This window comes from Pteropus medius, unplaced genomic scaffold (genome assembly GCF_902729225.1).
Source record: "Pteropus medius unplaced genomic scaffold, Ma_sr-lr_union100, whole genome shotgun sequence".
Lineage (NCBI taxonomy): Eukaryota > Metazoa > Chordata > Mammalia > Chiroptera > Pteropodidae > Pteropus > Pteropus medius.
Window position 1 is genome coordinate 4,760,593 of NW_024346771.1, and position 72,089 is coordinate 4,832,681.

At 33.0% G+C, this 72,089-nt stretch overlaps 1 pseudogene; it reads right to left on the reverse strand.

The window, feature by feature from the left end:
• Positions 1-17,062: 17,062 nt before the first annotated feature.
• Positions 17,063-17,181, reverse strand: LOC120613866 (uncharacterized; annotated as a pseudogene).
• Positions 17,182-72,089: the final 54,908 nt, after the last annotated feature.

The following is a 72,089-nucleotide window of genomic DNA, read 5'->3' on the forward strand; positions in this document are numbered from 1 at the left end:
TTGATGTATCTTGTTCTATATATCTTTAGTTATAGGACTTCTGTTTGGCTATTGTTCAAGTAGTTTTCAAGAGTGGCTGTTCTGTGGTTAGTTGTAATTTTGATGGGGTCATGGAAGGATGTGAGCAGTGTTTACCTACTCCTTCATCTTGACCAGAAGTTTAGATGCAATTTAAATGTAAAGAAATTCTTAACTAATAACACAAACATAAATGGCTTCAGGTGACAAGCAGATAAAATGAGTGAAGAAAGCATGTCAGGTGGGAATAGTGGTGAATTGAGGAACGCATGCTCCTGTGCTCCTTCCAACAGAAGTTACATGGATTGCACGACCAGTTTGCTAAACTAAATTTTTGTTCGAAGGGAATCAGAAATATAGATTGCATTTGTATGTGCAGCCTGCTAATTTTTAAATGTTGGCAACTAATTCACTTTATAAAAACATGAAATAAGCTTAAGAAAATCTGTCTGTTATCTGAATTCGGTCAAAGAGAATGTGAAATTTTGAGTTTTATCTTAGCTAGGAGTCCTTCCTGTTGGTATCTCACGTCCTTCTGCAGCTATTCAGGGTTCTTTTCTCAGAAGCTTCATTTAGGTTTACTCCAATAGAAATGTGATAGTATTGTTTCCAATCCACTTATATACAATTAAGAAATATTTTCTCAGTATTTTAAATTTTTACACCCAGTGCAAATATAAGGCAGGTATCAGTAGACATTTCACCTTTTATCACCACATTGAAGAATGGGTCTAAGTTCATTAATACCATATACAAAATACCCAAATCAAATTTTATAGTTCTCGTGGAATCACAATAATTAGCAATTTCTGCACTTCCCACTGAGCAAGACAAGTTGAGGATTAGCTTCTCTTAGTGGATTACACATTAGAGAGAAAAATATAAAACAGCAAAGTAAAATGGTTGCTAAGTCTTCCCACACAAATTTCTAAAGAGCTCTAATGAGCTCACTCTCTGCCACATTTACAACTAGTAGGAGATAACCTAAGAATAAATCAGAGAAGTTTTATATTGGAAGAACTTTATATTACCTCTAAATATATAATAAAAAAGTAGGCCAATTGGTGCTTACAGAAGCTATTTTAGTTCAACTGGAGAAAATTAACTGTATTTTAGAAATAACCCTTGAAAAGTTAGTCTTCCTTATTTTGTATTGAAATAAAAAAGACCTTCAATTTGAAATAAACTCATTTTTTTAAATTGCAGAAATCTGTTTTTCTGTCCTCACTCCACACATCATCTCCATGTAATGAGGCCTCTGATCCATTACCCTAACAACTTTTTCATTTTCCATTAACCTCTCACTGACTCTATTCCCTCTTTGTCCCACTTAACATTTACATTGTTGGTTTGTAATCAAATGTCTGTGAGAGCAGGCACATGAGGCAGGAATGTAATGCCAGGGGAATGTCCAGGGCAACTGACTCCTGCTTATAATGAACCACAGAGAAACATTTAAGGGGCCTCTCTGGATGGCTGTGCTGGAGAAGAGAAAGAAGGGTGATGGGATGTATCTGTGCATACTTGACATTTTCTGTTCCTTATTGATCAAAATCTATTCAAGGTGAGTCCCCTCTCACCCTCCTTATAATTCTGGACTGTGTCACCTGGCTACATTGGCAGTTGTCTGGGGAAGCATATACTATACACTATGGTGTGGTTCTTCATTCAAGTCTACAAGTGGTAGGAGGACCCAGAACTTCTGGGTTGCCTTGGCAGGCCTCTGGCAGAAGCACCAGTTTACAGAGAGCAGGTCTCCGTGACTGCGGACAGCTGCTATGGCAAAGCAAGAGGACCAGGCACTGAGAAACAGATGAGTGCAAGAGAATCTGAGGAAGAAATCGAAAAGTTATGTCTTATATATACAGACCAAACAGTCATTTTAATAGAGAGTAAATAGTTTTCTTGACTACAGCAACATATAATGATATTTTTTTCAGCAAATTCTTTTCAATGGTATTCACAATTCATTTTACTTCATTACTAAAATATTTTTCTTAGGAACTCTGACACTATTGCTTTCTCTACCATGCCTCAAAATGAAATGGGAAATCTTTCAAAAGAGAATGCCAGACTTAAGGACAGCTCTGTCTAATATAAATACTATATTACCAAAAATGTAGTAACATATGAACTTTTAAATTTTACAGTAGTCATAGTAAAAATTTAAATATAAAAAATAAAATTAATTTTAGTAATATAATTTATTTAATCTAATATATCAAAAAGACGATTATTTCAATACATAATCTATATGATAAAATGTTATTGATTAAAAGAATGAGATTAGCCATAGGATGGGATGAAATATTTGCAAAAGAAATATTTGGTTAAGAACTATTATTCAACATATAGAAAGAAGTCTTAAAATTCAACAATAAGAAATTGACAATCCAATAAAAAATAGGCCAAAGACTTGAACAGATACCTCAACCAAAGATAGATAGCAAGTAAACACATGAAAAGATGTTTCACATCATAAGCTATTAGGCAATTTCAAATTAAAAGAACAATGATATTTTACTACACCTCTTATAATGGTCAAAATCTAAAACCCCGATAACACCAAATACTGATGAGGATATGAAGCAACAGGAACTGTCATTTAATGCTGTTGGAAATGTAAAATTGTACAGATACTTTGGAATACAGTTTGGCAGTTTCTTACAAAACTGAACATACTCTGATTATATGACCCTACAATCACACTTCTTGGTATTTACCAAAATCAATTAAAAATTTTGTCAGCACCAAAACCTGCGTATGGTTGTTTATAGCACCTTTATCCTTAATTTCCAAAACTTAGAAGCAACCAAGATATCATTCAGTAGGTGAATATATAAATAAAACTGTGGTAATCTAGCTAATGGACTATTTAGCACTAAGAAGAAATGAGCTATCAAGCTACGGAAAGACACAGATAAAATTTAAGTGTATATTACAAGTGAAAGAAGCCAGTCTGTAAGCCAAAAGGTAAAATTATGGCTACAGTAAAAAGATCAGTGGTTGATTATAACATGAGCACAATTCAAGGGTTTAGAGGGGAGGAAAGGATGAAAAGGTGAAACAGAGGGTTTTTAGGTCAGTGAACTATCCTGTATAGTATCTTGTTGGATAAATGTCATTTGACATTTCTTCAAATCCAGAGAATGTGCAATACCAAGGCAATTCTAATGTAAATTGTGGACTTTGGGTGATCATGCATCAATATAGATTCATCAATTGTAACAAATGTACCACTCTGGTGGGAATGTTGATAATTGGGGGGTGGGGAGGTAATCTATACCTGTGTGGAGGCAGGAGTATATAAAAAATCTCTGTACCTTCTTCTTAATTTACTATATACCTAAAACTGCTCTAAAATATCAAGCTTATTAATCAAAATATATTATTAAAATATTTTACATAAGTGAAGATACAAGCATGTGGATCTTATATACACAAATGTTTAATTTAGTATAACTTGTACATCAATGTAAGAATTGAGTGTTGTTTACTTTTCCATTTAGCAAAGAAAACATCTAGGCAGAATTTGAATAAACACTCACTTGGAGACTAAAAAATTATAACATGAGCACAATTTAATTTTAAATTGATTGTAAATTCCCATTACTCCGTCCCTGTTAAAGTAGACTGTTTCGCATATTTACTATTGTATTCACAGTTTTTACCATCTTTGTGTACAGTAGGTACCTGGTAAATAGATGAATGAGTAAATATTTTCACCCACTTCATATATTTGTTGGGAATTTGGTCTTTGGCTATTTTGAATGTTGAATTACAGTGCTGAAATAACATTATAAAAGTCAGGAATGTATGTGTATACGAAAAAATAGACATCTCTCTTAATTCTATGTTTATTTCTGTAAGTATTGGAAATATACGTGGTTTAGAGTAAAATCTCAAATGCCAGCAAGCTGTTTTGTACCATGCAATTCTGGATGGCCTGTTTTTAAGTAGTCCATTTCCAAAGCTCCTCTCACTAAGTAGGAGCATAGAGCTAAACTGCAAAATGTCTGGTGCTTTAGATTCACACTTCACCGTGTGAAAGTATAACGTTTGCAGAGATGAGAAACATGAATTTTCAAATGATTAAAAATATATCTCTAGTGATGCAAAAAAAGAAACTTTATAAATCTAACATTTTTTTTTTCAAAATTGGGCTCACAAGTAGAGATTAAAAACCTTAGTCAAGAAGAATCTAATTTAGAGTTGTTCCTGCTTAGCATCTACATTTTTGTTTTTCAAATAATCTAATGCTAACACTAAACTCTAGGATTCAAATTTTTAAAAGTCAGTTGAGAAGTTTAATTAATAGATCATCATGTTGCAAAATGGTAATACATGTGAGATTGTAGAGAGAGTTCCATAATATTTTTGTTTGGAGGCTAAATTAAGTATGTTCACAATGACTGAAATGTAACTCTGTGCCAAGCACTAATTATTTATTTATTTGTTTGTTTTTGTTTGTTTGTTTATTTATTTATTTTTCTAGCTTTATTGAAATATAATTGACATTTAACATTGGATAAATTTACACAGGTACAATGTGTTAATTTGATGTATTTATATATTATAAAATGATTACCACCACAGCATTAGCCAATTCCTCTCTCCTTTTACATAACTACTATTTTTTTGAAGTAAAAACACTTAAGAGCTACACTCTTAGCAATTTTCAAGTATATAATACAGTATTAAAAGCTAAAATAACCATGCTGTATATTAGATCCCTGGAACTTATTTATTTTAAAGCTGGAAATGTATACCCCTTGACCAATATCTTCCCATTTTCCCCATTCTCAGCCCCTGGTAAACACCACTCTACTCTGTATGATTTGCAAGTATTTTCCCCCATTCTATTGGTTGGCTTTTTATTCTGTTGATTGTTTTTTTTTTATTGTGTAGGAGCTTTTTAGTTTGATGTAGTTTCACTTATTAATTTTTATGATTTCGGCGTCATATTTAAAAAAAAGATATTGCAAGACAAATGTTCCTTAAACTCTTTCCCTAGGTTTTCTTCCATACGTTTTATGGTTTCAGGTCATATATTTAAATCTTTAATCCATTTCAAGGTAATTTATTTAGAATGATGTAAGATAGGGATCCATTTTCATTCTTCTTCATGTGGTTTTCCAGTTTTCCCAACACCATTTGTTAAAAAGACTTTTATTTTCTCATTGGTATTCTTGGCTCTCTTGTTAAATATTAATTGAATCAGGAACTTTTCATCTCAAATACATGCCATAATCACCTTATAAAGTAGAAATTATCGTTTACTCTTATTCTATACGAAGTATGTTGAAGCTTAGTGAGTTCAAGTAATTTGCCCAAAATGACACAAATAGTAATTGGTCAAATCAGTTTTGGGAAGTTCCTCAAATGACATCCTGCATTTCCTACACTGAACTATTCTTGTTAGGCAGGAGACAAAAGGCAGTTGGCAAATATGAAAACATACTTCTTAAAGTCAAACATACCTAAATCATGTCACTACATAACTAAATAGTCCGTAAAGCAAACAAATATTAATGGCAGCGCCATAACACCTCTTTCTCTCTAAAAAATTTCAGTGAAAAGGGCATTTTTAAATAGACTGGTACTTTTAGAAATGGAGCCAGTCTAAAGAAGCTGATATGTCAGAGATTTGTGCTGGCAAAAGTGAATGAAGTGACAGCACCATGGAGATTTTCAAGTTGGTCATATAACTGCTTGCTTTAAAAAAAATCTATAGAAGATCATTTTTATAATGCTCTCTCTGGTATGATAGAAAGTGAGGATTCCCAGTTGCTCTCTTGCAACAATTTTGGGGATCAGAGTACACTTCTTACCTTCTACTTCTTAAGTATCTAGAGAGGTCTTTGTTATGAGTGCTAATGAATTAATAATAAAGAACTTTATCATGAATATTAATGAATTAGAAGATTTAGATAATTATAATTGAGATAAGACAAAACACAAAGAAAAAGAAATATATCCCAGAAAAATTAAAGTACTCTTTTTCTTTCTTTCTTTTGACATGAAACCTAGACTGTGATCTTTCACCATAACAGACAACCTCAATACACATTTTCTATAGTGTTAGGGCCTCAGGGGAGCAGTGGCTACTGTGCTTTATAGCTGTCAGCATCAAATGTTTTTTTATTTTTTTCCTCAAAAGACTCAGTTAGCTGTTCGTAAGATAGTATAACCAGTGAACCATATTTCTTAAAAACATTTACCAAACTCCTCAGAGAAAATGGTTTATTTTGCTTAGAAAGTATGCATCAAAATCTCACTGCTGCTCTAGACAAACTAATTTTTGTAATTATGACAATTTGCACATACTTATATCTGATGTCAGGTCACATATTTATGAAGCCAACTGATTTATTTATGGCTTTAAGATCTGGTCTTTATTTATCTTGAGGAGAAAGATACTGTGAAATTATATTCAACTGAAAATTTTAAAGCAATAAGTGACTCAACTTGAAATAAACATCAGTAGAGGACATAAAAATGTTATAGACATTTTCACCCAATTGTTTAATTTATTCTCTTAGTCAAGTAAAGAGTATGGCAGCATCTTTCCTTTCTATTTAGTTAAGCTGAGCTCATGTTTACAATGAGGTTAAAATTTAAAAGATTTTAGACTTGTATAATCCATGTCTTTTAGTGTTGTTTTCAGAAAATTAATAAAACCATTTTCTTTACTCTGAGATTCCAGGAAAGGCATTAGACTAAAATGAAAATATAATATTTCATCAATCTGATTTTAAGATTCATATGAATGACCAATGAAACCCTACAGTTTCAAATTGCTTCGAAAAATTTCACCATAATGATTATACTGTAATTTTGATGAGTGTAGATACATACTAAAAACTAACAGATTAATATATATATTTAAAAAAAGATCAGTGCATTTTTTAATTCAATACAATCTTAGTAATCAACAATATAATTTTCATGTTACAAAAGTCTAATTATTCATTAATTTACTATCTGTCTATTATGTATGGAACACTGGAATTTTTTGTTTATTCAACAGTTAATTATTTAGTGCTTTTCTGTGCAGGGTATTATTTTGAAGCTGGGGAAACAACAGTGAAACTCACACACAAAATTTACCCCTTCATAGAACTTATAATCTAATGCAGAAGAGGCAAAGATAAATAAATAAATATATAGTATGCTTGAAATGTTAAATAATAAACAGAAAAAAGTAATAAAAAAAGGGAATAGAGATTATTGTAATGGATGGTGGGGGAGTGACATTTACAATAAACTGTCAGGGACTCTCAGAAAATGTGACATTTGATTAATACCAGGAAGAAGGAAAAAAATTCATCTTAAGGATGTCTATGAGATGAGCACACAAGGTTGAAGTGATACAAAGTGAGAAGGAAACATGCTTAGCATTTTTTGTATTTATTTATTTATTTATTTATTTATTTATTTAATTTTTAATTTTTTTTTATTATGGTGACATTGGTTAAGAAAGTCCAGTAAGTTTCAGGTGTACAATTCAACAGTAAAGCAATATATATATTGCATTGTATGTTCACTACACATAGATTTCTTTCTGTGACAACATATTAAACCACTTTTATCCCATCTACTTCCCCTATGACCCTCCCTCCTACCCTCTGGTAACCACGAATCTATTGTCCATGTCCATGAGTCTCTATTTGTTTGTCCTGTTTGTTGCTTTTAGGTTTATATCTCACATATAAGTGATATGTGGTTTTCAACATTTTATCTGGCTTATTTCATGACCATGATTATTTCAAGGCACACCCATGTTGTCACAAATGGCAATATTTCATCTCCTCTTATGACTGAGTAATATTCCAATATATATATATGTACCACAGCTTCTTTATCCAATCATTTATTGTAGGACTCTTTGATTGCTTCCATGTCTTAGCCACCATAAATAATGCCGCTATGATCATCAATATGCAAATATCTTTTCAGATACATGTTTTCAAGTTTTTGGGTAAATACTCAGTAGAGGGATTGTTGGATCATATGGTAGATCAATTCTCAGTTTTTTGAGGAACCTCCATAATGCTTTCCATAGTGGCTGTACCAATTTGCAGTCCCACCAGCATTGTATGAGGAGGGTTCCTTTTTCTTCATATCCTCTCCAACACTAGTTATTACTTCTCCTGTTGATAACAGCTATTCTAACAGGTGTTAGATGGTATCTCATTGTGGTTTTGATTTGCATTTCCTTAATAGCTAGAGATGATGAGCATCCTTTCATAGGTTTGTAGACCGTTTGTATGTCTTTTGGGGAGAAGTGTCTGTTCAGGTCCTCTACACATTTTTTAAGTGGATTTTTTTTTTTTATTGTTAATGAGTTGTATCAGTCCTTTGTATATTTTGGTTATTAGGCCCTTATTGGAGGCATTGCTTGCAAATACATATTCACATTTGGATGGTTGTTTCTTTACCTTTTTGACAGTTTCTTTTGCTATGCAGAAGTTTTTCAGTTTGATGTAGTCTCATTCATTTAATTTAGCTTTTACTTCCCTTGCCTTTGAGGCAAATTCATAAAATCCTGTTTAAGTCCAAAGTCCTCCAGTTTAGTTCCTATGTTTTCTTCTATGAAATTTATTGTTTCAAGTCTTATATTCAGGTCTTTAATCCATTGTGAATTAATATTGGTGTGTGGTGATAAACAGCAGTCTAGTTTCATTCTTTTGTAGATGGCTTTCCAGTTTTTCCAGAATCATTTATTGAAGAGGCTTTCCTTTCTCTACTGTATGTTTTTGGCTCTTTTATTGAAAATTATTTGCCCATATATACATGGCTCTACTTCTGTACTCTCAATTCTGTTCTATCGTTCAGTGTGTCTGTTTTGCTGTTTTGATTATTGTCACTTCATAGTATCATTTGAAGTCAGGCAGAGTGATGCCTGCAGCCTTGTTCTTTTTTTTTCAGGATGGCTTTGGCAATTCGGGACTTTTGTGCTTCTATACAAATCTGATGATTTTTTGTTCTATTTCTTTAAAAAATTCCGATGGGATTTTGATGGGGATTGCATTAAATATGTATAGTACTTTAGGTAATAAGTTTATTTTAATTATGTTGATTCTTCCAATCCAAGAACATGAAATATCTTTCTATTTCTTTATATCCTCTTCAATTTATTTTAATAGGATATTATAGTTTTAATTATATAGGTCCTTAATGTTTCATTAAATTTATTCCTGGTTGTTCTATTCTTTTTGTTTCAATTGCAAAAGGTTTTATTTTCCACTTCTTTTTTTTTTCCTGACATTTCTTTATTAGAGTATAAGAACACTATGGATTTTTGAACATTTTTTTATATCCAGAAACTTTACTGTAATTGCTTATTGTTTCTAGTAGTGTTCTTGTGGAGTCTTTAGGGTTTCCTATAGAGAGAATCATGTCATCTGCAAATAGTGACAGTTTGACTTCTTTTCTTATCTGAATGCCTTTTATATCTTTCTTGTGCCTGATTGAACTCTCTAGGATCTCCAATGTTATGTTAAATAACAGTGATGATAGTGGACAGCCTTGTCTTGTTCCTGATCTTAGAGGAAAGGTTTTTAGTTTTCACCATTATGTATAATGTTGGCTGAGGGTTTGTGCCCCTGGAATGAAGCCCACTTGATAGTGGTGTATGATCTTTTTAATATGTTGCTGTATTCATTTTGCTAGTATCTTATTTAGGACTTTTGCATCTGTGTTCATGAGAGATATTGGTCTGTAGTTTTATTTTTTCATGTTATCTTTCCAGATTTTGATATCAGGGTAATATTGGCCTCATAAAATGAGTTAGGAAGTATTGCCTCCTCTTTGACTTTTTTGGAAGAGTTTGAGAAGAATAAGTATTAAATCTTTGAATGTTTGGTAGAATTGACTGGTGAAGCCATTTGGTCCTGGACTTTGACTTTTTGGTAGGTTTTGGATGATTGTTTCCATTTCCATACTGTTGATAGGTCTATTTAGATTTTCCAGTTCTTCCTGATTCATTATAGGAAGATTGTATCTTTCTAAGTTCTGGTCCATTTCTCCTAATTTGGTATTATATACTTTTTCATAGTATTCTTTTATGATCCATTGTATCTGTCAATTTCATTAACCTTCTCAAAGAACCAGCTCTTCGTTGCATTTATTTTTCTATTGTTTTATTATTTCCAATTTCATTTATTTCTGCTCTAATTTTGATTAGTTCTTTCCTTCTGCTGACTTTAGGCTTCAATTTTTCTTCCTCTTCTAGTTTTTTAAGATGAAGCATTAAGTTGTTTATTTGGGCTCATTCTTGGTTTTGGAGATAGACCTGTAATGATATGAATTTTCCTCTTATGACCACTCTTGCTGTGTTCCAAAAGTTTTGATATGTTGTACTGTCATTATCTTTTATTTCTAGGTATCCTTTGATTTCTCTTTTTATTTCTTCCCATACTCAGTTTTCTTTAGTAGCATGTTGTTTAATTTTTATATATTTGTTCTTCCCTCTTTCTCTTTACAGTTGCTCTCCAGCTTCAAAGAGTTATGATCAGACAATATAGTTGGATATAGGTTTAATGTAGTGAGATAAGTGATATTGAAGAACCCAGAGTGCTGTGAGAGTTGAGAGTAACAAGTAAGACTTCTTTTAACTCTTCAGGTTCCTCCAATCTGAATTCCATTTTTGGAAGTCCACTGAAATAATTTTAGCTAATGATATTGATGACTTTTATGTTGCCAAGCTCCATGTCTTTTATTATTATCATCATCTTACTTGGTGTCCCAGCAGCAGTTATAACTTTTCAAATTGTCCTTCTTCTCAAGATATTTTTTAAAAATTTCTATTGTCATACATTGTCAATAATGTTCTCTTATTTCTTTTTACAGACACTCACATTGCAAGCTTACCTTCCTCTCCCTTGGTCAGTAGGTCCTTAAGTCTCTAACGAGGGATGCCACATTGAACCATTCAAGGAGTTCATTCACAACATAGTCTAAGGGACTGGTACTTTTTAAAGTTCAATAATACTATCTGGTCTGGCACAAAATGAAGTAATTCATCTGTCTCCTAGTCTTTCACATGTTTTGCTTTTCTTTTTAAACAATCTTAATCATGCATGAGACTTTAAATAAAATATATTTACAAGTATATTTCTCTATGCTAGAATGCCTTGCTATATAATACACTCACATTCAGTTGACTGCTTGACATCTCTGGAGCTGAAGAACTCTATAAATAAGATGAAGGATGCATTAGAAAGCACTGGAAACAGAACATCCTAGATGAAAGAGAGAATTAGCAAGCTCAAATATAAAAATATAGAAATGACTCAAGTAGAAGAATAGAGAGATTTGAGAGTTAAAAAAAGGAAGAATTCTACAAGAACTATTTGACTCCATTAGAAAAAGCAAAATAAGAATAATAGATATACCAGAAGGAGAAGAGAAGAAGAAGAGAACAGACTATTAAAACAAATAATCAATGAAAGCTTCTCAAACCTATGGAGAGTTGGACCATTTAATTCAAGAAACTAACAGAACACTTAATTATCTAAATACAAAAAGACTGTCTCCAAGACATACTATGTTAAAACTATCAAAACTTTATGAAAAAAAATTTCAAGACAGCCAGGGAGAAAAATGATTGTAACTTACAAAGGAATCTTCATTAGATAATCAGGTTTTTTTTTTTTTCCAGTAGAAACCATACAAGCCAAGAGAGTGGGATAAAATATTCAAAATATTGAAAAACAGAAACCATCAGTCAAAAATAATAAATGCAGCGAAATTATCCTTCAGATCTGAAAGAGAAGTAAAGGCTTTCTCAGACAAACAAAACCTGAGGGAATTCACTACCATAGGGCATATATTACAATATGTGTTGAAAGGAAATCTTGCACCTGAAATAAAAGACAAAAAGATACAAAACACTGAGTAAGACGACAGACAGACACACAGAAACAGGAAATTGCATCTCTAGTCCAGAATGGGCTATTAAATACTGAAATATAACTTAAAAGTTAAAGGAGAAAAGACATTTTTTTTTTAAAAAAACTATAACTTATGTAATTTGGAAAGGAATGCACAAGATAAAAAATGGAATAATTTGTAGCGACAAAAACAAGAGAAGAGAGAGAAAGATTAAAGTTACATAGTTTAATGGAGATAAGATGCAGCCAAAAGAAAAAGGACTATTGCATGAAACTTTTTTTTTACATAAACCTAATAATAACCACAATACAAAATCTAGAGCTGAGAAGTAAAATTAAAAAAAAGAGGAAATAGATAAAAAAAATGCCACAGAAAAACACTAAACTAAATAGGAGACAGAAACACAAGGGAAAAGAAACAATGCAGATGTGCTAACCAGAAACAAAAGATATAGTAGTTGTAGCGGTACTCGTATCTTAATAAAACCCTAAATTTAAATGGAATAAACTCACCAATCAAAAGGCGCAGAGTAGCAGGATAGATTAAAAAACAAGGTCTGACCATTATGTTGCTTTCAGGAGATCCGCCTCAGCTACAAAGACAAATTATAGGCTCAAATGAAAAAGAATAGAAAACGATACTCTGAGCAAATAGCATCAACAGAAAAGCAGGTATAGGCATACTGATATCAGACAAAATAGATTTTAAGATGAAAAAGGTAATAATAAAGGAGAAAATTCATCAAGAAGACATAACACATCAGTATATATGCACCTATCCTGGGAGCACCAAAACATATAAAACATTTAATAACAGGCCTAAAGGGAGAAACTGACAAAAATGCAACTATTGAAGAGGATCTGAATACCCCACTAATAATAACCACATGAATAGATCATGCAAATACAAAGTCAACAAGGAAATATTAGCCTTAAATAACATATCAGAGCAAAGGAAAAAAAAAACATTTTTATAGAACTTTCCATACCAAAATAACAAAATACACATTCTTCTCAAGTGCACATGAAACCTTCTCAAGGATCAACCATATGTCAGGACACAAAAATAGTCTCAATAAATTTAAGAAGATTGAAATCATTACAAGTATATTTTTCAACCCCTATGTATGAAATTGGAAATTAACTACCAGAGGAAATCTAAGAAAACCCCACAAATATGTGGAAATTAAACAATATGTTACTGAACACCTATTGGGTCAAAGAAGAAATAAAAGAAGAGATAAAAAAAATACATAGAGACAAATTAAAATGAAAATATGACATATCAAAATTTTTGTGATGCAGCAAAAGTGGTACTAAGAGGGAAGTCTAGAGAAATACAGATCCACCTTAAGAAACAAGAAAAATTGCAAATAAGCTATCTAACATTACACCATAAAGAACTAAATAAAGAAGAACAAATGAATCCCAAATTCAGTAAAGGGAAGGAAATAATAAAAATTAGAGTGGGAATAAATGAAATAGAGATCAAAGCAAGAATAGAAATAAATAATGAAACTATGAGCTGGTTGTTTGAAAGCACAAATAAAACTGACAAACCTCTGGCTAAACTTTCTAAGAAGAAAAATACTCAAATGAATAAAATCAGAAATGAAAGAGGACAAGTTACAATAAACACCACAGAAATACAAATGATTATACAAAGATCCCATGAAAGACTATATGCCACTGATGTAAAAGAAGTGTTAAAGTTCTTAGAAATATAAAACCTTCAGAAACTGAACCACAAAGGATGAGAAAACCTAAATATATTGCTCACAAGTGAGAAAAATGAAACCAGTAATCAAAATGTTTCCAAAAAATAAAGTCCAGAACTAGATGGCTTCACTGGTGAATTTTATAAAATATTCAAAGATTTAATAGCTATCATTCTTAACTCTTCCAAAAATTTGGAGAGGAGGAATACTTCTAACTCATTTTATGAGACCAATATTACCCAGATATGAAACTAGAAAAGGACAATGCAAGAAATAAAATTACAGGCCAATATCTATAATGAACATAGATGTAAATATCCTAAATAAAATACTAGAAGATCGAAAAGAACAATACATTTAAGAGATAATATTACATGAGCAAATGGGATTCATTCCAAGGATACAAAGATGGTTCAACATATACAAGTCAAACAATGTGATACACAAAATTAACAAAATAAATGATAAAAATCATATGATTGTATCAATACATGTAGAAAAAGAATTTGACAAGATATAACATTCATTTATGTTTAAAACATTCAATAAAATGGATATAGAAAAAAAGTACCTCAACATAATTAAGGCCATATATGAGAAACCCTCAGCTAATATACTCAATGATGAAAAATTGAAAGCTTTTTCTCTAAGATTAGAAACAAGACAAGATGCCCACTCTACCCACTGTTATTTAGCAAAATACGGAAAGTTCTAGTCAGAGGACTCAGGCAAGAAGAAGAAATAAGAGGCATCTAAATTGGGAATGAAGAAGCAAAAATGCCACTACCTACAGATGATATGATTCTATATATAGAAAACTCTGAGGACCCCACAGAAAGACTGTTAGAAACAGTAAATGAATATAATAAAATTGCATGTTATAAAGTCAATACACAAAAATGCATTGCATTCATTATAACAACAAAATAACAGAAATAATTGAAGAAAATTTCTTTTACAATTGCAACAAAAAATATAATCTACATAGAAATAAATTTAACAAAGTAAGTAAGACAGGTATATTGAAAACTTCAAGTAATTGTTGAAAGAAATTGAAGAAGACACAAGAAGTGGGAAGATGTTTTATGTTCATGGATTGACATAATTAATATTGTTAAAATGTATATTACCTAAAGGAATATATGTATTTAATACAATCACCATTAAAACTCCAATGACATTTTACACAAAAGTAGAACAAAAATTCTTAAATTTGTGTAAAACCACAAAAGACTCCAAATAGCCAAAGCAATCCTGAAGAAAAAAAAAAATCAAAAAAACAAAAACTGAGGTATTAAGTACCTGACTTCAAACTATACTACAAAGCTAGGATAATCAAAACACTATGAATTGATAGGAAAAACAACAACAACAACAACAACAAACAGACACAAAGACCAATGGAATAGAATTGAGAGAATAAACCCACACAAAAATGGACAAGGAGCTAAATTTCATCCAAAGAGCCAAAAAACATACAACAGAGAAAGGAGAGTCTCTTCAATAAATGGTATTGGAAAGACTGGAAAGCCACTACTATCTGACATCATACACAACATATAAACTTAAACTAGATTAAAGACTTAAATGTAAGATACGAAACACTAAAATACATAGAAGAAAAGAGGCACTAAACTTATAGACCTTGGTCTCAGGGTCATTTTTGTGATTTTGACCTGAAAGAGAAGGGAAGGAAAGCAAAATAAATAAATGGGATTACATCAGACTGAAAAGCTTTTGCACAACAACAACAAAAAAATCAAGAAAAAAAAGACAACCAACCAAATGGGAGAAGATATTTGCAACCAATGCTTTGCATAAGGTGCTAATAACCCAAATATATAAAGAACTCATAGAATTCAATGACAACAACAAAAAACAAAAATATAGGCATAGGACATGGATAGATACTTTTCCGAGGAAGACATACAGACAGCCAATTGATAAATGAAAATATGCCTAATATCTTAGCTATAAAGAAAATGCAAGTAAAAACCTCAATGAGATACCACCTCACACATGTTAAAATGGCTATTATCAATAAGACAAGAAATAATAAGTGTTGCAATTCTCATACACTGCTAGTGGGAATGTAAATTGATATAGCCACTATGGTACATATATAGAGTGGAATATTAGTCAGTTATTAAAAACATGAAATACTGCCATTTGCAAAAACATGGATGGATCTTGAGAGTATAATACTAAATGAAATAAGTCAGATGGAAAAAGAGAAGAACCTTATATTTTTACTCATATATGGGACAGAAAATGAAAAGCAACAAGTGACCAAACAAAAAACAAATAAACAAACAAATAAAAAACTCATAGATAATAAGCAACAGAATGGTAGTTACCAGAGGAAAAGTGCAGCAGAGGATGGGGAACAGAGTAAAGAGAGTCAAATACATGGCGATAGAAGGAGACTAGACTTTAAGTGGTGAGAATACAATAGAGTGTACAGATGTCATATTATAAAGTTGTACACATGAAATATATATACCATTAACCAATGTCACTCTAATAAATTTAATAAAAATAAAACAGAAAAGAAAACAAAAATAGTACTTTATAGAATTGATATGAAGCATTTAAAGATTTAATCAGATTTGAAAATATTATGAACAAAATTAGACTTTGATACACTTAGAGAATCGTGTGGAAGGTCTGCTGGGTTTGCTTGGGTTCTAATCTCATATTGCCATGTTCACAGTATCTTATTCTGGACAACTTTCACAAGGTCTTCATGCTTAATTTCTTCTACTATAAACAAAATTTCCATGAAAGTTAAAAAATAACAATAAAAATAAATAGCTAACATATATCTAACTCTCATAAAATATTAGCTCTATGCCATGGCACTTGTTGATATAATTTCCCTTTCATCAAATGCCCTTATGGTTAAGACAGTACTATTTTGTTTTTAGGTACGGTATAATGTTTTTGTCTGTAAGGCCTTTTCTGCTGGAATGTGATGATCTTAAGCTGAACGAGATGTAAAGAAAATGACATAAATCAAATAGGAAAAACTTGACAGAATTATTCTTCCCGATGTGGGGAAATGAAGGATTAACACCATCACCTACAATTAGAAGAGTTGTTGGAGCCATTAGGAGTCATTTCAGTGTGTACCATAATGTTTTAGTGTCTCTTACTGTAAACAAGAGGTTAGTAGCTGTGTTTCTACAGCTGTTTCATTTGTGCCAGATGTCTGAGTAGTCCAAACTACTTAGCTACATATTAGTACCACATAAACTCCTAGCTTCTGCTTATTGAGAGAGCTGTTAATTTCTCTAGAATGTTGCACTGAATGTCTTTAAGGTTTTAATTAAAATAAATTTGCTAAGCGGGTTGTATGAAAGTGATGATATAAGGATTAGTCAAATGGAAGTAAAAATATATGAATACTCTTCTAAATAATTTTTTAAATGCCTACAGCACCTGGTATTCCTAGGTGGTCTCCCATTCAAGTACTAACCAGGCCCGCCCCTGCTTTGCTTCCTAGATCAGACGAGATTAGGTATGTTCAGGATGGAATGGCCATAAACTCTTCTAAATAATTTGAGTGACACTCTCAGGCTTTAGTTATACCACTTCCTCTCCACTATCTGTATTTCCTATCTGATTTTCACAGTTTCTATAAGTTTCGAGTACCGATACATTATACAAATTCTATCAAAATTGAATCTTATAAAATGTAAAATATTCTTGTAAAACGTCAAGTATTTATAATTATTGAAATAGTGTTATAACAGTGAACAATTATATAGTGTTTTACAAATTATAAATAATAGCATTTTGTGCATGTATTGGATTTGAACTGTTTCAGATTTAATGCTCAGTTCTCTATATAATTTATCCTTAATTTAGGATTTGCAAGCTGTATCCTCAGGCCATATCTCACATATGATCCATTTTTACACACTTTAGTTCATTTATCCTTTATAATTATTGCAAAAGGCAGATATGTTTGCTATCTTCATTTTCTTGAAGAAGAAAGTAGGATCTAAATAGATTGCAAATTTACTGGTTTATGGTAACACTAGGATTTCAATTGCAAGGTTATCATTCCACAGGCCATGATTTTTGTAGTGGGCTTTTTTTTTTGAGTACAGATTTTTGTTTTTATTTGTTTCCTCTGTGGTGACTACTAACATCAGGCAACTGTAAGAATAAAGATTTTGGTGATAGGACAGGCGAGGAGAAGGGGAGCATCTCAGAGTTCAGAGACCAGCTGAGTGAGAATATCTCTGTGCCTGAGGAAGTAGCCTACTTTTGAGGAAGTTCTTGTAGTCAATACCTTCTCCATTTCCAAAGTGCTTACATTTCCCATAGCAAGCAGTTCCTGTCATTTTAAGCTAAAATATTTTTGGACTAGACTCATAAGCTACCTATATAAATTGATGATATAGAGTTACTCATTCTGAAATAGAGAAAAAATGCAAAACTCATAATTTTATAACAAAATTATTTTCTTAGTGTGATGGAATATAAGAAACATTTTTTTCTAAAAATTGTATTTTCATAAGAAAGGGAGAGCATAAACTCAAACATGGAAGTTTTGCTAATTGCAGGGAACTATTTTTAGTTAATTATTTTACTTAATTATCAATGATCATATAAAGATAAATATATTATCAACATTTTACAGAAAACTTCAGAATATTTAAATACCATATACAACTAGCATTTTGTTTGCATTCTTCTACTTTCTTCACTTTCGTCCTTAAAAGATAACACGGTAACATCTTCTTCCTTAATAATCAAATGTAGCATAAAGTTAATTAAGAGCACTGTCTTCGTATTTATAATTTAAATAAGTGTATTAGAATTGTTAAACTGAAGCATTAGCATGTATTTCACCTGGATATTAAGGTGTTCACAGACTGCAGAAAAAAGTGATAAAATAAGATCAGGACAGAAAAGGACATACTTAGACATTTTGAAACAACACAAAATGAGATAACTACCAGTTACCTATGAAAGCATAAATGGGTTAAAATTAATAAGAGAAATGTTTTAATTAGAAGTGTCATATTTTAAGAAGTCTTAATACAACTATTCAATTTCTCATTAAACACCTCTGAAGTACTTCTAGCTCCATATAATAGAGAGAATTAAAAAAATAAAAAGCCTTCTTTATCTCTTTCTAAGAAAAGGCAAGTAAAAATGTATTTTTATGTTAAATGAAATACATACACTTGCCATCAAAAAGGGGAGGGGAAATCTCTGCTGATATCAAAGATAAATAAAAATAACTTTAAATACCTACCAGAGAAGGAATAAGGCAGATTTTCTGTAAATTAAAAGCAATTAGATTGACAACAGAATTTTGATCATTAAAATAAACAGGGCAATAATTTTAAAGTATCTAACTTAGAATACTTATACTAGTTTTACTATTTAACTACATGGTAAATGTCAGAGTAAAGGCATTTTAGAAATATAAAGACCATCCCCCCAATCCAGTAACCATCACAATACTCTCTGTATCTATGAGCTTGTTTTTATTTTGCTTTTTCATTTATCTTGTTCTCTAGATTTCACATATAAGTGAAATCATATGATGTTTGTCTTTCTCTGACAAACTCTACTCAGCATGATATACTGTAAGTCCATCCATGTTGTTGCAGGCTGCAAGATTTAATTCTTTTTTTATGGCTGAGTAATATTTCATTGTCTATGTGGACCACCTCTTCTTTATCCATTCATTCATTGATGGACACTCAAATTGTCTCAATATCTTGGCTATTGTAAATAATGCTGCAGTGAACATATGGATTAACATGTCCCTTCAAAGCAGTGTTTTGGGTTTCTTTAAATAGTACTCAGAAGTGAGATTACAGGGTCCTTCCTCGTCTCTTGTTATAGCTTTGTTTTAAAGTCTATTTTATCTGGTATAAGTATTGCTACCTCAGATTTTTTGTTTGTTTCCATTTTCCCGAAATATCTCTTTCCATTCTTTTATTTTCGGTCTTTTTTTTTTTTTTTTTGATCTGAAGTGTCTCTTGTAGTCAACATACATAAAGGTTTCTTTTTTTATCCATTCAAACACTCGGTGTCTTTGGATTGGAGGATTTAATCCATTTACATTTAAAGTAATTGTTGCTAGATATGTACTTATCGCCATCTTATTATTCATATTTTTATTTTATTTCTTCTTAAAGAAGTTCTTTTAATACTTGTAATACTTGTTTGGTGGTGATGAAATTCTTTAGCTTTTCCTTTGTCTGGGAAGCTCTTTATCTGTCCTTCGATTCTAAATGATAGCTATGCTGGGTAGGGTAATCTTGGTTGTAGGTTCTTGCTTTTCATCACTTTGAATACTTCCTGCCAATCCCTTCTGGCCTGCAAAGTTTTTGTTGAGAAATCAGCTGACAATCTTATGGGAGCTCCCTTGTAGGTAACTAACAGCTTTTCTCTTGCTGCTTTTAAGAATCTCTCTTTACCTTAACTCTTGGCATTTTAATTACAATACGTCTATGTGTGGGTCTCTTTGGATTCATCTTGTTTGGGCCTCTCTGTAATTCCTGAGCTTGTATGTTTATTTTCTTCATCAGGTTAAGGAAGTTTTCTAACATTATTTCTTCAAATAGATTTTCAATTCCTTGCTCTTTTTCTTCTCCTTCTGATATACCTATGATACAAATGAATATAGTTAAGGTCATTAAACTATCTTCATTTTTTTGGATTTTTTTTTCTTTTTGCTATTCTGATTGGGTGTTTTCTGGTACCTTATCTTCTAAATCACTGATTCAATTCTCTGCTTCATTTAAGTTATTGTTGATTTCCTCTAATATATTCCTTTTTTTTTTTTTTCAGTTAGTGCTTCATTTATGACTGGTTCTTTTTTATGTTTTTTTTTAATCTCTATTTTTTCATTTTCTTTCTCTTTATTGAACTTCTACAGAGCTCATTGAGAATACTTATAACCAGTGTTTTATACTTTGCATCTGGTAGATTGCTTGTCTTCATTTTGTTTAGTTCTCTTTTTAGGGCTTTGTTCTTTTCACATGAGATGTGTTTCTTTGTGTCTCTACTTTGACTGTCTGTCTGTGCTTATTTTTATGTATTAGGTGGAGTTTCTACATCTCCTGGTCTTAGTAAAGTGGCCTTATGTAGTAGGCATTCTATGTGGCCCAGTGGTACAGTCTCCTTGGTCACCTGAGGTGGGTGCTCCTGGTCTGTGTCCCTTGCATGTGTCCTCTTATTGTAGTTGAATCTTGGTTGCTATTTGCACATCAGTGGGAGGGATCGACCCTCAGTTTGATTGATTGTGAGAATTGGCTGTTATTACAGTGGAGGAGCTGTTGTGCAGAGGCTGATCTTATTGAGTAGAATTTACTTTAGCAGGACTCTGGTGCCTGCTCCATCTGCCCTTTGCGGGTGTCCTTTGTGGAAGCACCAGGTAGTACACTAGTTCAGTCTGAAGGTCCAAACCAGCCACTGGGTATGTAGGCCTGGCATCTCCTGGCAGAAGTCTTACCACAGGCCAAGCTCAACTTTGGTCTGTGCCTTGCGCAGGGCTACTTGGCATGAGCCACAAAGTGATCTTCAAATGTCTATCCGCCCATTCTGGGCTTGGAGGGTACCTGAGAGAGGCCAAGCCACTAGTGCTTGATTGGTACTGCTCAGCAAGAAATACAGAATACACAAGGTCAGATGTTACTTGTTTGGGGTTTGTGAACCTTTGAGAGATTCGAGAAGGTCTGAAGCATGAACCAAGACAGGCTGTTTGTACGGAAAAGCCACAGGAGCAGCTTGTTTGCCCCACAAGTTGGGTGGGGCAGTGTCTCACAGTAGGGTGATGGGTGTTAGCCCAGTTGATGAAGACTCAGATATGATGCAAGCCAGAAAGGGAAAGGGCTTAACAAAGGAACAATGCCTTTTGCCAGTATTTCTGTCTGGGAGAAAGCTGCCCCTCCAGCCCTCACTCTGAAGCCAGACAATTCAGTTTCTCCCTGTATGTTCCTGGTGCCTTTTGAGCTGCTGCCCCAGTGTTGGAGTTCAGGGTGAGTCCATCAGCAAGTAAGTCTGTGTGTGGGCCCTTCAAAGGAGCATCTGGGACTCCTGCCTCCCTCTGTCTCAGTCAGCCACAAACTCTGCTGGTTTTCACAGCCAGAAGTTATAGGGATTTCTCTTCATGACACTGGTGCTCCAGGCTGGGAAGGCCAGTGTAGAGCTGGAAATCTCACTCCTCTGAGGGGACCTCTGCTGCCAAGATATTTCTTCTGATTCTCAACTGTCACTCATGGGTGTGGGGCTAGTTTTTTTATGTCTTCACCTCTCTACCAATTTCAAGGTAGTTTTTTTCTGTATAGCCTTAGTTATAGGACTTCTGTTCAACTAGACGTTAGGTGATTCTCATTGGTAATTGTTCTGTAGGTTAGTTTTACTTTTAGTGTGGTCATGAGAGGACACCAACACAGCATTTACCTACTCTGTCATCTTAACCAGAACTCCCTCAAAACATTTTGAATTCAGCATGACATTAAATTAAAAAAAAACAAAAACAAAAACAAAAACAAAAAAACACACACTGAAAATGCTAGTCTTTTAAACTTATGTATCATTCTTGGAAATAATTGTGTATATGGGTTTGTGTGTGCATATGTGAGTATAAAACTATAAAAACGGGTTGAATTCCAGATAGAAGTTGCTTCTGACCAGGGCTGAGATATGAGCTATGGAAAAAGAGTAGGGGAGAAGATCAACATAGGGTATGGCACTAAATTGGAATTTATTTTATCTGTAAAAAATATTTTTATTTTAAAATTATGAAGCAAATATTAAATTTGGTGGCATGATTTTATATTTGATAATTTAATTATTTAATATTCAACAAATTAAAAATCTTATGGAAGAATTTTTTTTTTTATCGTGAGATAAATAGGGAGACTTATGAAGTTGTGAGTGTTGAGAAAACAATTTGGAAAGATCATATGAAAGATTAACTTCAGACCTTGTATAAGGCAAGTTCACATGTCATTCTGGAACCAAAGTATAATGCCCATGGATAAATACCACCGAAGAATTCTGTTTATTGTTCATCTATTTTGTGTCAGTATTTGAGTTGGAGAATGGGGGAGGAAAAAAAGGGGAGATCTGTAATAATTATTATTTTATTTATTTATTATTTCAAAAAGTATTTATTAGGGATGTGCTTAGCTTCTACATGTTCACATAAGAAAGTTTCATTTTGTCTCAATGAAATGTGATGAGTCTTCCAATAATAAGTGTGAATTTCTATGCAGCACAGAGGAAAGCATCTATTTGTGGGTATTGGTGAAGATCTTATTCTAGAGGGCTCTCGGAAGATGAGGTGCATAGGAAGAGTTGAAGTTAAACTGCAGACCACTAAATGTAAAGAAACAGAGGCATGAAAATCCAAGAACATTTAGGTCATTAAAATCATCTTGTTCTGCGGAGCAGAGACTGTTTTGTGAGAACCAGCAGAACTGAGGCTGGAAATCAGCATGAGGCCTTGTGGTCATGTTCCTATCACTCATGTTTATGAGTGATAGGGAGCCATCTAACCTTTTCTAAATAGGGAATAATGAAACAAATTACTGTTTTGGAAACAGAATCCAGTCAGCTGGATGGAGGAAGTTCTCAAAGGAACAGAGACCAGAGACAGAGAGACCAATTAAGCTGCTAAACAAAAACAGAGACTAATGAGTTAGAGGCAGCGTGGATGAAATGGAGGGGAGAAATTAAGAATGAAAATGGTATAATATGGTGAGATTTGGTTATGAGGAGGTGGGAAGAGGAGAGAAGTGATAGTAACTTTGAAGTTTCATAGCTTTGTATAAGCACTTGTAAATCATCCAATGATGTCCTTTTGGCAGACAGGAATAGCCAAACCAATTATGGGTTTTCTTCTTCCCATGGATTTCAGGAATCCTATACTGAAGCCAGTTTTCCTTTCACTTGGTAATCCCATTTGGGCTAATAAGCTTCAAAGCTACTATTTACTTTATGGTATGTCTTTGGCTATGAAGGGAAATTTTATTTATTGAACAGAAAGTTATTCTCTTAAAGTACAGTCATTATTGATGTACATATGAGGAAGGACCTTTTTCCTTTTGACAGCATACCCTGAAATAAAAAGTTTCATGCAGAACTAGAAAAATATTCACATGTGAAGACATTGAGAAAGGATATTGATTGTTTTACTGAATATTCTGGTTCAAATAAACTAATACATGCAGATAGTCTCAAATATAATCACCTTCTCTATCTTTAGAGTGTCGTGACAGTAAAAGATTCATGACCATTCAGATAGCAATTATTTGAATAATCAAGATATTAAAAAAAAAGGAAAAAAACAAATTATTTTGACACTTGGAAACATGTTTTTAAATATCTTAAATCAGGAAATAGGAACTAGGTGCTTGAGTTGTTAATTGCTCCCATTTGGGGAAGTCAGAAGGTCTTTCTGAGTATTTGTCATTTGTCTCTGTCAAGAAATTGATTTCTTTTTCAACCTGAAGTGAAAGAACTCTGAAGAGACATTGTCAAGATCTGGATGTTTTGAAAACAGATAATCATGGTTTTAGGAGTGCTTTAACACACATTCGTTGATCATGTTTCTTACTCAGAGCCAGGGCACAGATTTTGAACAATAAATCTAAATGTTGAATTAAAAAAATATATGCTTGCAAAGTTCTTGAAATCCAATTAAATTGCTAACTCCTCAATTATGCTTCCCCTAGCAAAAAAGATTCTCATTTCCTGAATTCAATGATATTTTCTTTATTTATTTGTCAGGTGCTTTATTTAGAAACACAAAGCAAAGTTACATATTTGTCTATTTTTTAATGGTTTCCAGGTCTAGGTCACTTTGCTCTAGGTAAGTGTAGAATCAATCAATAAAAAGTGGATCTTCCCAATGTCAGTCATTATAAGAAGAAATTATACTTTGAAGGAAGATAAATTAGCCATGGTTAGAAGGATTCCATTCAGATGGACCTGTGCATAACCTACAACTAGGCCCAAATGGCTGTATTGTCCCTGTTGCCATCATGCTAGCACTGGATGCCCAATGTCAGAGGCTGCCTAATGTCATTTGCCTGGGGCATTTTGTCAGTTAGTGGTTTAGTGGTTTCCTGTGGTGAATTATCTCCAATGGGCATTAACATATAATACAAAGATCTTCATACTTTGCTCATTTCCACGTGTTTGCACCTCATACCTCTTTGTCCCCAGTCTTCTATCCTTTCTCCATTCAGGCCTTTGGCTGTTTGAATAGTTCATTGGCCACTGCTCATGAATTCACATATGTTTAAGTCTCAGGCTATTTCTCTTTCCACACACAGTAAATGACCAGTTACACTGCTTGAAGCTCTGCTCATTGGAAGAGTTTTCTTTCCCACTTTATTTTAAAGTCCCTCTGAGTGCAATGAAATTATAGCTTATTTTACCTTGCACCCACATATCTAATCAAGCCATCTATAAACCAAACTGGGACATTTTTTTTTCTTCTTTGTAATTTGGTCATAAAGGCTCTCTCATGGGGCCAAATGTGTGGGCTAAAGGTGGTCAGTGTTGGGTCAACAGTGGTTAATGACATGGGCTTCTTGACTGCTTGCTCATGCAGCTCGTTCACACTCTCTTTTCTTCTCATACAACTAATATACTATACTCATCTTACATTATGTGGTATACTAGGCGTGCATCATGTGTATGTGCATTTTAGGACTCATTCTGTATAGAACCCAGCTCATGCTTAGTCTCAGATTCATGATCACTTGGTGTTCTATGGCTAGATGTTCTGTCTACCAGGGTCCAGTAGCACAAGAAGAATATTCTTCAAAAAGTATGTGAGTTTCCTCTGATGATAATATGGCATTTCTTCAGAACACTTAAATCATGATTCTTCCATTGGGATGTGACAAAACATCTATGCGGCATCATTCTCCACCAGTGTTACCTGAGATATTATAGTTACCCGTGTCTTAAAGTTCAAGTGGCAGGGCTGCTTGCACTATAGTCTGGATTGCTACAGAACCCTTTCCTGTTCTGGGCCACTCTCAAATCTGGCAGCCTTTTATGTGACTTGCTTCTTGGCCAAAGCTCTTTTCTCACATGTGGAAAATGCCATCTTCAGATTCTGGAGATATTTATTGTTGTGGACTAAATGCTTGTGCCCCTTTAAAATTTTTGCGTTGAAATCTTAACTTCCATTATGATGATATTTGGAGATCAGCCTTGGGAGGTTATGAGAGTTAGCTAAGGTCATGAAGATGGGGCCCTCATGATTCTCTTATAAGAAGAGAGCTTGCTCTTTCTCTCTCTTCCCTTGCATTCACACAGCAAGAAAACAGCCATCTACAACCCAAGGGGAGGACCCTCAGCAGAAACTAATCACATTTGCCTCCTGATCTCAGACTTCCAGGCTCTAAAACTGTAAGAAACAAATTTCTGTTGTTTAAGCCATTCAGTCTTTGTGTTTTTGTTAGGACAGCCTGAGCAGAATAGATCAGTTATTATGATTATTTCTTCATGGTGGTAGGTGAGAGATGCAGTCATTTGTCTTTTACGTTGGATGAGATGTCCTAGTATATGAACCTCTAAAATTTACTGATATGAAAGGCCCTTCAATCTACATAAAATTTGTCTTCTATACTGAGAAGTGCACATATTATACTAAGGTTTCTGATGTGCTACCCATTTCTTGTTCATTCTTATCGGTTATCATGATGCCATTGATGTGACATTGAGTGGAATGTAAAGATGATCTGGATCTCTTTGGATTACATTATAACAGAAGTTGGAGTATTTAATATAGTCCTATGATGAAACTTGAAATGTTCTCTGATGGTCATTTATTGTGATAAAAACTGTTTCTGAACCATTTTTGATAAGAATAGAAAAGAGTGTATTCATCAAATTAATGGCCATATATATGTATCTAAAACCATGCTAGTGTGTTTTTGCAAATATGAACATTTGGCATTGTGGCTGCAATTGGAGTTTTTACTTGGTTGAGACTGTAGTTTAGTTTGTAGTTTGTAGTGATAGTTTAATGTCTTCCTTCTGGATCTGTCTGATTTGTATAGAGACCAAACTGAGATCAAATGGTGTTTTTTGGCACCAACAATCTTATAAGCTTTGGAGAGCATTAAGGTGCTACTACTTTATGCTGTTACTCCACTTATTTCCATCTCCTATGCCCTCATGGAATATTACTTTAAAGTATCTTCTAGATGGTACATCTCTATGTCCATCACATAAGTCTTGCACTAGTAATCAATATATTCGCTTTTATCTTTTTCCAATTCATTATCTACCCCTCAGCCAAAATGAAGCTTTTTAAAATTGTTTTTTTTTTTATTATTGTGGTAAAATATATATAGTAAAACTTACCACTTTATCCAAATTTGAGTGGTAGTTTTGTGGCACTATATACTTTCACATTGCTCCGTAACCATCACCATTATCAATCTACAGAGTCCCTTCATCATCCCAAACCAAAATTCTTATCATTAAATATTAATTCTCAATTTTCTCATTATCTAGACCCTGGCAAGAAACATTATACTTTCTGTTTCTATGAATTTGACTACTCTGGATACCTCATACAAGTAGAATTATACAGTATTTGTGGTTTTGTTTGTCTAGCTTGATTCACCTTTTTGTTTCTTTTTTTACATATAAGATCGCATAATCGCAATCAGATATTTTAAAATATTTTCTTACCAATTTGAATAATTTTTATTTCCTTTTGTTGCCTGATTGATCTGGCTAGGATTTTTAAGCATTCTTGTTTGGTTCCTGATCTTAGAGGAAAAGCTTTTAAAGTCTTTCACTATTGAGGACAATGTTTGGTGTGTTTTTTTCACAGATGTCTTTTATTATGTTGAGGTAGTTTCCTTCTATTCCTAGTTTCTTGAATATTTTTTATCATGAAATACTATTGAATTTTGTCAAATGCTTTTTCTACATCAATTGAGATCATGGTTTTTTCTCTTTCATTCTATTAATACAGTATAAAATTGATTTTCATATGTTGAACCATCTTGTATTCCAGAAATAAATCTCATTTAGTCACAGAATATGGTCCTTTTAATGTGTTGCGGAATTTGGCTTGGTAGTATTTTCTTGAGGATATTTGCATCAATATTCATCAGGGATACGGTCTATATTTTTCTTTTATATGTAGTATCTTTGGCTTTGATGTCAGGGTAATTCTAGATTCACAGAATGAGTTTGGAAATACTTTCCTCCTTAAAGTTTTTGGAAGAGTTTTAGAAACATTAATGTTAATTCTTATTTAAATATTTGGCAGAATTCACCAGTCAAGCCATCTGGTCCTAGGTTTTTGTTTATTGGGAGGATTTTGATTACTGATTCGATGTCATTACTAGTTATATGTATGTTCAGATGTTCTATTTCTTCATGATTCAGCATTGGAAGGTTTTGTATTTCTAGGAATTTGTCCATTTCATCTAGTTAGTCATTTGATTAATGTATAACTGTTTATAGTATTCTCTTATAATCCTTTTTATTTCTGTAAAAATGGTTCATTTCTGATTTTAATTATTTAGTCTCTTTTTTAACCAATTTAGTTAATATTTTGTTATGTGATAATATTTTTTCACACTCTACCCTTAGTTTTGTTTATTTTTTCTATTATTTTCTATTTCTATTTCAATTATCTCTGCTGTAATATTTATTTATATTTTTATCCTTCTGCTAATTTTGCATTTAGTTTTTTTTTCTAGTTCTATAAAGTGTGAAATTAGATGATTGAGTTGAAACTTAACATCTTTGCACTGCTTTCACTGAATTTTATGTTTAGTTATACTGTGTTGTTATTTTGATTTGTCTCTAGATATTTTCTCATTTTCTCCTTGATTACTTCTTTGACCCACTGGTTGTTTAAAAGTACGGTGTTTAATTCATATTCATAATTCCACATATCCTTGAATTTTACAGTTTTCCTTCTGCTATTTCTACTTTCATTTCATTGTGATAAGAAAAAAAATTATTTTGTATAATTTTAAACTTTTAAAATTCCTTAACACTTGTTTTGTGACCTAACATATGATCTATTCTGGAGAATGATCTATGGTCACTTGAGAAACATATCTATTCTACTATTGTTTGGTGAGTGTTCTGTTTGTGTCTCTTAGGTTTAATTGACTTATAGCATTGTTCACGTCTTCTGTTTCCTAGTTGATCTCTCTCTTTTTTATCCATTATTGAAAGTAAAGTATTGAAGTCTGGCTTTGGCAGACTGACTACTATTATTGTAGAGCTGTGTACTTCTCCCTTCGATTCTGTCAAAATTTGCTTCTAATGATGATTTTAGAAATCTGATGTTTGATACAAAGTACCTATAATCATTATACCTTCATGGTAAATTTCACCTTTATTATTCTACAATGTCATTCTTTGTCTAGGAACAGTTTTTTACTTATATCTATTTTGTCTGATATTATTAAAGCTACTTTTGCTTTCTTTTGGTTAATATTTACATGGAACATCTTTTCTCATTTTTTTTTTTTTATTTTTCAACCTATATATGACCTTAGATATAAAATGAATCACTTGTACACAGACTATGATAGGATCCTGGGTTTTATTGTTGTTTTGTTTATTTGTTTTAATCCATTCAGCTATTCTATGGCTTTTCATTGAGGAGTTTGATCCATTTACTTTTAAATTAATTGCTGATATGAAAGGACATATGATTGTCATTTTATTAATTGTTTTCCATGTATCTTGTAGCTTTTTTGTCTCTCATTTTCTTTCCTTTGTGTTTAGTTGATATTTTTATGGCAACATTTTTTATTCCTTTCTCATTTTCGTTTGTGTTTATTCTATAATTATTTTCTTTGAGGTGACCATGGTGATTACATACAACATCCTATAGTTGCAACAATCTATTTTAAACTGATAACAATTTACTTTAACCACCTATAAAAACTTTAATTCTTTATAATCTCATCCTTATTTTGTTATTAATGTTACATATTGCATTTTTAGACATTAAATGTCTATTGACTTAGATTTATTTTTTTATCTGTCCATGCATTTGCTTGCACCAGAGAAGTTTACATTTACATATGGCTTTTAGTTACAATCTTGGGACCTTCCACTGTAAAGAATCTTTTTAGTATTTATAGGAGGGAAGTCTTGTGGTAATGAATATCCTATGCTTTTGTTTTTTTGAGAATGTCTTAACTTTTTCTCTTATTTTTGAAGGATAGTTCACCAGATATAGTATTCTTGCTCGACAATACAGAAAGTCCTCTGTAACAGGGGTGCCCAACCTTTTTGGCACCGGGGACTCCTATGAAAATCTAATGCCCGATGATCTGAGGTGGAGCTAAGGTGGTGATGCTAGCGCTGGGGAGAGGCTGCAAATACAGAAGAAGCTTCATTCACTCACCTGCTGTTCACCTCTTGCTGTGTGGCCTGGTTCGCAACAAGCCTCAGACTGGTAGTGGTCTGCAGCTCGGGGGTTGGAGACCTCTGCTCTATAATGATGACTTCTTTAAGGATGTTTTGATGTAATTTTGATAAGGAAAGAACAATTTGATTCTCAGCTGGGGACACTGTTGTATGGAGTATGCATCCTCTCCTACATCTACATAGATTTTCTCTAGTTTCTCACACGTCCCAAAGATGTGCGTATTAGTTTAGTTGGCATGTCTAAATTGTTCAGAATAAATAAGTGTGTGTGTGTATGTGTATATGCATGTATGTGTGCGTAGTGTAATGGAATATCATCTCTTTTGCCTTGAGATGCTGAGATAGGCTTTAGCTACCCATTAATTCCATTCTCAACTGGAATTAACAGGTTGAAAATTTTTATTAATCTTTTTTTAAATGTATGTATAGCTTACTTTTATTTCAGTATTTTATATTAGAATGGTTTGGGTCATTGTTTAGAAGTTTAGTGATGTTTTTGTTGCCAGAAATATGTTGTCAGAAATAAGAACTTAACTCTCATTTATATCAATTAGCATATGATAAAATTGGTTTTACTACACATTGTTTTACTCAAAGGCATAGCTTCTAAGAACCTATTAATTTACTCTATTATTTTCCAACACTTTAATTATATCCCACTGTCTTCTGACATGTATTTCTCAGTTTCAGCTGAAAAATACACTGATATCTTGACGATTGCTTTTAAGTGTCAAGTCATGTTTTTCTTGCTACTTTAAAAATTCTCTTTCTTTGACTTTTGGAAATTTAATAATAATGTGCATGGATGTGGGTTTCTTTAGGTTTACCTAAATTGAAGTTTTTGAGCTTCTTGGATTTGTATATCTATGTATTTCCTCAAATTTTGGAAGTTTTCAGCCATTATTTCTTCAAATAAGCTCTCTGTCCCTTTCTTTCTTCTCATCTGAAACTCCCATAATGCACATATTGGTCTATTTAATGGGTCCCATGATTTCTTAGGCTCTGTTTATGTTTCATTATTCTTTTTTTAATTTTTGCTTCTTAGACTTGATAATTTCAAATAATTTGTCTTCAAACTTGTTTATTCTTTATTCTGCCTGTTAAATTATGTTGTTGAACTATTCTGTTAAAATTTTTAATTCAGTGTTTTGTATTTGTTTTACCTCCAAATTATTGTGTTTTCTTTATAATTTCTATTTCTTTGTTATATTGTTATTTTTGTTCATATGTCCTCTTTCCTGATTTCCTTTACTGTTTGTCTGTGGTTTCCTTGACTTTTGAGCATATTGGAGACAGTTGTTTTAAAATCTTTATCTGCTATTCTGATGCATGTATTTCTTCAGAGATGGTTTCTGGGTATTTATTTTGTTTCTTTGAACGGGACATAATTTTCTTTACTTTCTTTGCCTTGCCAAATTTGTTGAAAACTGGTTATTTAAAAAATCAGCTACTTCTTTTAATCTTTACAGACTGGCATGAATGACTTTTACTAATAAGTGAGATCCTGAGTCTTAGGATCAGCTTTGGTGGAAGCTTAATGTAGTCTCACATCTTTTCTGTGTTCTGTGTTTTCTGTGCATGTATCCTGTCTAGGCCTGTGTGTGTGCTCGCTTTTTGTGTGTGTGTGGGGGGGGACAGGTTGGGAGGTGACTATTTTAAATGTCTCAAATTTTCAAAGTATCTCACTTCAGCTTCTTGGGAGCCTTAAGTGTTGTATTATATTTTTTTGCTCATAGTATCTTGCTTCCTTTTGTCCATAGGTCTGTAACTTCCTTGCAATTTTCACACGCCATGATACACATTACTGTCTTCCATAGTCTCCATAGCCTAAAATCCAAACTATGCCATTGTTCTCTGTCTGACCTACAAGTTAGATGAGACAGAAAACAGCCCCTCAGGCAACTCACAGAGACATTGCAGACAAATTCCACTCAGATCCTTTTATTCTGATATAAGAAATGTAGAATTAAGCCTTCTGACTATGCCGTGCTGTCCCAGAAAGGAGGTGGGGCAAGGTGATTATAATCACCAGAAACTTTCTACCATTTTTAACTTGACATTTTTGTGATCATATATTTGCTTGATTTATATAGATATTTGGTTATTTTAGTCTGTCTATAATTTATTTAATGTACTGTGAAAAAACAAGAGCCTGGGGTTTGCTAGTCTACCATTCCAGTACTGTAAAGAGTGAAGATTTTAAAACAAATTATATCACTTAACTACTTTGATAAAAATCTTTAGTTTCCTATTTCCCTTAAAATACTACCAAAATTTTTTTCTTAGAAACTACTATTTCTTACATGATCTGATACTGCCTAGAGTTTTTAACTCCTAATACATAATCATCCACCTTTAACACAGCTTTTAGTCACATGGGTCTTCTTTCTGCTTTATAAACCAACTCAGATCTTCCATCATAGAGGTTGCATTTGTCTTTTTCTCTACCAAGTACACTTTCCCCAGGATGCTGAAGAATTATCTCTTCCTAATATTTTTGTTCTTAACTAAAATGATATATCTTCAGAAGATCTTCCTGACCACCATAATTAAGTCAACTGGCACTTTTTTTTTTTCCTTCAGCTAACTTGTCTGTTTATCCAACTGTCTGTTTATATGTCTCTCTTACTAAAATATTAAGTGAACAGCAACATAACAAGAGCACTGAAGACTAGTTGTGGCTTCCTTTAAACCTGAGAGTTTAACATAACAGCAGACGGACAGATATCTAATTTAATTAGATGGGATTTGAAGTTGATATACTCTGGAATAGAAATTTCAGGGAGTTTTTTTAATCATATTTTCTGAAGCTAGGTATAAAATTCATACAGATTTTTTGAGTACAGATCAATTTTTTATTTAAAATTAATTTATAATTTAATTTTTAAATGAAATATACCTGATGTACATCTGCTAGCTAAAATTATTGAATGCTATATGTATTTTCTTCCATATATTTTGGATGCTTTTTTTATATAGTTACTTATTTTTAAAGAAAATAATTACAGGTATAGTTAGAGCCTCATTCCTTATGTTTTACAACTCTCTTCTTCTCCAGACTTAATGGTTATTATAACATTGTTTTTCTTTCAGCCACAACAGAAAGGCCAGACTTAAAGAATTTCCTCATCCCTTAACTCTGATCCCACATATATTCTACAAATCAATGCTTCTCAATCTTTAATGTGTATATATATATATGACCTCTTGACATTTGGCCTTCTCCTTCTTCAAAGCTAGCAACAGAGAATCTTTCATGTTAGACTATGCTTTTGCTTCAGATTTTTCTCCTGCTAGAAAAGGTAGCCCGTATTAAGGACTTACCTAACTGTGTTTGGTCCACTAGAGGATAATCTCTCTATCTTAAATCAATTTATCTGAGATCTTAATCAATATGCAAAAATCCCTTTACAACAGCCCCTAGATTAGCATTCAGTTGAATAACTGGGAAAAGATCTGTGTACACCAGGGACCAGGAATTTGGAGAACTATCTTAGAATTCTGCTTAATAAACCTTCTAAATTAAAAGAAGGTTTTCACTTACAATGGGAATCAACACTGCCTCTGAAATTTCTCCATGCTGAAACTCAGCGGACTATACAGCAAGATCATGAAGTGCTTATATTTAGTCTTTTATTCACCAAATACAATTTTTCCACATTATGTTTGCTAAGTACAATTTTATTCACGAGAGACAATATGCTATTGAGTAAGACAATTGATTTCTAGAACATTAGAGAGTTTTGTCTTTAGTGAATAGCAGGAGTAGAAGATTAGAAGTTCTCATGGAATACATATTTTAATAAGGCAAAGAAAAAATAATTGAATATATATATTTCTTGTTATAACACTTATTAATTTAAATTATAGCTATAACATATACACATATATATCACATATTTAAATATAATTTAAATTAAAGGTAAGTACTATGAACAGAAAGTAAGATACAGAAAAGAATGATATAATTTAGAGTGGGGAGTGTATTAGGTAACCTATTCAGAGAAGAACTTCTGATGAGGTGATATTGACACAAATTGCTGAACAAAATGAGAGAGTAGACAAGTTATGAATGCAAAAATCCAAGTCTGTAACAATCTTAGCCTTTTTAAAGACAGCAAAGAGGCTTATGCAGAAGTGACTAAATGACTAAATGAATAAGAGGTGGGTAGTGAGCAATGAGGAAGGAGAGGAGAGCTAAAGCCAGATTTGGTAGAAACCTGAAACTCAGTGTGATTGACAACATCAGCATCACTTGGAAGCTTGTAAGAAATACAGAATTTCTGGCTTCTTTTTAGGCCTGCTGAGTCATAATTTACACTTTAACAAGATTCTCAAGTGATTCATTTGCATGTAATGTTTCAAAAACACTGACTACAGGTAAAGAGCATTGTAAGATATCTTAGTTTTTATTATTATTGATGAAAAGTTTAGGAAAGGCACTGATATGATTTGACTTAAGTTTTTAAAAGCTACTCTGGCTTGTGGAGAATAAAGCTTAGGAAAGGGTTACAATATTTAGTAGGCTACTGTTATGGTACATATTAGAGATGGTGATAGTTTCATGGTGCTTTCACTCTCCACCTGTAAAATAAGAATCAGTATATTACTGACTGGAGTGACAGATGGATTATGTGATACAGAATCAATGCATTCTATTCTTAAAATTAAATTATGGCCATTTTTCTGCAATTCTCAGATGAAAGTTAATTTAGTGAAATTTATTATTTACATTTAAAAACTTTGGCACATGCTTTTCTGTGTTAGTTTTAATGTAGAGAAAGACAGCTAGTATTTATACAATCAAGAAGATAATTAAAAGTGATAGAGCAACTTTAATATGTCTTTAACAAAGATCTTTATGAAATCTTTAAATAGTGAAAAAATAATACCTATAAATGTAAGTAATAGATCAAAATAGATAGGGAGGAAAAGATCTAATTGGACATTTTGACAATAAAAAATTTTATTGAAATTTGAAAATAGATGGGATACACTCTTGGCTGGGCAGAAAGAACAAATTGAGGAAGTGGACAATGATAGTGAACATTTACCTAGAATACATCACAGATGATAAAAACATGCAAACTATGAAAGAACAATTAAGGGGTATGGGGTATCTATTTATACAAACCAATATACACTTGATATAAGTTCCAGAAGGAAAGGATAAAAAAGCAAGAGTGGAGAAGCAGTATTCAAAATGATAGTGACTGAGAATTTTCTAGAATTGAAAGACAAGTATATGCATATGAAAAATATACTCTGAACATTAAACAGAATTTTAAAAATTCTCTCACTTAGAAACATCATAGAAAAACTAAAGAACATTAAGAATAAAAGCATATTTTTTAACAATGGGAAAAATCCTATATAAACAAAAAGTGTGTTGGAAGCATTCCTCCAGTCTACAATGTTGCAGCAGTACCAGTTGTCGCATATTAAGACACTTTCTAAACAGTTTGTAAACTACTCTAGACTGAGCCTCAGATTATCCTTACAACTGCCCTTTCTGACCTATCAACTCCTCCATCACAACATGTTGGGTTTCTCTAAGATCCAGGACTTGAAAGAGCTGCTTCTGGCACAGCAGCATGAGGTCAAATGTTGTGACTGCTGAGCATTCTGATTTGTCGTTGCCTGAGATAAACTGCATTAAAATATTAAAAAATCATTTCAAAATGGGTAAAAACTATAACTATCAATAGAGATGCCTAATCATAGCTCAAGAAAAATAAAGATATTTTCAAGCATTCACAAATGAAGAGAATTTTTCAGTAAATTCTAAAACTTACTGAAAATGCTACCAAAGATAAGTATTCCTTTGGATATATAAGTGAATCTAAGGCAAAAAAATAGAATACAATAAATAAAGATGAGCATCAATGTGGTAAAATTTACTTAAAAATGATAAAAAAACAATAAAAATAAATACAGTTACTTAATGGAATAAAAACTTTGAACTATAATTCTGGGCAAAAATTACAGAGAAGTTTTTATGGGAGGAAAGCAAAGAGATTAAAATAGTATTTAAAATCTGCTGTTTGCTATCTCAGTTGGTAGAAAAATCAAGATGTTTAATAAAATTAGACCCTATTAGAAAAAGTTAGAGACACATAAATATGTTAAATATATGGTAACTATCATAAAAAGAAACCTGAACAAAAGATATGCATGGGCATTTCACAGAAGAATAAATGGTAAATATAGATAAAACTGTAAATTTTCTCTAATAAACTAGGTAATGCAAACTAAGACCACAATGAGAGACATTTTTAGACCCATTAAAAGTGCAGAATCTAAGAATCCTGACAAATGGGAATTTTTATATTTATATAACTTATTTTTACAAAACATGAAAAAATAACATGTTACTGAGCTCGTGATGTAAAGAAACTCATACAGTGTTTCATCAAAGTCTTCCAAGTTGAACATAAATATCTCACGCATCACCAGTTCCTCTCCTAAGGAAACTTACTCGAACATGCACCAGGATAAATGTATATGAATGTTTGTATCACCATTGTTCATAACAGCAAAAAATGGGACATAACTTGAATGTCCATCAATAATAGAATGGATAATTTGTGTATACTAATGTAACAGAGCACTAAACAGAAGTAAAAATAAATAAAATACATTTTGTGAGTAAGCATGGGTCACTCTTAGAAATATAACAAGAAACAGAAGATTGCATACCAAATTATAACATTTTTATGAAAACAAAAATAAACAAAACAAAGTGATATATGCTTTGGGATACATAGGAAATATACAGCATGATTTGAGATAGCGAAAAAAGGGGGGGAGGGGATGGGAAACAATAATACATTTCTAGCAGTTGAGAAATAGTTAAACACACTATGTTATATGTGTATGATGTGGTAACATAGAGCAGTAAAAATAGGTAAAATATGTCAATATGTGTAAACACAAGTTGCTAAAATACGATTTTGAATGAATAAATCATGCTATACAACATAATGCACTGCATGATTCCATTTATGTAAGCTAGAATCACAAGCTTTTTAGTTTATCGACATACGTGTATAAGCAGTAAAAACAGAAAGTGTACTAACCATATACCTACATTCATAATGGTAGCTGTATCTGGGGCGAGAAGTATGATTTGAAATAGGGGATCAAGGCATTTCGATTGTGGATACATGTGTGTTTTTGTATTCTCGAATATTTTAGTATACAAAAAAATATGAATTTAACAGAATGAAGAGCATACATGTGAAAGTCTGAAGGATCTATTTCTAGCTATGCCTCTGTGCTAAGTACTTGAGACCATCCATTCACCACAGCAGCCTTAAAGGTCCACATTTCTAAAAACAAATTATAAGACAATTTATTAAGGTACTTTTGGGCTCTCGCAGCCTATAGTGGGCATATAACTTATAATTTCACTCTGTTTTAGTGACTGTGCCACTGGCTGAGATGTTCTAGTAAGTTGTCCATTAGCCCAGAAAATCTCTAAGAAAGAGATTTCGGTTTAACATGCCCAAATGATTCTGTGCCTATCAATGACCTTGGGTAACCCTATGCACAGGTTTTCATTCATTGGGTTATTGCTGATGTTTATATGACATAGAGTAAAGGAAATAAACACATGTCATCTAAAAGAGGAGGCTTTATTTTGCATAGTTTCTCTTGAGGGAACAATGGAATGACAAAAGAGTAAAAACAAAAGCAATAACAAAAACAAACGCAAAACAAAAACAAAAACAAAACAAAACTGTCACAGCTGTGAGCAGAGTGAGCACTTACTGGTCTTGGTTCAAATCTTTTACACATGAGGAACTCTGAGACTGCCAAATGGAATTTCAGATGTGGATAGGCCTGAATTCAAATTTTCTGCACTACATAGCTTATGGATCTGTAACTCGGGTACATTACTTCTTTGAGATTCAGCATCCTACCTCTTTGAATTACCGAAAGGAAGAAATACAGTGAGAGAATGCAGATAGAACATCTAATATACCTCCTGGCATATAAAACATCATCAATAAATGATAGCTAGTATTATTTTAGCTATACTTCCACTTAAATTACTAGCATCATTTTATTAGTAATAATAACAACTAATTTTTAATGTTTTATACATGCATTCATAAGCATTAACTCACAATATATTCATAATATAGGTAAATATATAGTATTCTTGAAACAAAACCAGGTCACTGCTCTATTTTACCAACAGTAAGAGGTTTCTAGAGATGTAACACTGTATAAATCATGTACATAATTCCTGAATATTTTGCATAAAGGACCTCACTCAGATCAATCAGCTTTAGAATGTTCATGGTTCATAGCTCTTACAATATGTGCAAAGTAATCAGAAAATTCATATTTTTTCCACTAACAACATAAATTTGAAATCATTGTGTAAATGTAATATGCTTTTTTCAGAAACCATTAAACCTTAAAAATTAACGATAACAATACTGTATCTTTTAATAGGATTATAAACTTTCCAAAGTATTTTTAGACATATTCTTTCACCAGATAATGGGGATCCAAACCAACATCTCATAAAAGAAAGATAACCGCGTGAAGGGTGTTCTCTTTTTATACAAACAACTTATAAAAGATATGTTTATGAGTTTCCTTCTTTAGCAGTACTCTATGATCTTTATAATTTGTAGAAAAGCAGGGCACTATCTGGAAAGCACTTATTGTGGGGTTGGCCAAACTTGAGTCTCTATGACCTTAGGCAAACTATTAGCTTCCTTAAGGTATAGTTTCCCATCTGTTAAAAGATGGCTAATAATATTTATTCCTCAGATGTTAGAAAGATTAAATTACCTCTCTATAGAATCATGTCTAGTATATTACATAAATATTAAATAAATGGTGAATTCCTCTTCTTTTATTTTAATCTCTCATCTTAGCAGACTGGGGTTCTAAAATTTAGAGATTTTGGGGAGAAGTTACCTGTGAACTCTAGAAGCAGCCTAGAATGAGGCAAAGGGGTCCTAAGTAAGACATTATGGCAGGTCTCACTTTCAGCAGTGGAATAAGTTAGTCTCTGAGTAAAAGACGAGTCTTGATATTTCTTGCAACTCTCATAAGGAGTTATCACCTGTCGTCAGTTATCTGTAGGGAAGTAGGTAAAAGTTATGCCTATAATTAGGGTAAAATGTGATATGGAATAAATAATGTTTCATCTTTAATTTCCAGAGTAATAGTGTGGTCCTCACTGGAGGAGAATTTTGTCCAGTGGAGTATTGCTAGAGTCATCAGCTAGAGAGTCAGTGCTATTACTCCAGTGCAAATAGGCTATAGTAGTAATAGTAAAGGCCATTCTTTCTGAATACTGTGAGAGTGTTCCATCCAGCAATCTCAGAAAAAGATGGAGATACTTGGAGGGGGAAGCTAATTTTTAATAACAAGATCATAGACTTGTAACAACCTAGAAAAATATTTAGCACACGAGACACTCCATCCTCTTTTTTTTTTTGTAACAGTATTTTCACCTAAATAAAAAATTAAATAGATTGGTGGTCTCTGTTTTGACTCCTGTATTCAGCTCCAAGCTTTACTTTTGGCTTTGTTCTATCAAACTGGTGACTTGATTTTGTTAAAGCTGTAGAGTGTTGGTCATAGAAAATAAATTATCCAGGATGGAGAAATGACAGGACTGTTGGCTTGGAGCTTTGATGACTATCTGGTTGTTCTATCTATGAGTAAGAAGTCTTTGTTTTGTCATCCGAAGACATATTATAGTGCTTTATAAGAGAAAGCTCACTGCCATTTGGATCACAAGACTTACTCAAAATAATCCCCTTTATCTTTAAATGAGTATTTTTTTTCTCCCCAAAATAAAATACTCCAGGATAGAAAGTCAAAAACTTTACAAAATTATAAAACACTGCAGGAAGTTTTCTAGTGCTGCCATAAGTGAGTCACGGAAATGACAACCAGTTGGTATTTTCTATTCAACTAGCTTATATTTTACTAGTCAGCACTAGCATATCTCATCCCATAGCAAGCAACTATGTGGTGATTAAAAATGATATGTTTTGTATTGATTCAAGAGCTGTTGTTCAGGGCATTGCACAGAAAAACACTTACTTGAAAAGTGAAATAATATTCTCTTTTTGGCAGAAAACAATGGCCGATTTCATTTGCCCTGTGCATGCCACTGGAGAGGTTCAAAATTGCAAACAGATCAGTGGACATTTATGAGATTCACATGCAGAATTTCCATATGAGTTGTCTTTATAAACGTAAATTATTTTTATGTTTATTTAACAGATTTTTCTCATCTTCATTCAGTGGGAATGAACTTTTGGGCCTGGAAATGTCTTCTTTGTGTTTGTTATTGCCGAGGAGATTTGAAATGATTTTAGAGTGTCAGTGTTTGTAAAAGCAAGGTGATTTTTTTATTGATTGAGCAAATTATGTTCTTAGAAGTGATTCCAGTATTTACATCATATATGATACAAATTTTAAGAAAAAAAAAACATGAGATTTGAAGTCAGATCTAACAATGTTTCCTCTCTCTCTGCTGCTTACTGAATCAGTAATGTAAAAAAAAAAAAAAATTAAACTCTCTAAATTTAAGTTTCCACATATTTGAAATGGAGATGAAAATATTTTTCCTGAGTTCTTCCAGACAATATTACATACTAACCTAAATGTTAAGATGCATGATGCAAAGAGAAAGAGAAATGAGAGAAACTAATGTAAAATCTGTGAGAAAATATTATGGATACAGAAGGTGATTAAGTCCCATTGAGGGGAAAGTAGCAGCTTGGAGTAAAAAGCTACTGAAGAATGGTCAGAGAATGTGTTGGAATACTCTTTTTACTGTGACCTTTTCTCCCTAATGTTTCTCAGAATAGACTATTGACCATCTTTTGATCCAACATGGTTGGTCAGGAACAGCAGAACTACCCACACACTGTCCAGGAATGTTGAGGGTATCAAAAGAACAGCCGTTGAGAAATGCTGATGGAAGGTAGACCTCAATACATTTAAGAAGGAGAGCTGGTACACAATAAATTCCTTGTGCATCCATATAGCATGTAACTCCAAGAGTTAGGCAACTATATTTAAAAAGCACAAACTAGAGAAGAGAGATGAGTAAGTATCCTGAGGATCAGGGAGCTGAAGGAGGATGTGGCAAAGAGTAGATATGCACATTGGGATATGTCTCTTTCCCAATATAGATAACCCCTGACCCCCATCCGGGACTGTCCCAGACTTTAAGTATGGCATAAGCTGAAGCCTAGGATTTGCCTTTTCTCAGAAATATATCAACTATTAAAGTAGCTGAGTACCACAAGGAATTATGAGATAATGAAAAAATAACAAGTCATTTGGGAGATAGAAAGCTTGAAAAGAAAAAACAATAAATTAATCTCTTTCTGATACCCATTGAGAATGAGGATTTAAAATAACATTCAAAGATAGAGAAGGTAATATTGGTAATAAGAAAATAAAAAAGTACAATGGTTAGATAGAAAATAATCAAATTAAAATACTAAATAAGAACATTATAATAGTTGAAATAATTGATATATAGGTGAATAAAAAACTTCACAAAGAAAAAATAGTGACTTGGAGATCTCTTTCCCAGAATTTATCAGAAATATATATTAAAAATAAGTTAATAAATAGAAAGAGAAGGGAAGAAGTGATTAAAAAAAAAAATAGGCCCAGAAGATAAAATAAAATACATGGAGAAAAAAGCAATAACTTACTTAAATAAGTTATTCTAAGATATTTCTCATAATTAATGGAAGATGACTTTTCATTGAAGTGGTTCATGGACATCACAAGGTAAATAAGAAAAAAAAAAATCCTTGACATTACAGTGAAATTTAGGTAGACCAAATAAATGACAAAGGGAGATTTTAAAAACTTCTGGAATAAAGAATCAAATTTATATGAGATATCTCAAGAGGAACAATGGCTGCAATGAGATGATTGTTATTTTTGATATTTTTAATCTGGATAATGTTTACAATTTTGTATCAGTAAAGGTAGAAAGAGTTTTAAATCATCATAAGAGAACTTAATAAGGACAATAAATCAAGACGATAATAACAGCCACGAATATACATGAGCCTAAGCTTGTAGTCCCGAAATGTATGAAATGGCAACTGACAAAGTTGAGGAACAAATAGGTAAGCTAAAACTTGTAGTTCAATAATTTAATATATAATTTTCAGAAACTAACAGGTCAAACAAACTATAATCAATTTATATAGAAGATATACACAACCCAATTAATACATTATGTATATGTATAATGTATGTGTAGATAGATGTGTATCACCAAAAATAAAAAAAAAAATAAGTTCATAAGATAATACTTATAAAATTATCAGAAATAGACCACAAATGAAGTTTCACAAATTTCAAAAACATAAAATCATGTATACTAAGCCATCTGGCTAGAATGCTTATAATTGGTAATCATAATAAAAGAGACACTTCAAAATTCTATTTTAGATAATTAAAAAAGATGCCCAAAAGATTTTGAAGAGTAAGAGTATTATGGGAATGCATTTGAAAACATAGATGACATAATAATCTTAAAAAAACACATGAAATATCAAAAACTGTCAATGAAATAAGGAGCATGAGTTTTTCAGTATGTGTTAAAGTAATTGATGTGGTCAGCAAAGGATTAGCCAACGAATTCTATAAACTTTCAAGAAATAGGTATTATTAACTTAAAAATTTTTTTTCCAGGAAATAGAAAAAAAAAAAGTAGGGATGTTTCCCAGCTCATTTTATGGATTTAGAGTAAGTATATTTTCAATATACATAAGATTTCTAAAAATCAATGATGGGAAGGGTGTGACCATTATACTACTGATTCACAATTGACTGAGAGATTAGGATAAAAAGTTCAGAAACATAACTGTGTATTTATAGTAGATACAACTGGCATGACAAAATAGTCAGAAAATGTTAAGAATATAGGCCCACTGAATGGAGAAAAGTAAAGTTGGATACCTCTCATTCAATATATAAATATGAAATACAGAATGCTCGAAAATCTTAAACGCTATAAAGGGAGAAAATGTAGGTAAATATCACTGGGATCTGGAGTAAATGTGGGAAAAAGAGAGAATATCTTAGATCCCCAAACCAAAAACTTTAAGGATAAAAGTTAATGAGTTTCATTACATTAAAAAAAAAAAAAATCAAGAAACACATGGCAGATTAAAAGAGATCATTTGCAACAACTAAAACCAATTAAAGACTAATATCTTGAATATAGAATAACTTCTACAAACCCACAAAAATAACATATGCTGTTGTCAAAAAATAAATAAATAAAACATCTCATTAGAAATGGATGGATAATATATCATAGTAGATAACTTTAAAAAGGTAATAAGTTCATCTGATTTATGGTTTACAAATACATAAAAACATTGAATATTATTTAAAAATAATGAAATGTAAATCATAGAGCACTGAGATACCATTTTTTCTTGTCAGATATATAAAGAAAGCATAATACAAATGCTTTCTTTTTTGCAACAGTGTGAAGAACTAGGTACTTATCTATATGTTAGCACCCAAATGATGAAAAAAATTATAATAAAATAATTAGAAATATGAATATTTATTGTTATGTTCATTGTGACATTATTTGTAACAATAAATTGAAAACAAAACTAAGTGTATAACAATTGAGACTTCTAAAAGTGTGTTATAGTGCATCCAAGAAAGTAATGAGCCATTAAGGATAAAGTCACAAGGCATTTTTATTAGTGGAAAAAGGTATTTCTATGTATGTATAAATTATACCACAAAAAGAAAGTTTAAATTATTTATTGTTTATTATTTATGGTATGTGTATGTATGTATGTAAATACATGTTAATTCACATTTATATATTGAAAAAAGTTGTATTTAAAATAAACAATAGAATTATAGTTTATGATTTATTTTTAAGTATTAATTTCTACTATTCAATAAATGTGTCTTACTTAAATTAAGTAAAAATAACCTTTCATAGGAAAATATTTGTAACAATTTAAAAAATGTATTTTTGGGTGTCCAGCCTTAATATGAGATTAAATAAGGTTTATAACATGAGAGAGACAGAACAAAAAAGAGAACATTTTCTAAATTTTTCTTTCTCATTTCTCTGATTAAACCTGCTTTGGACTACATTTATTTTCTTGCAAATGAGAAGCAATTTACTTCAAATCTCCTTTTATTCTGGTTTTTATTACAAGGAAAATACAAGCTGATTTGTCCAGTCTTATTTAAATTCTAATTTTCAGAGGACTTTATGGGTACCACATTCATGTTGCTTTCTACATGATAATATCATTATTTATGAACATGCTTTTCTTCCACTAAATTGTAAATTTCTTTGGACATACCTGTTCTTTTCACTGAAGCTACCTCTATTAGAGCCATTTTCAGATGTTTTACTATGACACATCTTCGGTGACTAAAAGATATAAGGGTGTAGGCCTAATATGGCTACTTGTCTATTTTTCGTGCTGTGAAGCCAATAATTTTGTAAGCTAGCCCATTCTGTTGTTAGACTGCCAAACTGTTTTTTTTTTTTTTTTCTAATAGGTGAACTGCACTTATTTTTCTTTATGAATCTAGCCATTGAGTCTAGCTCTGCTCCTTGGAGAAACATAAAAAGTATGGCCTCTTGATTATATGGCAGTTTTACATTTGAAGGGAGTCACCCAGGTCCTCTCAGACATTCCTCTACTGGGTTAAGTGGCTCTGTGTCCTCATGTAGCACAGTTTCCTGGCACTTGTTCCAGGCAATTGTGATGATTTCTCCTGAATGATCTTCCCAAGACAGGCCACAATGTTCCTAATTTAACCAACCTTTTACTGAACACAGTGAAACAATCATCACCTTTATTTGGGAGAATATATTCCTACAATAATCACCTGATTGTTTTGCCTTTACTTTTTCAGCAAATATGGGCCATTACCAAATTACACAGATCTTTCAGTTCTGTGTTCCAGTTTCTTGATATATGTTTATATTGTGTGGGTACTCAGCCCTGCAAGTTTGTGTCACTGACTACATGGTCAATAATTCCAGGGCTTTTATTTATCTATTTTATTTTTTCACTCAAGCTATTGCTTTAAATAAGAATTAGTAATACACCTAGAAAGTTAATTTTTTATGATAATTTCCTCATCCTGACACTTCTGAATCATGTGCAACATTAGTACAGAGCCAGCATGATTTCTAGAGCACAGAGGCCGTACTGTAAAAAGTTTACATACAAGTCTCAGGAGTAGACACTGATAGAAAGCAGAGAACCAAGAGGCCAGATTCAAAATTAGTGTTCACAAAATATTGTTACATAAAGAAAAAGGTTAAGGTTGGTTAGAGGCACCAGCTTTAGGTATTGCTGTATGTTGCCACAAAACTAACATTTATTGAGTTCATATTACAATTGTTCAGTAAATTATCTCATTTAATATTCTCGACAACTCTGTAAGAAAATTTATTTTCCTCATTTCATATTTCAGGAAAACGAGTCCTAAAAATGTTACTTACTTGTCCATAAGGTACCCTCAAGTTCTGACAGAGACATCTTTTTTCCTCTCTTCATATTTCTGCCTGAGTCCTTAGGGAAAGAAACACAAATAAACTCTTTACTGTTATTTGCTCTCTTAGCCATCATGCCCAAAAAAGTAAGAACTCCTGATCTGAACGGGCAGAGCCTGAGATATTAGACAATGTTTTACTCGGTTGTAGATACACCTTGTATGAGCAGCACACAGAAGAGGCTGACCCTAGGACTTACTTCTTGTGCTCTGTGCCCCCACCTTGTGCTCTTTGGCTCCACGAGAAAAGACTGTTGGTGGTACCTGTCTTCTGAAAGCCCAGCTCAAGCTACACATTCTGCTCCATCCTCTCAAGTGTGGGGACAAGATGCCTGACTAGCCTTTCCACAAGCTGTTCGCCTTGGAAATGGTTTCTTGCATGTAGTTCTTCTAGATATGAGGGAAAGAAAAGCAGAAAGCCTTCCATTAGTTCCTGAACCTAGGTCTCGAGAGCTTTTGGAAAAAGATCTGCCCAGGGTTGCCACAGTACAGTAATCACACTCTGGCCCAGCTACTAAGAGAAAGTGTTTTGTTTGTTTCAGTTTTCATTTGGCTGTTGTGCTTGTGTCTATGAATATATAGTGTCTGTGCAAATATAGTTTCTTCCTTATGAAACTGTGAAAAGACGGAGTGAGTGGTAGAATTTGTGCCCTATAACCCAGCCTCACACAGCACCATTAACAGTAACCTTATTTTGTTGGCTCCTACCTATCCTAGCCATGGAAACACAGGGGTAGCTTAGCTGATTCATGTAGGAAGAGACATTAAGCAGCCTCGTGGAGACGTTCTCAACTTGAAATAACCAGAAGAAAAATTTTCATGGAGGTAAAGACCTTCCTCATTCTCCTTCTTAAGACACAGGAGCACAGTTTAAGTTCTGTCTAGAATACCCCTCTGCCACACTCTAACATTGCTCTGCTCCCCTCTCCAATATATTATTTCTTTCTTCCCAACTTGTCTCTATATTTTTATGCAATGTGTATTTTGATACCAGTCTTTACAGCAGAAATATCCTGTGTGATCTCTCCCTACTAGTTCCCTTTGTAAAATTATTTTCTCCTCTGTACTTTGATTTACATTTCATGTCCTGTTGCAACAGAAACCAATATCAATTTTTTCCCGAGGGCTGGAGGTGAGCAGTGTACCTGGGTAAAATGGGAGTGAAGACAAGGGGAGTGCAATTTCTCTAATGCTGTGGGTGAGATATCTCCTCCATGAGTGCCTAGAGAACTTGTCATATTCTATTCTGCTTATTCATTTCCCTCTGTCTCTACCATTAGTCTATTACCTGAACTATTCCTTTCTTTATTCATTCAAAATGTTTTATTTTGAGCTTTCTTGTATGGTGGAGAGCCATACTAGGTCTCAAGATAAAAGAAACAAAACAAACAAAAATAAGACACGGTCACAGTCACTACCCGCAGCTCACTCAGACAAGTTAACACAAAGCATGGTGACTGCTGGGAGGGTTAGTTGATGCCTCTTAATTCCTGGAAGAAATTCACTTAATCAGGGTGACTGAGGAAGAGATCCAGACTGGAGCAGGTCAGGCTAAATCAAGTCCTGAGAGATTAGTACTCACTCCAGAGAAAGAGCAAGGCAGGATGAGGGGTAAGAACCTCTCACACACTGCAGACGAAGCTGTGGCAGAGCAGTCCTCCCAGTGAAAATACAGGTAAGCTCAGGATATTGGGAGTGTTCAGTGTGTTAAAGAGCAGGGTGCAAGGGGTGGTTGTCGAGTGGGGACTGGAGAGAGATTTGATGCGGCTATTCATCTTTGCAGCTACTCTACGACTCCATAAAGTATAGCCTCTGCTTGCCTCCCACACCTAATCCCTATCTATCTTTGTGCTCTCATTTTTTTAATGATTAACAAATGAAGATCAAAGTAGACATTCTAAGACTATCTTCCAGATGTTATATAAATATGTATGAATAATGGCTGTTGAAATCACCAGGATAAAAAAAAAAAAAAAAAAAGAACATTACTTTTTAAGTCTCATTATTCATATGTGCCTGTATATGTGTGTTTGCTTAACTACTTTAAATAGAAGCAAATTTTAGAAGTGCTGTGACTTCTCCTACAAAATAAATGAGCTATGTGAGAGACTCAAACCATGTACCACAAATTGCCTTTTTATCACGTGAAGTTATTAATACATCATCCTTTGTTTATCAATTATTTGGGTGACTTTTTTTTCCCTTTTGGAACATTTTACCACAGGTATTTTAGTCTGTGCTAGTAGGTCCAGGAAGGCATATCTGTACAGCTGGCATTGTAGCTCTGAACTATGAACCTTATTAAATTGATATTATTCATTTTTCTTTAACAATATAATGACTCTTAGAAAAACAACAGTGTAAGTGAAATGACCTTTGGGTAGATGGTAGAAGAAATAGAATCTTATGAAAAGTTGGACTGCACTTTAATGGTAAGCTGAGTGGAAAGACCACAAGATTTGTAATTAGTATTTTTTGTGAATTCTGGGCTACTAACTTAACTCCTTATAGAGAGAATGACACATCATTTTTATTGTTCTTATTAAGATTAACTAGGCAATATGCACAAAATAACAGGTAAATTGTAGTTACCATATCAATCAGTGTAGCTGTTATTATTATTGCTGTTTTATCCATTCCTCTCAACAGAGAAAAAAACGAGTTCTTGTGGAAGGTCACATAGTAGCTAGTGAGAGAAGTGGAGTCAGTTCCTCTGACTCCAAATCAAAATTTCTTCTTAGGAAATCACATAAGTGATTTCAGTTCTCTTTAAAAACATTAGAGTCCTTATTATGTGTTCATTGTGTCCTCTTAGACTCCCTCTACTTTCTTCCTCCACTAGGTGAGATAACATTATGACTAAATGCAAGAAGGAAGTTACTATCTGCCAGTGAAATGACTTGAGGTGTCCAGGACAGGCACTGCTTTCCTGAAACATGTTTCTCATGTTCTCAGCGATGACCAGAATCTCACCATGGATAATTCAGTGTTCTGACTTTAGAATTGCCTTTTTCCTCTGTCTTTTCAAATTCGTTTCCAACCTCGTAACAACAGGAGCATCAGTCACTTCATCAACACGTTAAAGCAAATATTCTTGAATTTTTTTAAGTGACTACACCACTTGAAATTTCTTCCCCTCTCTGGGGGAAGACTTTGATATTTTCATAGGCTCAAATTAAAGTAAGTAAATTAACCAGACTCTCTTTATTCTAGGTTTTAATATATAAAAAAAAAAAGTCTCAATAAAAAGAACATAATGGAAATGACTTCTCCAGACTTTTTATGTAGATCTAGTTTAACATATAGGTGACTGGTTTTCTCCCCATGTTCCTTCTTTCCAAGAAGGAATACCTAATGACCTCTCTGGAAGAAAAGTAAAAATGGCAGGTGCTGGCACATGGTAGTAATTATTGATTAAGGAAATGTCAATAACAAGTGCTATTTAAATAACTTTAAGTTAGTGAGTCAGATCTTGAGTAAAGGGCATAGATCCAAATATAACTTTAGTTTAAATCCTAGTACAGATTGTTTGTGTGATGTTGAAAAAGTTACCCATTAGAGTTTCTCACTTTCTTTATCTGTAAAATGGAAATAAAAAGATCTGCCTCCTGGGTTACTATGGGATAAAATTGGATAAAGTATCAATTGTGTCTTTCATAGAGTAGTCTTTTAAAGGATTTTATATAAAACACTTTTTATTTCACATTTTACAAGAAATATTTTATTGCCCAAATAGAGTGGCTCACAGATGTGTCCTCCTAGTTAGGATTCCTCAACCATTGTTACTGACCTAAGATTATCTAAGAAGCCCAATGTTCCAGCTACACCAGCAAATGCATAGGAATAATGATACTTCATTTGCACAGTATTTCTTTAAAATTACTCAAAAATTACTCAAAATATTTTAAAATAATAAGATCATATTTGATGCAGATTTTCATTCAGTCTTAGAACCACCTAAAATTTCTTCCTCCTGTATTTTGAGAATTTTGTTTATAGTCAAGAGTAACAACAGAATGAGAACATCTATTGTTCCAAAATTCACTGTTATAAAAGGGAGGAAGGGTGGTAATGATGTAAGGTTTGGAGTGATGATAAACTCTGAGAGGTGAACTCCCACTTAAGTCCAGATTATGAAGAGAGATAAACCCACTTGTCCTCTAAATCTCCCTCTAGAGTGTGCTTTCATGGCTGCTAAGGTGGAGGTCCAGCTGAAGTCTGGCACTTTGTTATCCTGACTAAGCAGAAAAACACAGACTCTTAGGAAGCACAGTATATACAATAACTGGGAGTGAGCCACAGAAATTGGGAGAAGGTAAGGCCAAGCAGGCACAGAAATTCTCCAGAGCCATAGCCCCAGGCCCAGAGTGACAAGGCTGGTAGAGGGTCATGAGAAGAGATGAAGTAAGGGTCCTAGAAACATACCTGTATTGAAGGCCAAGGTCATAGAATATCCCAGAAACAAGACAGTGAAGAAGGAGTTAAGTGAATAAGTGGTCCCAAGCCAAGGGTAGTGGTGAGTCAGTAAGTCTGAAGTAGTAAATTTTTTAAAACATCTTTATCCTAGGCCATGAGAAATAAATGTGGATGTTAGTTTGTTTCCATGCCAAGGTCAGTCTGTTGCCCTAATCATGCCAAGGAGATCTGATAACTTTTATTCAGAAAACTCACACTCCAGGGATGGTTACTATAAGTCTTCTTACTTTCTCACCAAATAATATCAGAAAAACAACTAGAAAATTTGATGGATGTTAGAAAGTTGTTGATTAGGAATAGTGAGTATTAGAAAAGTGCTTCCATTGGAGCATTTTTGGTATTCAAAACATGTGGATTAGGTAAAATATTTTTAAAACATTTCCTGCTTTTTAAGGAAAAGGGCTTTACAATCTATATCTATGTCACTGAATACTCTTTGAGAAAACACAAATGTTTGATTAATAAATGAGCTTGTTAAGAAGAGTCTGGGTTACACTATTTCAAGAGATAATCCCCTGAAATACACAATTAGACTATTGTAACATTTGTTTTCAAAAAACCATCCAGGCAAGACATTTTCAGAGACTCAAAATAGAACAGTGCAATTTCATTGAGGCTGTACACTTTCTTGTTAATGTTTGTATGTGTGGCAAAATTTGGTTTGGGGCTTGATTTTAAAATTTCCTGGTAGCTAGGTTATAAGACAGTGCTAATTCTCACTTATCTTCAATTATTGGGCTGCACTTGTGAGACCATCAAAAAGAACCTAGCTTCTGCCTGACTACGGTGCTCAAGAACTGTGTAGACAAGAGAGACAAGAATAAGAATGACTCAAGGATTAAAAAGACAAAGCAGATGTACCAGGGGAGTATCATGGCTAAATAAAATCACTTATGTTCTGGTGGGACAAGGACAGTGTTTGACCCTCTCTCTGTTTGCTGTCAGGAACAGGTAGCTAGCTTGCTTATACAAAAACACTGAAATAAGATTCAGGAGATTTGGTTTAGTGTCATCCCTAATTAGCCTTACGAATTATTTTAAGGCACATATCCACTCTGGGCTTCAGCTTCCTCATATTTTAAATGAAGCATTAGACAAGACATTCTCAGCTGAAGTAGCACAGTGTGTTAAATGCAGTAAGTCTTCAGAGGTTATGGTCACAGCTGAAATCTCTGGTTTACCATGGATTAGCTCAGACTCCATGCTCAAGTTATTCAAACCATTTAAGCCTAATTATCTCATCTTTGAAATGTGAGCAATGATCTCTATCTCAAAGAGGCTGTTTTTAGTACTAAGTGAAATGAAAAACCTGACATGGTATGCTGCATGAATAGAGCTCAGCAATATTAACCCATTCTCCTTCTTCCATTCCTTTTGTCTCAAATAGTTTACAATTCTGTGAATTAAAAGAAAATGAAGACTAATTGTTATATAGGCAAAGTGATTTAGAGAATGATAATGTTATTTTTTCTCAGTATTGGGTTTGAGATGGTGGTAAATGATGGTAGAACAATTTCTTACTTTTGATGTGAGATAGTTAATGTGGAATTGAGAGGATGTATGTTTAAAGGAATCAACAGCAGATCCATTTTTCAGGTTGGATTCTATCCCACAGAAACAACAAAAGACACAGCACACCAAAATTGAGAAAGCTCTATGGCTACTAGTCAACACTCTGAATCCAAATATAGACGTTTCTAGGTGACCGGTCCGATTTTGAGCACGAGGAGAATCCAGATAGCCGGAGCACAAAAACCACTCATCTCTTCAGTACTTCAGTATCATTGACCCAACACACCACCAGGAAGGAGAAACCTCTCTTTTGCTTGCTTTCTCTCTTACATTCTCTCTCTCTCTCCACATATATATATACACATGCATATGTATGTATATGGTTGTATACATATATATGTATGCATATATATTCAGTAGAATTAAATTTATAGAATTATGATAGAGTATGATTTCAGCCATCAACAATTTATTCTGTCTTCTTTAAGTCATTAAGACTGGAATGGGGGACACTGTTGTCTTCTGTTTTGGGAATATGTCTCTTTATGAGTGATATCCACTGGATCAATGGGGCTCACAGTCACCCTCTTTTGTTACAAGTTCTCTGCATTGAGATCTCATGATTTCTGTTCCTTCATCCATATTCCCTCTCTCAACTTTACTACCAATAGTTTCTAAGCCCGAAGGTAGGCTAAAGACATGAGTTGATATGTGGAAGTGTTTCATCCTTCGCCTCCATCTGTTTTAAAATGTGGTCTGCATGTGAACATTTCCCATTTTCCCTTCAAACTCCTCATCCCTCCTCACATGTTGCATGACTATTTGAGCACCGATATTCTCACTTTCAGGGACATCTGAATTTTGCCCAAGGTCTGGTTAAGCACTTTCTATCAACTTTCTGCTTCATTTTATTTACAGATTCAATATATTTAGCAAATAATGTTCAAAGCATGTTATTTTGAGTTGGATCATATTCATGTTGAGTCAAAAAGCAGCTTTGTTCTTTATTTTTTTTGTGATTGTTTTTGTAGATTTTATCAAGTTTCATAGGCTGAGAAGTGAAACAGAAATAGCTTTATTCAATGCTTTTAGCCAGAAGTCCATACCTGTGAAGATTTTGGAGCTCAGATTTACTAAAAACAAATAACAGTCTCTTAAAAGCTTATGTCTTAATGAACCTTTATTTATTTATTTATTTATTTTAATTTTTGGTCTTACTATATTTTATTTCGGTACTATATTTTATTTTATTTACTATTTATGGAGTAAAACATTTATATAGATAACAACAATGAGGAAAAAACTCAAAGATTAAGGTAAAAATACCTTTATTATTTAATAATCTGCAAGTTTTAAGACCTGCAAGTTTTAAGACCTGCAAGTTTTTAAGGGAGAGTTCCAGTGAAAGAAACATGAAACAAACAAAGTTATAGATGGAAATGAGAAATATTCACATGTTGCCATGAGCATCATGTCTTATTTCTGTGCTATTTTGGAGGGCTTTAAAGTCCCACTTATACTCCATGTGTCCTCCCTTACTATTAATCACCCTCTACCAGGCAAGTGCTGTTGTTTATTCTCTTCAGTTTTTCTCCAGGCATTCTCTCTTCCATTGTCTTGGGTGTATATTTGGCCCTGCATGGTAGAATCGAAGCACCAGAGCTGAGTTATTAAAACTTTTCGAGTTAAATAGTGTTAGGGTATTATTTTCACAGGAGCCCTTAAAATAGATGTATCCAATTACTGTAATTCTAATTTTTAAAATGTTAGCACTTTTGACAAGTTACAGTTCTGTTTACCGGTTCTTATAGAAGCCTTATGATTTCCCCCAAAAGAGCAGCATGAAATTGGAATTTTTAGTTTATCAAAGAAAATTACATGCATTTTCCTAAGGCAAATTGCAGACCAAGAACCTTTGTAGATGAATAGAAAACCATGTGAAAAGGAACACTCTACTGTGTAACTTCAACCTTTTGAAACACTATTTGGAAATTTAAAGAATTTCAAAAGCCACCATCCATTAATGGGCACAGTGAAAATAGGACCCAGCTTCCTCAGCTCCAACCCCAGAGCTTCAATAGTCAACAACTGAACCTCAGCTGAGGCGTTTTCTTGTTTCTTAAAGTATGGTCCAACTTCAGTTCATAAAGTTTATAGGCCTCAAATACACCAAAGTTTGCATTGTACTTTCTCGTCACTATAAGATTCACCTCATATGCCAAGACTACTAGAAAGCCCTGGATTTACATCACATCCTGTTCCAAAGAAACATGGCTTATTGCAACTCTTGTCACATATAGCTGAACAAACCCTTTTAGTTAAAAAAAGGTAAATAAAAATATTGTTATGAATTAAAGCACATGGGATTTAAGGAACGATTTTGAAGGCTCTCAGCAAACCAAAGGCAGACTTGAAACTTGAATTCAAATATCAACTCTCCTTTCAGTAGAAAAATCCTGCTGTAGTGTAACTTATGTTTCCTTTATAATATTTAATTAGATAAAAGCATCATTTCCTGTGGTGTTATTCTTTCCTATTTTGTGTTTTCTGGAGGCTGATCATCTAGGAAGGCATCACTTGAGATCCCTTGCCCTTTGGCTCCAGTAACACTAGGCTGATAGAAAGCATGGGAAAGAGATTAGAGGGTGGAAAATAGAAAGACCAAAGCACTTAATTCCCCCATTCTCCCCCTGCTTCAGTCAAGCCTGGCCAAGTCTGCAGAACTAGGATTATAACACTGGGGGTAGCTCATGCTTTACACCTGGATCTTAACCATACTCTAATAACACTTTTCCTCCCTTTGCTCCATCAGGGCTAGGGGTGGAAAAGTATTCTTACTGTTGCTAGTCTCTGGGTGTATATATATGCATTATGGGTTCCCTAACTCTGACCACACCTTGCTAAAATTCACCTTATTAAAAAAAATTTTTTTTTGAAGAATCCCACTGAGCATGCCCTGTGTTTAATGCCAGGGTCCTGACATGTTGTGAACACTTTGCATATCTAATTTTTTTTTTTAAAAAATCTGTATTTCACTTTCTGCTCCTTCCTACAATTATAGAATATTTATTGTAGTTGTAAATTATATAAGAGATAAACAAATTCTCTATCACTAAAAGGCACATATGCACTGAGATACCCTGACATAAATGAGAGCTGCTACCAAAATAATTTCTAGAGTAGGCAAGTCCTTTCTACACTGGACAGATGGGTCTACATTTACACACATGTTCTTCCCTTAGCAAGAGCTTCATATCAGGTGGGCATCTCACTCCTCTCTCTGCTATAGTTTTTCTGTCCTGATGTTCAGAGGTCTTGATCTCCTGAGTCTTTGTATGCCCTACTGAACCTCTCCAGGCAGAAAGATATTTTAGGAAATACCACTGACAATGCAGTCAACACACAATTTGTTTCATAGTATGAGAGAGGCGTTCTGGTATCCAGAAGAGGAATTAATTCTTTTGGTTTTGGGGGATGTTGGGCATTTATGAATTAAAATGCATGTGACATATCCTTAGAACTCTGAAAATGCATCTTTATAAGTAGGTAAGGGTAAAGAGGGCTCAAATATATGGTGACGAAAGTAAATTTAACTTTGGATAGTGAACACACAATGCAATATACATATGTTTATTATTGAATTACACACTTGAAACTGTTCAAATTTTATTAACCAATGTTGCCCCAATAAATTTAATAAAAAGTAGAAGTTTAACTTCTCCATTGTACATAACTTCTTATTGCTCCCCAGCCCTATTTTATATTTTATTGAATTATTCTAACCTATTCTGAAAATAAGCAGTTTTTTTCCAAGATTAATGCAAAGTCCACATCAAAATGTAGTGCCCTCTCTCTCTCTCAATTTTACTTCTACCAGTTGATCTATTTTATCTTATTTCATATTTTCCCTGCTTTTGTGGTTCATTATATCAGAGATTTAATTTGCTGTTTTACTTGAATAGACTTTCCCTTGACACACAAACTGTATTCTATAGAATGTACGAGAGAAAAGAAATATTTAAAGAAAAATAAATAACAGTTTGAGTTTTAGTTTATGGATAGCAAACAATCAATTGAAATTATTTTTTGGAGGTTATCAATATGTAAATTACTACCCTATATTCAAAGTCATAATAAAAATAAGCTTTGGAATAAGAGTATGTAAAAAATATTAATAATCCTAGCTATGAATTAACTCTTCTTGAGATAATTAATAATTTCCACCTATCAAATGTTCACATATTTAACAAATATTTTCTCCTGCTTCTATAATATGCAAAGTATTTGAGGTAATATTAAATATAAAATATATTCCCTACCAGCAAAAAAAAAAAAAAAGCTTCAAATTAATTTTAAAGAAAACACAAGTATTTTTAAATGAAGTGTAAAGCTAGTGGCAAATAAATGTACCAAGCAATGCAATGCAGCCTCTTCTCAAAGAGGTGGAAACTGATGATTCTAAGTCTCAGCCACCAATTAATAAGAAATATCATTGACATTGGCATCTATGGAATGGGATGTCTGATACAATTCTAGTTATTGGTCCCATCCTCAAAAAAGATGTGATAAATATGAATAATTAAATAATGGGGTGCGTGTGTGATAGAATATGCTAGTTCTTTGCTCTAGAAAGATAGGCTAAAAATATCTTCATTTCTTCTTTCAGCATGGAAAGATGAAACCTAGAAGACAGTAGAAAAGTGGAGAAACGGATCTGTTAGCTAATTTCCAGGATTCCACCCCTGAGTTTGATAGGTTAAGGCGGAGCTCAAAATTTAAGAGAAATAGTGTGCAACCAATGAAATAAGTTTTTAATTTATCCATCAGTTGCTAAACAGTTTCTACCAGGTTGTGTATTTAGGTAGGCTGAAATATAAGTAAGTTAAAGAATTACCTAGTAAAAGTCCTGTATAAAAGATCTAGTATTGATTAAGGAAATAAAAGTTGTTTAGTTACTTCCCTACTCATTTAATAACCATATAATGGAATACAGCAAGGTTTTTTCTTAAGCTTTATGTGCCTTTAAGAGAGTTAACTTCTGGGTTATGAAACACACTTCCAGGAAAGCATCCTCTATGGGTATGTCTCTTTGCCTCTTTGTGTGGGTCAGGACAGGCTAAAACAGCTTCTTAAGAGAACAGACAAGTGTTGGAAGGGTAGAATGTGGCCTGCCATTTAGATGGTATTACAGCAGGGAAATCAGAAACAACTACTCTGTCCCAAACCATACCACCCCTTTTCTAGGTGAGGCATCTACAGAAAACAGATATAGGAGGTACACATGCAGATCTTAAGTAAACTGAACTAAAGCATGTGGGGAGCCCAAAGACTTACATGGCCTTCTCCCACCTATATGTCCAATCTTAGTCAACTGCCAAACTACCATAGTTAAAATAGCTTTTATCACAGAGAAGAGAGAATGCAATCTGTGCATGCGTGTGTGCGTCCATGAGAGAGAGAGAGAGCTTGCTCTGAGACTTGGATTGTCAGATAAAATGCTAGTTATTTTATGCTACTAGTTATTTTTTGCTCACTTGTGACTTTATATATGACCGAAGAAGAGACCTGGCATTTATCCCAGTGTGACATTTTATCTTGCCAAAGATTTGTGAGAATGGGAATGAGGAGACATTCTCTCCTTTTTTCTTCCTCTGTATTGTTTTCTCTGTTTCACTTTTTGGTCCTCATGCACATCTGTGGCCAACTCTGATTGTGGCCTTCTCCTTGGGGTGACCGTCTATGCAGCATCCCAGGACACTCACCAGCTCTTCCATTTGGACACACTTTTTTCCCTTCTCAACACAGTGAGATGCTATTACATATCCCATGAGAATTCCTCTGGAAAGTTGCTCTCAGGAGCCCAGTGTAATTGTCAACCACTAGAAATTTCTATCTTAAAACATTTCTATCTCATTGAGAAATTTAATTATCTGTCCTATCATAAGGATTAGAAAAAGCACAATGACACTTTTCAGTAGCTTAAATGATTTCATCAAAAGAAATGGATTTATTTATATCAATTGTTCTCAATATACTTTATCCTTTTTCTCTCCCTACAAGCATGTGCATGCTCATGCACACACACACACACACACACTTACACACACATGGCAGGGGTCACATATGAGAACTGATAAATATCACATGCATGTTAGATATATAGTTGGTGCAAAAGGAAAACATTTATGGAAAGTATTTCTTCATATGGAAAATCAGAAAAAAAAATCTCATTTTATTTTCTCACTATTCAAACTATTTTTCTTTCTGTGCTTATTTAAAGGTCATATGTCCTATATAGTCAGTTTCAAAGGCCTATCCTCTTCTTGCTCTATTCAGAGATGATAATTCCCCCACACCCCTCTCCATCTTGCCCTAGCAGACAACCAAAATAATTGTGGATCACACTCAGTCACAATCCTGGTGGGGTAAAAAATTCTTATTCCAGCAAGTAGGAAAGAAACAAAAAAGAAAAAAAAAAACAAAACCTCTTCTAATATTTCTATTAGTCTGAAAGAGAAATGTACTATTTGAATGATAGCATTTAATTGTCATCATCTGAAATGGTTACTTCATTTAAACTTCTTTACTTAAAATAAAGCCACTAATGCTCACATTCCTGACTGGGACATTTTTAGCAGTAAGTGCTGGTTGTCAATGACAACAATCATATTTAATTGTTCATTCTGACATGCTCCAGTATTCTAATAGACACAGATTACTCTAGATTGAATAATGAATAGGAAAGATGCTGCTAACAGCTCTGAATACATCAGTGAAAAAAACAAGTTACATTATTGCTCATAAAATTACAGAAAGAGACAGCATAGGTCAAGAGCTTTGGGTTGTTCATTTCTGCCTGAATATTCAAAAACCAAGTGTGTTATTGTTATATTTTGTGACTAGGAAGATCAGATATCTTGATTAGATGTAATTTAGCTGTTTTAATATATCTCCCAAATTTATAATTGAGGAATAGAATAAAATATTTCTTGTTCCTTATATAAATTTTTAAAAAGTACACAATAGGTAGCCTTACTAATTAAATTTCAGTTTATTTTTTCTTTCATTTCAATATTTTTATTATTTTACAAGGAAGATATCTAAATTATACTTTTTTTTATCAGTTACATAGCACTGTTGTAATGTAAGTGGGATTAGTACAATGACTGCCTTAAGATAAAATTATAGAATCTCCTTTTCTTCCACATACAATTTTATAAACATGCTTTTCCATGTTTCAATTTTATCTTGATTTTTTCTGAAAATCCTGGAGAAAACAAATTTTTCTGATCAGCTTTAAATCATTGATATAGGTCATAGTATAACTGTGTTTTTCTTTGAAATTATGAAGACAAAAATGTGTGGATTGTTTAGTCATGTCACTGAATCCAGACATATGAGTATCACTTTGCTGCCCTAGAAAAGGCTTTGTACCAGATCAGGAGTACGAATACTATGCTCTGGTATGGGACTAAACACTAATTATAACATAATCAGACAAAATTATTATTATTATTATTATTATTAACATTTTACAAGTAGGTATTAACATTGAACATGCCTGATCAATTAAAAATCTTTTTGAAGACATATGCTATACTTTCTCCACATATAATAAATATGCCAATATATGACTATCAATTAAAAATCTTTTTGAAGACATATGCTATACTTTCTCCACATATAATAAATATGCCAATATATGACTATTTGCTACAGAACGATCCTTTCAATGATAGTATCTTCCCATAATTTATTCAATCATTATTTCATTACTTATTTCATTTTCATATTTATTGCTTTATAATCATATAAACATTACTGTATATCTCTATGTATAAGAAAAGCAGAATGGACATTTTAAGGTTAAGATATTTCCAAATTGTCCTTCAGAAAGATCATAACAATGTGCATAATCCAATAGACATCTTTCTATTGATCACATTGAATATATTTTTTTACTGTTTGACAAAATTATAGAAAATATGATATCTGATTAATTTTTATTATAAATGAGATTGAATATCTTTTCATATGTTTATTGACCATTTGTAGTTCTTTTATAAATTTCTTACCCTTCTGAGTCTTTTTTAAAGTTTTGTGCCATTCCTGTTGCAAATATCTGTCAGTTTTCTTGAATTTTTTTATTTTCAGTATAAAATTCAATATAACTATTATAGTGAAAGGAACAAAGTATCTCTGGCATGAGAATAACAGGGTATACAAATAAAAAATTAATGCCGTGTTGCAATTTTCAAGCCTGTATATTGAATGGGAGCTGAGTGGAAATCTGTCTTTACAATACAGTGCAGACGCTTTGTGAAGCCTGCTCCTCTTATCTTAGCTTTATGATGTCTACATTTTTGAGAGTGTCAGAAAGTTTATATTGAGATAAGTGGGCATTGTTCAATAGTGCTAATTGTTATTTTAGTTCTCTTGGATTGCAAAAATGGTTTCTTGAACGTTAAATGATGGAAGCTGATATCTTTCACTTTGCTTTGAATTTAGATGGTGATTTTATTTTCACACTACATATTGTCTGTAATTCTGCATAATGATCAATTGAAGAGGGTTAGCCATTAATATTGAATTATCAGCTCAAGAATATTAAATGTAGAAAATGTATATACATGTGCGTATACATTTATAGACACCGGCAGATTTTAAACACAAAATCAATGTATGTGTTATACAGGTATTAGAAATTTTAATGTTTAATGTAAGAATAACATTAATAAATATATAATCATAACATTAATAAATATATACTAAACAGCTATAAGACATTTTAGTATTTTGCAATATTTGCTCCATTTCTAAAGAAATAAGAATTATAGTTGAAGTCTCTTTTGTATTGCCATTTTTGGTCTAACTTTTCTCATTTCCTCTCTTTGTGGAGCCATTTTACAGAGTATTAAACATTTAGATATAAGTTATCCCATTTAAATGCTGTATAGTTTAAATCTATCATAATTTGTTTACTCATTCTTCTATTAACAGGTATTTAAAATTATTCCCAAATTTCCATATTACAAAATGTTGCAATAAATATCAGTATCTTTATTTTTTTAAGCACAAGCCCCAAAGTTTTCTGTTAGAGTTTATATCTAGACATAAGAATTCTGAATTGCAGTATGTGTTAACATTATAAAATCTCATTCTTTTCCTCTATTTTTAATATCTTATTTCTGGCCTTTTTTCTACCTAATTACACTCACTTAAAGGGTATACTTTTTTGAGTGTACTTTCCTTGAACTGTGTGATGGCCTGATGCACATGATGTTTTCAAAAATTGCATAAAATATATAGACTTAGTCCCATTTTAGAGTTACAGAAGATAAAGTGAATTCAGATAAAATACTTGAACTCAGAAGCCATGATAAAAGAAAAATTTAGAAGGAATCTGTTAGAGAATACATGCATATGTATAGGTCAATGTATGTGTGTTTATGTATAAGAATATACTACAAAATCAATAATACAAATAGATCAGCTTTCTATTCATTACACATGTGTGCATGTGCACACAGACACACACACACACACACATGAACAGGAAAACATACACAGTATCAGAGTTATTTCCAGAACCCATAATAATATCAGATTATAAAGTAGTGCCTTTAACAACATAATATTGAATGCAGCTTTGTAGGAAGTACTCAGTAAGAAGGATATAACTGAAATATCTCCCTGTTAGAAAAAATATTTCCCTTGTACATTTCAATAATGCCTGATATTTTGACATTGATAGTTTATTCATTTGTTCTCAGGCATTGGAATATCTAAAGAATTTACCTTTCAGGTAAATTTTTTTAAAAAAATATAGAATAGAAGAAACATTATGCACTAAGCTTAGAATGAATGAGTAGATAAGATATCTCTAAAGCATTTATAACCTCTTTTAGATTTGGGAGTGGTAGGATGGTGAGGGGTATAAAGTCCTAGCATTCCAGCAGAGTAGCAGATGACAGAGGGAAGGAGTACACTGGGAATGTGTTTTAAGACATGGTCTAGAAGGGCATAGCAAGAGGACCAAGGTCAAAAACAGGGAAAGTGTCACTGAAAAGACAGAAAAGAGAATGCCAAACCTTACTTTAAATTTTGTTTGGCCTGGCACCAATGTGTAAAGCATTGAGTGAGTTCTCAATCTGTGCTGTACACGGTGGTAATTGCTGGGATTTCAAAAGCGATAAAACACAGCCCTCTCTCTGGGAGAAAACTGCATTCAGATAGTAGGCAACTAATATTAACTCAAATAAGGTTGACTCCATGATTTGCTGTCCATTCTCTGCTTGCTATGAAATTAAAAAGAACAGCAGTCTGTCTCAAAAAGTGTTGAAATGCAATATGGAACTTCATAATAGGTTTCTTTAAAGAGGCAGCACAATGACTTCCCACAATGTCTCATCAAGAAAATTTCTCTATTTCTTTTTCACCTACAAATGTAGCTGATAAACTCTCCCTGTTTTCTAATCCATCCAGAGTTCTCACTATAACACTTCTTTTCTTATTCTTCCTTTCCTTGTCCTCAGGCACTGGACTCCTCCCTGACTTGCACAGCCCTCACTACACCCAAACCTCCACAAAGGGTGGCCTTTTCAGACTGCTTTCTGCTTTTCTCATGTAATTCTCTCTTTATTCTAGTTTGGAATTTTTCAACCTTCAAACTATGAACAGTTTGGGTTGTATAATTTATAGGGGCTGTGTTTTGCATTGTGCAATGTTTAACAGCATCCTCAGTCTTTTCTCATTAGATGCCAGCAGCACATACCCATTTGTGACAAGCAAAAATGTCTCTAGACATTGCCAAATGTCCCCCAAGGAACAAAGAGTTGAGAACCACTCTTCTCCTATGTGCATTCTCTTACTCATTACTTTGGAAATTGCAATAAAGAGTAGGAAAAGATGTCAGCAGGAGCACTGAGAAAATACCCAACCCAGAAGGGAGAGTTCAGAGAAGATTCCTTGATGGAAATGTCAGAGATGTCAACACGAAAGGGAGGAGAAAGTTTTCCAGACTGAGATAACACCATGTGTGAAAGCCTGTTTCTAAATGATAATGAAACTGCAGGAAAAATAAGCAGTTCAGAGTATCAGCAAGAAACTGGCGAAAGATATCACCAGGGGAGGTGAGTGGAAGGGAGAAGATGAAGAGCCTTGTGTGACATGATAAAAAATTCAGCCTTCTCCTGAGATGAAGAGGGGGTCACCGAAGCATTGTAAGCACACAAATAGTTTTAATTTAGAAAATTTATTCTGGTAAACCTCTGGAAAGTGAATTAGAAATAACAAAGATAGATAAAATTAAGCATCTTAAACAAATTCACCTAATGTTTAGGATAACATTATCATTGAGTGACACTAAATCCTAGGATCATCCTTCTCTAATAAGATTCCAAAATCAGAATTTATAAAGGAAATACCATTTTCATATGTGAGACTAAAAAGAAGGGAACATGTATCCACAAGGTCTTAATTATAATTTTATTTTATTTTATTATTTTATTTTAGTAAAATTTAATTTAGTCATTTCTTAAGTCTCAAAAATTCTGAAGATCGCAAAGTTTTGGCATTTGGACTCTATTTCTATCTATACATCCTTTGGAGGTCTTATTCAGTCTCCGAGCTGTAAATATAATCTATATTCTGACTACTTCCATTTATATCTCTAGTGAAGGTCTTTCCACTTAATTCTAAACTTAAAAACTATTCATATATCCACTTAGATGTCTACTAGGCACATTTCACACAACTTATCAGCAAATTCTGAAAGCACTACTATTGTTATATATTTTACATATATCTATTATACACACACAACTTATGGTCATTTAGAATTTCAAACATTATTCCTTTTTATTTTCTCCAAATTGGTTGAATTACCATTTTTATAATCAGTTTTTACTCAACCAGCACAAGCTATTGTGTTATTCAGCTGAACTTTAGTTATGAGGCTTAACCTTATGGTTTACTATTATGAAAATCGATGTTTTATTTGACACTCTGTGTTTCAAACCTGCTTATTATTAGATTGGGACAGCACTATTACTTCCACAATGGATGGGCCATAAACTAATCTCTAAATCCTTAAAGGCACATTTCCACAAGCACGTTTTTAAACAAGAGTACTTTCTCATACAGTCTTACCAATTGGAACAAAACATAGAAAACCTAGTTGAAAAAACCATGTAAAATCAATGGGCCATATTCTATCACAAGTTTTCTACACAAATAAGCAAATATAAAAGTGATCATGTATATATCCTCTTCACTCTTTTGTAATGACATATTGTGAAATGACATATTTCATTTCCCAGTCTAACTAGTTATTTCAAATATTATTTGGTCAAAATTGCAAGTGTATGAAAACCTTAGGTTCCATTCCATGTTATTTTGATATTTGTGTTTGAGATGGAAACATCACTACAAAATTTCTGTAACTTGTGCATGGCTATTTAGTTGAAAATAATACAATCCAACCTGAACTAGAAACATAAAAAGAGAAAACTTATAATGTGATAAAGAATCATTTCACATGGCCAAAGGCAGCAATGTAAAAGTCTCAGAAATGAATAGAAAGCAAGTACTAGATACCAAAGAGTTTCTTTTTACTTTGTTCATCTTTGCTCTGCCCTACAAATCTGCTTTATTCTCCTCTTATGTTTCATTCCGCTTTGTTATGATTCTTTGGTTTGCGAGGTAGAGTTTGGCCTGTAACAATTACTGAGCTTGTGTTACTATTTTCATCATGAAACAGAATAATTTTCTCTCAATGTCTAATTTCTAGAGAAAGAACTCTACATGATGTTATCAAACATTGCTAAAGAATTGAGATTCTGTTCTACTGAATATTTCTTTGTCCTTAGTAATTGATTAAGAGAAGAGACAGTTAATGAAAATGATCATAAGAAATTCCGAAATTGCCTGATGCAGCACATTTAATAATTTAAATCATATTATATTATTTTCTTTTTGGTTCAATATATACCAAACAAACCACAAATCATGTTTTTAACATATGGTGCTTTGGATTTAGAAAAATATGAAAAATAAAAGGAAAGGAAAGAGGAACCTTAATCTCTTTATTCTATTATAGGTTGCTAAAAGAACATTAAATCAACTTTATTTTGCTAAAATTTGGAAGGTCCCAGTTTATCTGTATGATATTTAACCCATAACTTCTGTAGAAGATATCTTAATTTTCACACTTACTACCATCTTTATGCATTATTCAAGATATTCCTTCATCCTTGAGATACCCTTTCTCTTGCTTATCTAATTTTACTGGCTCCTTAAACCCCTCCCCTATTCTGTTTTTATTAAACTTTTACTTTTTAATACATACTGTCCAAGGTGCAAAAGTTGCACAATGAAAATATTAATTTCCATTTTCAAAAGATTTATATATTTTACTTGGGGAGGTAGACTTCCAAATCAAACAAATAATACAGTCTTAGACATACAAAATAGGAAGTATCTTGAGGGGAGAAGGGAGATTCAAAGAGAGGAATCATTAGCTATTTTGGAGAAAGGAAAAGTAGGAGATGGGAGGTGGAGTTCCAGAAGAATTCACCCAACTACAATGATCTTCCTTTTATTGTGCTCCTGTTAGCTCTATCATTGATGCCAGGAATGTCACAACCATTGGGCACACTATGTTCTCTGTGTTCTTTGTCTAATGAAATTGTAACTTTACGTGACAGGAGGACATAAATTACCCATCTTCTCCATTTCACAGAGCACCCTGCAGGAGTCCCCACGACAGTGTTGTTTTCAATAATGATTTACTCCTTGATCTTTCACTTTTCTAAGTTTTACTGTTTTCTGAAACCTGAAAGCTTAACAGTCATTCATTTCCAGCAATTGAAAGAAAAGAAAATTATTTGATGCATGAGAAGGAAATAAATATTACCAACCAAAATGCATTTCCTCTAATGCACTAGAAAATGACAGGAAAGGCAGAGAATACTCTCAGAATCATGTAAAAGGTAAAAGTATGTCATTCTAATGGACAACTTATTTCCTTCAAAAAAAGTTAAGCTTGTCTTTTTGCTTCTGTGTGTAGACAGCTGAACTTTTACTATTAAAGCATTTGATCTGTGACATTCGCTTAATCACAAACAAGAAGATTCTACAGATAACTTTTGTTTGAAAAGGACTTCATAGATTAAAAAATGCTTTATCATCTGTATATTAATCAACTTGGGCTTCCATAACAAAATAACACAAAGTGGGAGGCTAAAACAACAGAAATTTATTTTCTTACAGTTCTGATGACCAGAAATCTGAAATCAGGTTGCCAACATGATCAGTTTCTGGAGAAGGCTCTCTTCTTAACTTGTAGACAGCTGCCTTCCTACTGTGTCCACACATGATCTCTACTTCTGTGCATGCACAGGAGAGTTAGGGCTTACCACATACTAATTTTGAAGGCACGCAAATGTTTATTTCATAGTAATCTGCTATTACTTTTAATCCTCAGATCAATTAAGAAGGTCAGGATTCATATTGCCATTTGTCAATGAAAGCACTGAAGTTCAAAGAGCTTGAGGGTTGTTCTGAATCATAGACAGTGAAAGGTCTAATGGAGGCCAGACTCACGTTTCTACTCTTCATGTTTCTGTTTGTTACAGGTGTTAGTACCAACTTTGAACAAATGAAAAATCTAAGGGTCAGGAAAGCTAGATTACATTGACCCTTCTATCTTGACTTTTTAAAATAGACTTTTCTGGGTGCACCTAGGATTCTGACAGTCAGAGGATTTTTAAAGAAAAGGAAGAAGTCCAATGAGGAAACTTCAGGGCACTACCTATCCACCCCCACCACAGACCCTAAGTGAAAAATAATGAGCCCAGTGGCAACAGTGCAGAGATACATTCTGTATATGAATGTTTGTTATGGGCTATTTAAAAAGAAAAATATATTATTTAAAAAAATATTGTTGTGGGTTATGATGGTAGGATTATATTTACTAGATGTTAAAAATGGTCCTATAATTATTAATTTTTTGTAAGTACTCATTAGCAACAAAAATGTATTTCTTTAGAAGTATAAAAATAAAAAGGATATGTCCATTATTCTTAATTTTAAATAATAAAATAAAGATAGATGCAAATACAAAATGGTATTTTGGGGGGAAATGTCTTTCATTACTTTATTAAATTTACTTTTATCCTCAAAATGGGTGGAAAAACCTAGCAGCAATATTAATAACAAAATAAAAAAATCAACTTTCTGGATTTCTAAGGATTCTAATTGATTTTTCCTTATATCATTACTTTTCGTTTGTTTGTTTGTGTTTGTTTATAAGACCCAGAGCCAGCCTTGGCGTGGGTGACTAAGGAAATATACATTCTTCTTTGATGTCGGGACCTTGTGGCTTTCCCTGACTCACAGAGATATCACATGTTTCCCATTGTCTGCTTCACCTGGCTCTGAAGAAGACTATTGCCCACATTCTGCCTGTCCCTCTCTCTCTCTGCTCTGCATATTCAGCATAGAGGCACTGTTTTCAGGGACCTGGGCTTTTAGATAGGGCAGGATTGCATGATTTTTTTCCCCTGGAGGAGGGACTCTCTCTTATTTACCTAAAATAGTAAATCGATCCCTTCTTATCTCCTTACATTACTCATCACTCTCCAATGTCTATAGTATCAAATATGGGCTCTGTAAATTTCTGCTGTAAGTTGTGTAGAGCCTGCCTTATCTACCTCCCAGGCCTCCAGTTCACTCCATCTCCCTTCACATTATGTGCCCCTGCCACATCGAAGGCCTGACTGTTTCTTAACTCTGTATCTTATTTTTGATGTGGTAAAATTTACGTAACATAAAATATGTCATCTTTACTATTTTTTATTGTACCATTAAGTACTGCTAATTATAGTTACATTGTTGTGCAACAGATATACAGAACTTTCTTCTTGCAATATTGAAATTCTATACCCAATAAACAACATTCCACTTCCTTCTACTCTCAGCCCCTGTCAACCACCATTCTACTTTCTATTTCTGAGGGTTTGACTACTTTAGATATTCATATAAGTGGAATCATGCAGTATTTGTCTTTTTTGTGACTGGCTTATTTCACATGATATAATCTTCAAGGTTAAACCATGTTGTAGTATATGACAGAATTACCTTCTTTTTTAAGGTTGAATATATTCCATTATATGTATATACTTTATCCATCCCATTATATATACATACATATGTGTGTGTATATATATACGTATATGTATATACATATATGTGTATGTATATATATATACACACACACACGTATATATGTATATGTATATGTATATATATCCAACTGTTAATGGATATATAGATTGCTTCCATCTCTTAGTCATTGTGAATAATGTTGTAATGAACTTGAGTGTGTAAATATTTTTCTAGGATGCTGTTTTCAATTCTTTTGGACATATATTCAGAAATGGAATTGTTGGACTATGTGGTAATTCAACATTTTAATTTTGGGGGAAACCACCATAATGTTTTCCAGAGTGGCTACACCATCTTCCATTCCCACCAACAATAAACAAGAGTTCCAATTTCTTCATATCTTTGCTAATATTTTCTGCCTTCTGGTTTGTTTTGTTTTGTCTTGTTTATGATAATGGCCACAATAATGGATGTGAAATGGTATTACATTATAGTTTTAATTTACATTTCCTGGATGATTAATGATATTAATCTGGTTGGAGAAATGTCTATTCAAGTCCTTTGCCTATATTTTAGTCTGATAATTTGATTTTTTGTCGTTGAATTATAAGAGTTTTTATATATTTTGTATATTAACACCTTGTTTCATTTCTGGCTTGTGAATATTTTTCTTCCATTCTGTTACCTTTCCATTCTGTTGATCTGTTGATTGTTTCCTTTGCTGTAGAGAAGATTTTTTAAAAAAAATTAATGTATTCCTTTTTATTTATTTTTCCTTTTGTTACCTGTGCTTTTAGTGTCATATTAAAAAAAAATCATTGTTAAATTCAATATCATGAAGTTTTTTGCCTATGCTTTCTTCTAAGAGTTTTACTTATAGTTTCAGATCTTACATTTAGATATTCAATCCATTTTTATTAATGTTTGTATATAGAACCAGTAGGGGTTACACTTTATTCTTTTGCTGTGAATATCAAGTTTTCCTAGCACCATTTGTAGAAAAGATTGAACTTTCTCCATTGTGTGGCCTTGACACTATTGTTGAAGATCATGTGACCATATTGTTTAAGAATTATTTCTGAGAATTTTATTTTGCTTCATTGGTTTATCTGTTTGTCTTTATTTCAGTATCATACTGTATTGATATCTGTAGTTTTGTAATGTCTTAAAATCAATATGTGTAAGGACTCCAGCTTTGAGTTTCTTTCTCAAGATTGTTTGGCTATGATAATATTCAACAATATAAACATTTTGAAATTTACTTGAAGATTTCTTAATGTTAAATCACACACACACACATATACATATTAGTATCAATAAGAAAACAGTGAACATCTCTGATTGTGTATCTTCAATTGATGAGAAACATTCTAGTGTAATTAAAAACATGGAACATAATTAAAGTCTGCCACTTACCAGCTGTGTGTGTCCATGGATAATTTAATTAATACATTATATATGGTTTCTCATCTATCCAATGGCATAATAGAATATACAACTTATTTGGGTTGTTGTGAGGGATAAATAAATTTATACATGTAAAGCATTTAGAACATTGCAAGTGCTTGGGAAAGATTGGCCGCTACTACTACTAGTAAGACTACTGTTACTATTAGTGGTATTACTACTACTACTGCTTCTATTAGTAGTACTACTACTAATGCTACTACTAGATTCTAGAGTTGGAATTGTTGAACATTTTTAAGGCTGTGCTGTTTACTGTATTTAGTTCTTTTAACTGAGATTTTATTGAATTATACTCAGACTTCAACATTTTGTATTTATAACTACTTATGATACAGAAAACAATTATTATAGTTTTTCTAAAATTTTTATTATGCTGTGCATTGAAGGTAAAAAATTTTAAGCATTTCTTAATTTTCATTTTACCTGAATTAGCTGCCTCACTGTTAAGTTTGAGTGTTGCCAGAACAGTAAGATATTATTCTTCTCAATCACAATCACTCAAAACGAACAGTTACTTGTAAGCACCTATTTGGGAAACAGGCGGAAATGTGAACTTTGAAAATTGAGGAAAATAAATTCTTATATATAACATATAAGCACCATTGTTCAGCTTTCTGCTGAGACTAACTTTGATTTTTCTTATCTGTTTAAAACATAAAGAAATTATAAAAGTTAGTATCTATGAAATATAAGAAATGTAGACAGGAAGAGTCAGAATAATAGTGAAAGAGAGTACAAAGGTCTTTATGTTTAACTGAGGCCTATTTAACTTAAAATTTTCTTAATTACTAATCTTTATTTACTTAGAAAATTAACTTATTTTTATTTATTTGTTTGTTTGTTTGTTTTTCCATGCCAGAAAATAATTGCAGAATATAACAGTTGCAGGAAGTAACATACATAAATCAAATTAAATCAAAGAAACATAACTCCTGTTTTATAAAATAATACCTTCATAATGATAAGCTGAACATCTAAAACTCAATAAAAAACACCCAAACTGCCCACCGGCACATCTGAGCATGAGATCTGAGCATAAGAGCTACCACAGGTCAGAACCCTGGGAATCCAGCGGTAGACTGGGAAAAACAAAGAAGCTGCCTCTTGCAGCCAGAGCTCCCTGCAGGCTGGGGAAGGGTGAGGTGTGGCGGGTTTCTGAACAACCATGCCTGGGACAGCAGTCAGTTCCATGTGGTGTCGGAAGCCAGCCGACCAAGTCAAACCGAGTACCTGAATGGGGGAGCGGGGACTGAGAAAAAAGAGAAGACAGACAGGGTGCAGGAGGGAGGACAGATTTCACAACTGTCTCTCCGAGTTTATTTCTTATGCTTCTTTTTATACATAATCTGTTCCTTTGTGTATCCCAAGATAACATAGTAAAAGTAACATCCTGAAGATCGAGGTACAATCGACACTCCCTTTGACACTCCCTTTGTCTATCCTTAATCTTCTTCTTCCTGGAATTCCACAGAACCAGCCTTTTCCCTTTTTTATGCAAGCAGGCCTCCCGAGATAATCCATGCACTCTTTTGAATTTTGGGAGTTTTAGCTCCCTACTATGTGGCTGGTGGGAGTACCCAGGGATCAGGGCAGAAAGTAGAAAAGTGGGGACGGTAGAGAAACAACAGTTGACTATTACCAGCCATGGTTGCAAAACACGAGGTTGAACTGCAGCACCCATCCCCCAACCCAGAAGGTCTCTTCTACCATATTTTCCAAGACCCAACACCCGGGAGCCCCGGGGGTAGCAAACACTACCAAAACTCTCATTAACAATGACAGGGACTGAGACTAAGGGTAGTGAGTATGATTAAACATCTACAAGGAAAAAAAGGCTTTATTAAGACTTTATATAAACTAGGGATCCAAGAGGCATAGATGCCACCTACTGGAAACCAAAAGAAAAACACCATCTTTGCAACGGGCTAGAGAGACCTTTATGGAACAAATTTTCTTTCTGCGGGGGAAACAAAACAAAGCAAAACAAAACAAAATACAGGTTTTTAATGCCCAGACTGAGAAATAGTCCATTAAACACAATAGACAACCAAAGTGACAAGGCGTCTCAGAAAGAAAGAGAAAATTTTCCAGAAAATAAACTTAAAGACATAGAAATATGTGACTTAAATGACAGAGAATTCAGGAAGTTACTCCTGAAAAACTCAACGAGATCCAAAAAAATCCACATCAATAATTTAAGGAATTGAGAAAACAATTGGATGAGCAGAATGAGTTCTTTAGCAAGAAGATTAAAACTCTCAAAAAGAACAAAATAGAACTTTTGGAGATGAAGAACATACTGAAAGAGATGAAAAATGAAATAGCAAGTTAGGGAAATAGAGTTGACCAAATGGAGGAAAGGATCAGTGATATCAAGAACAGAAATCTAGAAATAAATCAGAAAGAAGAGAAAAACCAAAGAATAAAAAAATAATGAAAGAAAAATATATGAACTAGCTGATATCATTAGGAGAGGAAGCAACAATAACGGGCATTCTCAAAGGGGAGGAAAAGGAGCAGGGACTAGAAAACATTTTCAGACAAATAGTTGATGAGAATTTCCCAAATTTAAAGAATGAGATGGAACTTGGAATTTAAGAAGTCAACAGAACACTCAATTATCTCAACCCCAAAAGGCCTTCACCGAAACATATTATATTAAAATTATCAAAAATCAACAACAAAGACAGAATTCTCAAGATAGCCAGGGAAAAGAAGAAGGTAACCTATAAAAGAAAATCCATTAGATTACCATGAGTTCTCAGCACAAACCTTACAAGCCAGAAAGGAGTGGAGTCAAATATCCAACCATTAAGTGACAGGAACTACTAGCCAAGAA